General features: G+C 42.6%; 5 protein-coding genes across 5 annotated transcripts in view; 2 read left to right on the top strand and 3 right to left on the bottom strand.

The window, feature by feature from the left end:
* Nucleotides 1–16391: 16391 nt before the first annotated feature.
* On the bottom strand, nucleotides 16392–22071 carry LOC109482190. The gene is made up of 5 exons (XM_019784886.1): nucleotides 22054–22071; nucleotides 21187–21254; nucleotides 17330–18529; nucleotides 16927–17001; nucleotides 16392–16459 (listed from the first exon to the last, which is right to left on the bottom strand). Exons 2-5 carry the CDS (start codon nucleotides 21227–21229, stop codon nucleotides 16392–16394), a joined length of 1386 nt encoding a protein of 461 aa, XP_019640445.1. The 5' UTR covers nucleotides 21230–21254; nucleotides 22054–22071.
* A 2534-nt stretch (nucleotides 22072–24605) lies between these two features.
* Nucleotides 24606–29093, top strand: LOC109482189 (serum response factor-binding protein 1-like). The gene is made up of 8 exons (XM_019784884.1): nucleotides 24606–24763; nucleotides 25250–25338; nucleotides 25922–25994; nucleotides 26319–26390; nucleotides 26675–26756; nucleotides 27120–27963; nucleotides 28197–28255; nucleotides 28960–29093. The coding sequence occupies exons 1-8, from the start codon at nucleotides 24734–24736 to the stop codon at nucleotides 29091–29093; spliced, it is 1383 nt and encodes a 460-aa protein (XP_019640443.1). The 5' UTR covers nucleotides 24606–24733.
* Nucleotides 29094–35890: 6797 nt separating this feature from the next.
* On the bottom strand, nucleotides 35891–49549 carry LOC109482188. Its single transcript, XM_019784883.1, has 3 exons — nucleotides 49311–49549; nucleotides 39075–39173; nucleotides 35891–37020 (listed from the first exon to the last, which is right to left on the bottom strand). The coding sequence occupies exons 1-3, from the start codon at nucleotides 49547–49549 to the stop codon at nucleotides 36873–36875; spliced, it is 486 nt and encodes a 161-aa protein (XP_019640442.1). The 3' UTR covers nucleotides 35891–36872.
* A 9074-nt stretch (nucleotides 49550–58623) lies between these two features.
* Nucleotides 58624–66547, bottom strand: LOC109482420 (farnesyl pyrophosphate synthase-like). Its single transcript, XM_019785132.1, has 11 exons — nucleotides 66155–66547; nucleotides 65587–65752; nucleotides 65200–65264; nucleotides 64829–64904; nucleotides 64168–64248; nucleotides 63505–63627; nucleotides 62822–62910; nucleotides 62337–62409; nucleotides 62008–62085; nucleotides 61330–61464; nucleotides 58624–59694 (listed from the first exon to the last, which is right to left on the bottom strand). The coding sequence occupies exons 1-11, from the start codon at nucleotides 66343–66345 to the stop codon at nucleotides 59494–59496; spliced, it is 1278 nt and encodes a 425-aa protein (XP_019640691.1). The 5' UTR covers nucleotides 66346–66547; the 3' UTR covers nucleotides 58624–59493.
* Nucleotides 66548–67522: 975 nt separating this feature from the next.
* LOC109482360 overlaps nucleotides 67523–71555 on the top strand; it is an 8463-nt gene continuing 4430 nt past the window's right edge. The window contains exons 1-2 of the mRNA XM_019785051.1: nucleotides 67523–68196; nucleotides 70734–70926. Of these exons, the coding sequence (XP_019640610.1) occupies nucleotides 67523–68196; nucleotides 70734–70926 (867 nt within the window). The remainder of the gene's footprint in view (nucleotides 68197–70733; nucleotides 70927–71555) is intronic.

Raw genomic sequence — 71555 nt, 5'->3', positions numbered from 1 at the left:
CTGCATGATGTGAATATTGCAGACCTGCACATTATAATAAAGTTTAACGAAACTTACCTTTAATCTTATCGGATTCTCACCCTCTATGCTAGCAGTCTAGCAGTACAGTCTGGACTTCCAAGAAACCTCTGCAATATTCCTTGGCATTGCGTTGAACGCCATATCAAATTATGAAAGTTTAACGTTATATAATAACAGTTATAGCATTTGTTAGTGAATGTTCTGTAAATGCGCAAATGTCCAGGTCGACCCCTCTGAGGTCGACCGGAGGTTACCTGAGGGCAAAGTCAGCCCCGCCCATCTCCGTTGAAACGTAGAAAAGCAAAATAAACACACAGAAATGCAAATATCTGACGCGTTCTGTTTACTTCTCAGGACATTCACCTTTGACACACTCTGTGAACATCCTTACAAGGAAGTACCGGATACACGCAACTACCGGATATGACGTAGAGAAAGTTGGGTTTAGCTCAAAATCTACGATTTTTTTCGTGTGTATAAGGATTTCTTCTCGACAGAAATTGAATGTATTTATCTAATCTCATTCAAATTGATTCGGGTTTGGTAACAGTTTCTGTTTTCCATTGATAACTCTTTGCAAAGTTGTTTGACCTTTGACCGCATTTCGCGGGAAAACTTCGTACCAAAACATCCATCCCGGCCCGGTCTAGCAAGGATACTGTCGTCTCGGGTGCCGCCTTTACCCGATAGGTAGATTTGGGTTTCCCTTTGTTCTCTGCGGATTCGCTAGCTCACAGCAAGGATTAGTGAAGACCAAGTATGAGTTCGGCTGGTTATCTGTCGACTCGCCATCTGAACTCTAGCACAGGCTGTCAACACAGTTGGTTAAGTTGCTTTGACCACAGATTATGGCCAGGTGACGACTTTTTTTATCCTCCACAGCATGCCACAAACTGGGGTTTTTCCAATTGACCTACTAGTACATGTATTAACATTAAGAACTGAAATCATCATGAACCAAAGCAAAATAACAGATCTTTTGTTTGTAACTGATATAACTGGGACTGTGGTAAGACACAGCATTCAATACACTCCAAATTCATTGTACTTTTGTTGTGTCAATAAGGTATTTTATATCATAGCTGGGCTGTCATAACGTTCAATAACGGTGTTCTGGACAGGGCTGCACTTTATTTATTGCACTAATTCCTGAATTCCTCCACCTACTGCCCACATACTCCCACCCACCGCATGTTGGCCAGGTCACCTTCAGGCTTTACGTCCCTGCCAATCAACTGTCAAAATCACCTCCCACCGACCTTGAAACCAAAACGAATGCAACTTGGTTAGACACATTACATGCTTGCACAACAATATTGCATCTTGATGGCAGTGGCCACTTGCCTCAGTCGTCACTTGCCTCTATGAGCACTGCATGTGGTTTGACATTATGTAGGTTCAAGTGGTGGAAGTCCTCTCTTACATAGTGGTCGACCAAAGAAGAAAAAGACTGACAGACACACAAATAATTCTTACCCAGAAGTAATGACCAGAAGACAAAAGTTGTATTCGTCAGAATTTCATCACCAATGACCAGAAGACAAAAGTTGTATTCGTCAGAATTTCACCACCAACAGTGGTTGTTTTGTAGCTAATTAATCTTTTCGACTTCAATTATACTTGTGTCCTATCAGTGTAGGGAATTTACGTCCAAAGTGTCTGCTCCATTTTGATTGTGTTAACACGGTTTAGCTGGGCTACCTACAGCACATTACAAGTCGATCCATACCCTTACAATCCGAATTCAACGGTATGTACAAGACGTACGTACGGGATCTGACCAGCGTGGCTAGTAAACAGATGCACTGGTTCACACAAACACACGGCACGAGAGACAGCCACAGCCCATCCTGCAATATTCATTGGTGCCAATAGGCGGCACTTTTTTGTTATACGTGGAATAAGAGTAACAACATCATAAGAAGGAGTATCTTCAGCCGGGTTTTAAAATTATTACCAACATTTGTGATTTCTTGTACTGTGTACTAGTGTGTACTAGACAAGTTCAGTACCTTTGACCCAGTGTTGACGTCACACTTAAAAGAAGCCAGTTGACAAGCCTCACTAGGTCAGTCTACTGAGGAAGACCAGAGTGACTGGTCGAAAGCTTTAATTTCTTCCTAATGGCATCTACTCCAACCCTTTGAAACTTTGAAACTTTATTAGAATAACCATTAGCGGTGGACCCTAGGGTCACCGCTAGTCTTCCTGGTATTCATTCACACAGACAATACATTATACAAACATATATAGTTGACAACTAGACAAGTCACAAACACATCTAAATCAATAACATATTTACAATATACATAATTTAAAAAACTGACAATCCTGTCGAAAAGTGCTTGTGAGCTACTGGTGGAGGTACGAGGGGTGTTCAAAAAGTTCTCGGCCTCACCTAGAAAACGCCAGGGCAGTAAAATTTTTCTTAAACTATTTTATAATATAGTCCTCTCTAACTGCAATGCACTTGGTCCAGTGATATTCCAGCTTTGTTTTCCCCTTGTGGAAGAAGGTTGCATCTGGACCCCCCAGATAGGCCTATACCGCATAGATGACGTCATCATTACCATCAAAACGTTGACCACGTAAGTGGGACTTGAGTTTAGGAAACAGGTAGAAGTCCAAGGGTGCTAGGTCAGGTGAATTGGAAGGGTGGGGTTAGACTGCAAACCCAAATTCGTTTGCTGTTGTCGCTGACCCCTGTGTTGTGTGGACAGGTGCATTTTCATCACGCCAGCTCGGAGCTTTCCTCTCCTTTTCTCTTTGATCGTTGCCCTCAAATGTCGTAATTCTGTTTTATAGTACTCCCCATTGATGCTTTAACCCCTTCGCATGTAGTCAATCATGATTACTTCCTTACTGTCCCAGAAAACAGAGGCAAAAACCCTGTCAACGGACGAAACTCGCTAAAACTTCTTTGGGGGGCGGGAAAAATTCTTCATCCATTGTTTGCTCTGTTGTTTTGATTCGGGGTGAAAGTGGTGAACCCAGCTCATCTTGAGTGACAAATGTTTTGAGGAAACTGCATGAATTGGACTGAATTCGTTCCTTGAAATGTCCAGCCTGTTTAACTTCTGATGTTCAAAAAACATTCGAGGCACCCATCATGCAGACAGTTTGTTCATCCCCAAGATGTTCGACAAAATATTGTGAACTGATTCATAACACAGGCCAAAGAACCTGCTACATGTTGGACAGTCTCACATCTGTCATTCACTACCATGTGATGGATAGCCTCAACTGGACTGTCCGTGGTGCTGATTTGTGGCATCCTGACCTATGTTCATCTTTTGTGCTCTCCTTGCCACGATTGTAGCTAGTAACCCCGTTCTTTATATTTAAATAAGAAGGGGAGTCATCACCAAGTGTCTTGACCATGTCTTCATGGATGTCCTTAGGAGACTTTCTTTTTTATCGATACACTTGATCACAGCACACGCTTCTGTTGCGGCCATTTTGTGATTTTGCCCTGACCGACCCCATTTTCACGGGGCGTCACGTGCTCATTAATGAATACAAAAATTTGAATTTTTGTGTGCAGTGATGTAAGACGTCATAGTATACAGCTATACAAAAGAATAGGAGTTTGACCTTTCTTTTCTAGGTGAGGCCGAGAACTTTTTGAACACCCCTCGTATTTGTACAAACCGTCCTTAAACACTCTCAGGGATTGTGTGGATTGCATAACAATTGGAAGGTTATTCCACACACTAACAGCCCTGTACATGAAACACTTCATCAGTGCGTTAGTTCTAGGTTTGTCTAACAGAAAAGACTGTTTAGCAGCAAAACGGGTTCTATAGCATTTCTGTAGTACATATATATGTCACAGGGGAGATTGGAATCCAGGGGGATCCGGAATCCTCTAAGGGGAGATTGGAATCCTCCTAGGAGAGACTTGAATCCGGATATTCAGATCCCAATTCAGTAGTAGAAATACTAGAACTCATAGATTGAATAATTTCACACCTAAACTTTCAATCAATTTCAGCATAGATGAGCCTATTACTATAATATTGTAGGTGAATTACTAGATTATCACTTTATAAGGGATTGTTTCCCCCTACCAAGTCAGTCGAAGTTAGCCTGGGTGCCATCCGATTTGTAACGTGGCACCCAGGCTAACTTTAACTGGCTTGGTAGGGGGAAACAATCCCTTATATACCTGAAGCGGTGTACAGAAAGTGCGAAATGGAATGAAATGGAACGAAATGAAACGAAATATGTATGAAGTACGTTGGAACGGCAACGTTAGTGTCCGCTCGACATCCAAACTGCAACGTTCAAAGTTTGATGGTATTCTTAGAACCGCAATGTTATAAGATCGATCAGGGTACGTTAAAGGAGTTTCGAGTTGAGTAGTCAAAGATCAGTTTTGTCAATGTTCTGCCTGCCCGCAAGAAGTGTTGCCGATCTCGGAAACAACGTCCAGAGGAAATAATGAGACAACTACAGAAGAAGTGTTAACTCGCAGGGATGTCTAAAATTATAAGGTCTAAACTTGTTGCGTTCAAGAAACTCTGGCGGTTCATGCGCTAATCTACAATAATACAGGAACGAAGATGGCGCTGACAAAATCAAAACAACAACGGAGAGTGGAAAGATCGACGTCGGCAGTGTTACAAAATAGCACTCGTAATGTAACGTTTATCACTTTGTATTGTTATATTTTCAAACAACAAAATCATTTTTACAGTACGAATCAGGGTTTATTTTTTATTTTGTAGAAAAGGGCGTTTTTCAGAAACATGCAGTCTAAGTCTCATCAAGGATTTTGGCTTGCCCGGCAAGGGGTAACCTAATGGCCGCCGCTACCTGAGTATTTTTACGTTTTGATCGCAACTGAATTTCACAGAGAGTTAGGAACCATGTTGGTCTGTGTATGTACCAGGCCAGAAAATGATCATACCTTACATCCACGCTATGCCGTGTTAGAATGTGTGAAATTAAAACAATTGAGGATCAGGAGAAGTGCGCATATGAATAGAACAGTTGGCGGGAATAATTGGCAGGGGGCAAACAGCAAGGTAAACATTCCTATATATATGGCTAGATCCTAGAGCCGGCCCACAAAAGTGTCAACAAATCATGGACAGTTGCCAATGGTGACAAGTGTAATTGACATCTTATTTTTATCAATATTAATAAGCTACGAGTGGGGATTTTAAGGGCCGTTTTGAACCACCGGGAAAGTCCCTGTAAATAATTTTTGCCAACCGTCTGTAACAATGGCGGATCATTTGCATGCGGGGGAAAAATTTAGCTCCGCCCCAGCCAACACAGCAAAAAGTAAAAAAAAAACGCTGTATAATAACGCTTGCCTCATGCACTTTTGGTGAATTTTATCGTCCAATTCTTTATTCTAGTCCTTACTTCCATACTCAGTTCCGTTTCCCTGTCATTATTTCATGCAATTCGCAGCGGGTTATTAGCATAGCATATATCGTCCAGCGCAGGTTTTGCACGCCGTGCCCATATTTTCAGGAAGAAATTAGCCACACAAACACAGCAATGAATAGGTTCAAGAAATAAAACACATCATCATATAAAGTAAAGTAAAGTAAGTATATTCACCACTCACTTCTGTATTTAAAATTTTGAACAGTTCCGTTTCTTATATTTTGCTATCTATTTCATTTCATTGTGCACACGCGGCTGGTGATAAAATTCCTCCCCAAGGGGCACACTTTGACTGCTCACCTCAAAACTCAAGTTATTGTTATAGTAACGTACCTTATAACATTGTAGTCACTTTATTCTTAACGCACCCTGATCGATTTTATAACGTTGCGGTCACTTTATTCTTAACTTACCCTGATCGATCTTATAACGTTGCGGTTCTAAGAATACCATCATCAATCTTAACGTTGCCATCTGGACGTCGAGCGGACACTAACATCGCCGTTCCAACGCACAGACGGCTTAGCGGCTTTCCTTCATACATATTTCGTTCCATTTTGTTCCATTTTGTTCCATTTCGCACTTTCTGGGGTCCCCTGAAGTTACTAACAAATTTAAAAACTGGAAAAACTGGTTTTTGAGTCACTAGCTCATCACAATGGCCTGATGCAAATATCTGATGAGTCTGATTTACATTTTCACTTACCTATGCTGAAATTGATTGAAAGTTTATGTGTGAAATAACTCAGTCTATTTTCCCAAGCATTTTGATGCAATCAGATTTCTCCTTTTAAAATTGGAGATTGGTCCTGTAAGAATTCCCAATCCCTATCTCCCCTAGGAGTATCTGGAATCCTCCTAGGAGAGATTGGAATTCAGATATTCAGATCCCAGTTTTGTACAAAAAAACTGGAATCCCTATCTCCCCTAGGAGGATTCCGGATCCCCCTGGATTCCAATCTCCCCTGCTACATTTCTGTAGCACGATACAATTCAAACCCTGTCTCCTCCTGCCCCTGTATCATCTCAAGCTCAACGTCCGTTTCTTGTTGTGACTGTTGTGAGTCTTCCTCCTTCCCTCGCTCCTTCCCTGGGTCCTCCCCCTGACTACTACCCTTTGGCTTTGGTGGGGGGTCCCTTCTCACTCCTGTAGAAGAAAACAAAGCGTCAAAGTTCAAAGCGTGTACGAGAAAGCATAACTCGCTACTATTCTCAAGTTCAATGTTGTTCACTTCAGGAGTTCAGTAGATTGAAGCTTTTTTCTGTCCCACCTTGAGGCATAAACACTGCATCTCCGAGTATAGCCCTGACCATGTCCAGCTCTCTCTCTCCAATCCAGATGCTCTCATTAGGCTGGATGGGGTTCAACTGGAAATCAAACAGCTTCAGATCTGGGCAGAACTCTGCCAGACTGGAAGCTAGAATAAGAGGGAATAAACAAAAATTTGCACACAAAAAAGTCTGAGTGCAGTCTAGGCACAGTAATACATTGTACATGTACAAAAATGTACATGGTGAGCAGAAGTTAAAAAAAAAAGATGTACATGATTGTTTTGAAATTCGGTATAAGGGTACCTTGAACATGTGTCTACAGAATAGCAGTCACATATTTGGCATACACCAGTTCCAAATGACTCATTTGGGGGACTTTAATGGCTATTTTCAGCAAAAAAGGGCCAAAAGTGCTATACCCGTTCCATGTTCTATCTAAAGAATGGCACGTTCCATCTGCTGTTGGCCATGGAACACGTGTTCCATTGTGGGTTACCTGGGGTCACATTGCACGTAAGTCGTGCGTAATGACCCACACATTCAATTTTATGTGCCTAAGACCTTCCAAATGTATCAAATGTCATCATTGTTAGTATTTGCATACCTGTACTAAGATTAGTAAAGCTTTCGAGATTCAATGTGCTTGTTCTTGCATTTTTGTTCTCAATTACATAGCTACTATATAATTCATTTATTTGAGAATCTTTGCAGTTTTACACTGGGGTAAGTTTGGAATAGTCCACTTTTGCGTGGGAGGGAGATGGACTGAAATATGCTGTATTTGCTCCCAACCAAATGTCGGCCTCTCTAGTTGTGTGTAAAATTACCATGATCATGTGGATTAATTAATCAAGCTTACCTATCATCTTTATCTCATCAAAGGTCAGTTGGCAGAAGTAGACCTTGAATTCTTTCATCTTGGGTAGGACAGCCATCAGGTCAGCAATGTCCTTTCCAAGGCCACCAAGGTCATTCCCAGACAGGAACACTTCTTCAAGGTCGGTCAGTTCCCGGATGGCCTGAAGGAGTTGTTTCATGTCTTCTGGACCGAGATCGTTCCAAGAAATTAACAGCTTCTTCAGCGATCTCAAGTAGCGTAACTTCTCGGCTAGGAGAGCAGGAGCTTTGGCCAAGTCATCTTCAGAAGTCTCCATGAGTCTTCTGTACTTGAATCTTAGTTCCAGCCTCTTGGGGATTGTGCACTTTGGTAGGTGTCTACCCAGCCGAGACTGACGCAGGTTTAGCTCGGTCAGACCTGACAACTTGTGCAGCTCCTCAAGAATTGAGCCAAGGACATAGTTCTGCGTGTTAACTAGATGGAGGTGTTCCATCTTCCTCACTTTCTCACTTCCTTCAGCTATCATGTGAGACAGCACATTGCACACCCTTGGGCTGGCACTTGAGAATTGGATCGTGTTTCTCTGAAACACCTGCTCCGCAAACTGAGCTGTGAGACCGCTCTCGTGACAGCAGAGGAGGAACAGCTCGATGTAGCTCTGGTACGTCAGTAGCACTTGGGGGTAGTCGTTCCACTGGCCAGCAAACTGTGTCTGAGTCAGATCTTTTGGAATTGCAAAGTCCTCCAACTTGATGTCTTTGTTCCAGTCTTTCTTGGATCTCCCAGTTTTGAAGAAGTTGTAGAACTCTTCCTCCACAAGCTGTACATCAGATGTGCTGTGGATATCAAGCAGATGGTGCAGGACAAATTTTGCAATCTGTCCCAACTTTCCACATGTGAAGACGAGAAGATCACCGAATGTCTGGACCATTCTTGCTGTTGGAAAATACTGTTGCAAAATGTCCCGCTTAGTGCCTTCCATTGTCAACATTTCTGAAAAGCACTGTGCAGCAAAGTACTCTTGCATTGTCTTGTGAGTGAATGAGTACTGGACAATAGGATTAACCCTGGAAGGGCTTCTCTGCTCCTTCAACAAGCCCAGCTGCACAAGAATCTTGTAGCCATCACCACAGTACTTTCTTACATCTTCCTGATCAAACACTGTCTTTCCCTTCAAGAGGGATTCAAAGGCCAGTCGTTCCAATGCATGGATAAGAGTTTGTGTGTCTTCTGTCATCATGACCTCTGAACTGTTACGTCTCACAAGGCAAGCCACCACCTGAGCATAGAGAGGGTAGATTTTGTCACTCAGTAGCATGTCTTCATTATCACTCCACAGTAAGCACACTTGGAGAAGAAAAATTGGTACTGAGAAGATTCCTCCATTCAGAAGGGTAGGGCCAACCTTTTTCAGGAGGTCTTCTCCTTTGGATGGCTCCCTTTCATAGAACTTCAAGATGAAGTTCTTGGCGTTGTCTGGACTGAAACCTAAAATCTCAACTCGGGTGTCAGGAGCCATCACTGAATTGAGCTGAGAGGTGTATGTTGGTCTTGTAGTGACAATGACAGAGGTGTGAGGAAACAATCTGAATGTAAGGAGCTTCGTGATGTCGTGGTCATCTTCTGGTTGCCACTCCAGCTCTGGTTGCCACTCCAGCTCATCATAGCCATCTAAGATTATCAAGACTCTGTCAGTTCTGCACAGATAGTTGGTCAGGTCGTCTTTCTTGTCCACATCAGCTTCTGGTAGCAGTTGATCAAAGATACAATCTACAAGAGACTGTTGCCTGCCAACCTTCCTCAATGCAAGGGCGAACACCAAGTCAAACTTCTGCAGAACATCTGCACCCCCTTTGCTCCATTCAGCCACTAGCTTTGCAATAAGTGTGGTCTTTCCAATGCCAGGATCCCCCCATAGCAGGATTCTTGATGGACTTAACTGTTCCTGATTGAAAGCTGGAATAAAAATATCAGAAATGGACTCTAAAGGTCGTCGATCATAAGCTTGGCGCCGCTCCTTGAATTGCAGGATGTCTATTGCGGTGAAGGTATCTTCCACATCCAAGATGAACTCTTCATTGTATACAAGTGGCTGCTGCTTACACATCTGTTTGTCGTAGAGTTGTCTTATTGCCTCCCGATACTGATCTATGGGATCTATGGCATCTACTCCAATCCTACCTGTCTCCACCTGCCCCTGCATCGTCTCAAGCTGAACTTCCGTTTCTTGTTGTGATTGTTGTGGGTCTTCCTCCTTCCCTCTCTCCTTCCCTGGGTCCACCTCCTGACTACCACCCTTTGGCTTTGCTGTTTGTAAAGCATACATCTGTTCCTCTATTGTAGCTGTCATGCTCTTGTTGGCCTCAGTTAACTTCTGGTTTTCCTCCTTTTGTTCCAGGAGGATTTTCTGTGCCTTCTCCTCCTTCTCTTTAAGCAAGGTGATCTCCTTAGTCTGACTGCGCACTATGGCCTCTGTCTGTTCCCTAGCTACGTGCATCTGTTCCCTGTGCTCATATTCCAAACGCCTGACTTGTTGTTGTGATTTTTCCTTAGCTGTTCTTATGGCTGTCTGTACCTGTCTGGCAGTGAAGTTCAGTGCTGGGATGTCGTCAGTCCCGTCTGTACTGGACTGGTCCTCTCTACTCACCACAGCCAGATCTAGACCTCTCAGGCTGGAACAGTCCACATGTCTCCTTGGGGACGGCAGGGCTGGAAGGTTGTCGGCAGAAGTGGTCCGTTCCAGTCCTATACATTATAAAGAAATGATGGAGTCACTTAGCATAAGTAGCAAAATGTAGAAAATATATTAAGCATTTGCTGTGCAAGCAGTGAAAACAGGCTAAGATCTGCAAGGTTTCATTTTACTCATGCTCATGAATGATGGTATAAGTTAGTACTCACCTTCACCAATGAAAATCTTAGGTACGTATATACTAACAATGGCCACAGACAGTACACATGATAAGGACTGTAACTTGATATCAGGGCTCAACAAAATACCACCTGCCAATACAGGTTAGTGCCCATTCTGTGCAGGTATTTCTGTTCATGTCTTCATATACCTCATAAGGCCACAACAATTTAATTTGTTGTTTCTCGGTTTCGCCCTGTCCATAAAATTTTTTCTGATTTGCAAAAAATAAAAATTTTTGGTCTAAATCAACTGCAAAATGCTCAATGAAAGACATATTTTGGCCCCAACAGTTGAAGAAAGTCCTTTTCTTCCTAGTTGTTAAAGTTTTTCAATGTAACAAGGCAATTTTGTTTCATCAAAAGTTCAAAGTATATTGTTTTAATCATAAACCAGCCTGGTGTGTTCACTTCATGGCTCCTATTGTAACATTTCCGGCTATCATGCCTTGGTGCCTTGGCCTGTTTTGGGGGGTTTTTTTTCGCCCCATCGCTTCATATTTTTTCTGAAAAAATCTGAGAAACAACAAATTAAATTGGTGTGGCCTAAACACTATCCATTACAATTGTACTTGATAGGGTTTATGAAGTATATGAAGAATATAGTATTACATAGCTTAGATGAATTATAAAAGAAATACTTGCTCATCAATACTGTTAAGAAACCATTGCATGATCCATATTTTCTACTAAATTCCCTAGCTGGTGCAGGTAAAATTTGTCTGGCACAGGTAAGTTTCAATGTTGCCTGCACCAGTGCACAGCCTTTAGAAGCACAGCCTTTACAGAACATTAGGATCAGGACTTCTCAGGACTGTTGATGTCTAGGATGTTGTAATTTAGTAATAGTTTATGTACTGTGTATTTGTTGTGTGTATTTTTATGTGTATCCAGAATTACCTGAAAAGCAGGCCAAAAATGGCCTGAGTTGTAATTACTGGTTAAATAAATATATTGAAATTAAAATTTAGAGACTAACCTTTTCTGAAGAAGTCCCTCCATGCCCGGTAATCCTCCATCAGTACCAGTGTCCTCACCACGTGCACCAACTGGTCTCCATGCTGCAATCTCTGCACCTGGTCAGCAGTCAGCACCCGGGACAGGGAATCAGACAGTCTACCGCTTGTGTAGGAGCCCCAGAAATGCTCAAAATTGGACTTAGTCTCAAAGTCCAGGAAGAAAATTAAGCAATCTTTGTACACTCGCATAACTCTAGCCCGTTCCTCTTCAAATTTGGCTTGAATTTCTTTATACTTTGTCTCTAAGCTTTGTTGTGACAGAAATGTGGCTAAATCCTTTAGTATTTTAACCTCCTTTTCTCGGTGTGTGTAAATAGGGTCAAGTTCGTCTTTTCTAAGTTCCATTTTCATTTTGCAGATTTTATTCCTTTCCTCTAAGGAGAGATCTTCCTTTGCGAGCTCCTGTTTTATTCTGGCCAAAAGCGTTGGATTCTGTATACTTTGTTCGTCAGGAAATTCAGTATGACTGTCTGAAGTACGTGAAGCTTCCGAGACTGCTATTAACATTGGACTGGGCCTTCCTGTAGAGAATAAAAAAGTAATCCTCATTCTTGTTTCATAACTCCATAGTAACAGTTAAGCAAGCTAGCATGTAATAGAGCCCAGTCCGGGACTCTTCTGGTTCTGTGCATATTATTTTCCTGAATTGCAAAAAGCAACAAGGAAAATCGTAGATTTTGTACCTCCGGGTATTGTAATGTATGTTGCAGAATGTTCAGGTGCATGTTGGGACTGTTCTTTAAATTAACTAGTGAATTCGCGCGAATACCATTTTTTTCGAAAAGTTTCGAAATGTTTGTAATTGGCTAAATGATCTGTGAAATCACTAATCCCCCCTAGCCGACTGGAGCCCAAAAATAGAAAGGACAGGAGGCATCCCGTGGCGAATCTGGCTGCCCGACCCTCAGCGACCAGCGATAATGTAAACAAACACCCACACAAACGGCCGCGTGAGAAATCAACTTGCTCTCGAAAATTTATCAAGCCGACCGCTTCCCCCCGCGGCTGCCATCCCTCCACACTTATCCCACACTAGTTCAAATCACGCTCGGTCTTCAAGTATATCTTAGTGGATGATGAAAATCAGAAAACAACACGGAAATCCCCACCGAAGTTCGAAAACACAGGGACTCAGCGGTCGAGAGGCTTTGTACAGACACCCGGCCAGATCCGGACGCGAGGAGAGCCAGGGCGCAAATCAGGGTCGGCGGGGCGTGTGGCTTTCCCTGGCCAAAAGATTATCGCTCACTCGCGGTAGGGGATGGCACCCAAGCTAGCTCCAGGATAACATCGGCGACCCCGAGCCGAGTGTGCTGATTGATTGGCGAAGATGTAACCGCAAATGGTCAACCCGCGCGACCATTTTCACACACTAACAACAGTAACGGGTGTCCGAGACACGAAATACAAATAATCTTACGCCCCAAAACACATATACAATAAAACAAAAAAACCCTGCACCATCTACAGCCCATTAACAGAAGATACACCGAGTCCCGTCTACCCCAACGCGAAATGCATGTCGAGAACGCCTGAGACGGTATACCACGGTATTTGTAAGTTAAGAAGTCGTACTATACGCAGAAAACATCCGAAATTGCGCAAGAGGGCGTTGACCCCTGACCCATTGGCCCACCCGGAAGTTGGCTGGCTGCGACCCGCGCGACCATTTTCACACTCGATACCTGAAACCCCCTCTCACCAGATGTGGACGCAACCTACGACACTTTATACACGCCGAAAACCAAAAGACAAAACCACTTTCACACACAAGGGGTGTCCATACGCTGTCAAAACGCATCATTTTCACGCACTAAAACACACATACTAAAAAACAAAAACAACGTGCACCATCTACAGCCCAATAGCAAAACGTATACCAAGTCCCAGACATATCCGTCCACCCAAACGCTAGAAACTGCTGCGAACGTAATTTTCGTCTTCCCCCACAAAACCTCCGCGCACGGGATACATCCCTACCCGGAGGTAATAATTGTAGTGATATACATGATATTGAGTCTGGACAAGGCAGCAGTTACATGGCATCAATATTCTGGTAACCTGAAACATATTCACAATCAAGAAAATTGGACATCAACTGTTTAAGCGGCAATTGCAAGTATATAAAGGAGTCTTGGGTTGATCTTAAAACTTCTTTTTGCAGTGTGTTTCTGGATACGTGGCACTGTACATGATTGGGGTCCTACAAAATCCATATACAAACGTTGTATGGAGTCTGTTGAATCAAAGGGTTCACTTTTATAATCAAGGTTCACTTTCACCCACACAATGATTTCGATGCTATACATTACCTTGGCTGAGTAAAAAGACATTACATTTGCCTGATTACAATAGGTGCTCTATTCACTCACTCAAACATTTTAATAATTTTACCGTGAGCAAAATTTACCTTCAGACTTCCTCCTCATTTCTTCCTCTGGGCTGCTCGCAGGAGATGTCATGGAACGTCGACGTCGTTTTGCAGTTAGCTTTGGCTTTTCATCTAACCCTATTAAGAAAGGTACAAGTGTTATTAATTAAGATTTAAAAGTAATAATTTATGACATATATAACTTACAGTCATATCTAGATATAACAGTCATAATATCCAGATCTAGATATTTCTAGATATCTATCTATATATCTACATGTATCTCTCTATCTCTATCTGTCTATCGATAAATAGGTAGATAGATGTAGATATATACGTAGATATATAATGTAACATATCTTTACTCATCTTACTGTAGGAAGTACCTGGCAAAACACGTGAATTACCATCTAACTTGTTAGCTTTAGTCCGCTTCCCAAGATCCGCTACCCCGCGTTAGGAAATCGAAGCGGACTAACGCTAAACAAGTCTGGACTCCAGGCTACACCTAACTAACCCTTTCCATGCTTATTCAACCGTGAATGTTTGTAAACAAAGGTAGTAAAGCGTTACATGGTAAAAGGTCTTTTTAATGGTGTGTTGGTCTAACAATTCTACGTACAAACTATTATTAAACGTTGCACGAATGTACGAATACACCTGTATATATAACTTGTACATGACACGTGTTCGCGAGATACCAGGCCTTTTTAAAAGGAGTAAAATTCGGCAGAAATAGTGTAGGCAATTGAGGGGGTATGAGGCGCAGTAATAGCAACAATCCCCCTTAACTGCGCGGCAAATACAAACTTCCCTGGCAAATTGTTCGACTGAAGGCCGATGTAGTTAGTTTGATAGAGTCTAATACACAGACTGTATTCTCACCTTCCTTTTCTTGTGCAGCAACCATCTCCGCCTCCTTTGCAAAGTCGTCCCTACCGATCTTTGTCATCAGATCAACAAGTAGAGAGAGGTCTCCAGTCGGCAACTTCCTCTTGCGTTCTAGTTTCACAAAGATCTCTTGCGGGTTCTTGTGTTCGATCTCTCCAGCTGGCAAAAGTTCTTCGCTCCCTACGTAGTTGCGAAGTGCCCTGCTTTCTTTGTCTTCGAGGTGCTGCGAGATCCGCAGAAACAGATCGTGACGGAACATTTCCGCCATTTTCAACCTAATATGGCGGACTACCCACCTGTCCAGTGAATGTGGGCAATGCCCCCGTAAGTTTCACTATGTAAATTTGGGGGGTGGGGGAGGACTTTTAGTTTTAACTCGCGTTCAGTTCTTTCTCTGGACATGGGCTGTGCACACTTTACGTACCCCTAAAACCCTTGAAAACTAACAGCTTTACTCTTACCGGACTTGCAAAACCACTTAAACCTAAACTTGATTAAGCAGGAAAGATTCGGGCCCCTGTTGTTCGTACCTTGGTAGGGGTCCATTATTGTTTCAAGGTTACAATTCATGTGCCGGATCCGTTACACCTGTATGAATGCAGGATAGAGCGCGCCCCTTAAGGTGAAGCAGGGTCACATTTCACAGGTGACAATGGCTGTGTCAATGCTGTGGGCCTGAACTGTGGTGGTTGAGAGATTTGTTGTTGTTTATTCGGAGTTACTTTGACTGAACAGCCCCTGGCTGCACGATACAGGAGGTGTTTTGAGCCCTACAAGTGATTTGTGAGGGATGTGAATAGTTTAAATACCATTTGGAAACAGCTTGGAGAGTGAATTTGATTCTAGTGTGCTTTTTTTTATTACAAAATTATCGACTGATGTTGACACATTGGCGCACCAAATCCCTAGTATGTTTTTAGCACACAGATAGACAGATAGCCTGAGAGGCTTGGTGGGCGTCACTCCACCGTACAGGTGGGGAAGTCGTGTAAAGTGCCTTTTCCAAGGGCACAACATTGGGGCATGGTGAGTATCAAAGCCGGGACCTGTTGTTTCCTTTGCGCCACTGACTCCTCTTTTTTCATAGCTAGTCGTTATAGTCTTGTTAAACCTTAATGTTCTTGAAGATGACTATGTTTTCTCATCATTAACTTAAGGTATTATTAGAATGTTACCATATTTTTGAAAAGTCAATCAAGAGAGAAACCCACATCGAAAGTTTATTTCAACATTTAAACAAATAGTTTGGGGTATACTAACATAAGTTATAACAGACCTTAATAAAACAGACCTCCAAACACCGTCTGACCTTTTGGTACAGGTAGCTATCATAACACAAGACAATAAACTTTAGCAACTTGACAACACGTTATCAAATTTGTAGGGCAGCTAGTATCCAAGACACCCAATACGCCCCCTGAGAGTTGGCTGGCGAAAAAATACCCGTACAAAAAGGAATGAAGAAGTTACTGATTTAATCTGGGACAAAGCACGGTTTTAGATACAACAGTGGCCTTATATACTATAGTATTGACTGTTTCCTATTTCCCAGGTCCGCCTCCGTCTTATGGAGGTTATGAGAACCACACTCTTAGGAGAAGAACGGCACTGAAACTAATCGATTCTGATAAGGTCATAGTGCGTTGTACAAAATTATGTGACAGTCTTAGTAGTGGTTGTGGTAGAACCTGTCCACATCAGTCTGGTGCAGGAACGTCAGGAGGAGGAATGATCCTGAGACAACATCTTGTAAAACAGCAGGAATTCTAGGAAGAGTTTCTGTGATTTCCTGTCATCTTTAAGCACTTCTGGGGTAAACATTATACGCTCTATTTCCAAGATACGTTTCCTCACATCACTGTTGCTATGATGAACCCCTGTAGGTGGTTGTTGCACCCCAGCAAGTGGTTGTTGCACCCCTGTAGGTGGTTGTGGCTGGACTGAAAGGCTTGGACCTGGACAAAGAGAAATTACAGTACATTGAACATCTATTTCTCATATGCATGGTACAAAGCATCATTCTGATCACAAGGTGTAACATAGATGCCACTGTGGCCAGGAAGGTCACTAACATCCAGTTGGAAAAATCTGAGTAGAGTGAAATCATTCCTCAGCTAAATGACATCTTTTGCACCCCAAGCATTCCTCAGTAAGATAGTAACAGATACAGACAGCCAGGCATTGATTATGAACCAACTCACCAGGATTCCCATCAGCCAGGCTGGCATACGTCATGTCTCCTGAGGACTGTTGGGTTCTCCTCTTCACTCTCTCAGCTATGGGAGCAGGCAAAAGGAGCTCATTAGAAACAGTTACTGCAATAAAGGAACATTGGCATTTCACTTTCAGAACTACGTGTGCCTGCGAAGCTAGTGTGTTACACGGAAGGGCGGTTATACTGGCTATACAGATACAGAACGGACAAAACAAGCACTTTGTGTGGTTTTTCTTCAGCATTCTTGAGAAATTTCATATATAAGCCATCTTTAGAGCAGCCTACAAAGTAAAACGGTTAAAGGGGTAGGAGTGTAATTTCCCAAATTGTTAGGGACTGTATATTTATGGCACAATGTTAATTGTCAAGCAATATTCCTGTCTTCTTACCAGGACCTCCACATGCCTGAAGTAAGTGTTGATGAGAATCCTCCCAGTATCTGGACTTCAGTAGCTTCTCCTTAAGGTCAGCTGCCCTGATGAACTCCGCTTCGGACATCCTTAGGACTTTCTTGATCTGACTTGCCCAACGTCCGACATCTACAGAATCATCACCCTCTATTTCAAGTATAGAGTGGTGGAATTTCGGGATGACCTTTTCAACCAAAGTGGCCAGTCCTGATTGGTTAGATATGAGGACTGGCACGCCGGCAGCCATGGCCTGCAGACCGACCAGTCCGAAGGGTTCTGCACGGGAGGGCATGAGAACCAGGTGGGCCTGCTGCATCTGTCCGCAGATGTCTTCCTGAGTGCAGTGTGGGATAAGTGTGGGGATCAGTTTTTCTGAGTTGATGCGGGCTTTGAGAATGGACATAGTGGCCTGATATTCCTCCTCACTTGTATCACAAATCCGCCATAGGAACTTCTCCTGACTTGTTTCTGCCACCCTTACCAAGGACTTGGCTGCAAGGTCGTAACCTTTGACCCTCTCTACCTTGTTGACCCTACCGATGGACAGGATGACTTTCTGAGTGCTTTCCACATACTGGACAGTAAGTTGCTGGAATAACTTGGCTGGTTCGGGTAAGAAGAGGTAGTGGGTTGGTTTATTGTCTTCAGGAATTGCACAGAATGAGATTTTGAAGTGTCTATATATGTTGTGTCCCACAGAGAACACAACATCTGCCTTCTCTGCATCTTCTCTGATGGAGTCTTCCTTCCTCCCAATGCCCATGGCCTCCTCATCATTCTTGTACTTGTCTGTATCCTCTGGTATCGTCCCGATGACAAGAACGAGGCTTGCTTGGGGGAAGCGCTGCTCCTGAATGGCTGCTGCTGCTTTGCTGGTGACCCCAGCATGACCCACAATCCACCCTACATCCTGTGGGAGACTGGGATAGTGGGTTTTGTGGTCAAAGGTCAGCCAATCCAGACACGGTTCTCTTTCGTCTTCCTTACTGCAGGTTGGGAGGATGAGCTCCACTCCATCAGCCTCGGCAGCCTTCCTGTCCTCTTCTGTAGCCTGCAGAACTGTGCAGTAAACTTTCCTCCCCGCCCCTGTCAGGACCTGTGCTGCCTCCCGGTTGATGGCAGAGCTTTCACCTTCATATGTGGCGTATTTGTCGATGACCAACAAAACTGACCCGAGTTCTATTGATGCAAAACAAAATATTACATGTTATTACATTCAGGTTTGAATAGTTGTAATCTTTCACCAATGTAGTAGTCATAATTGCATCATTCATTTCCATGGCAAAAGGGATACTAGAATATTCAAACTCTACCCCCTGAAATGACTAAGGAATTTTAACCTGTCAACAGCTGACCTGACAACAACCTGCACGAGGTGAGTCAGGCCCCTACTAGAGTATGCTGCACCTGCATGGTCTCCAGGACTCACAAAATCTCAAACCAACAAACTTCAACGAATCCAGAAGCGGGCTTGCCACATTATCCTAGGGAACACATATTGCTCCTACTCTTCTGCACTTCAACGCCTCGGGCTAGGGTTAATGGAAAAAGGAGTCCAGTCCGATTGGCGGAAAAAGCAGTCCAGTCCGATTTTGGGGTGGAAAAAGCAGTCCGGTGGTTTCTACAAAATTTTACGAAAGACCATAGGCATATTTTCTTGTGTGTGTACTTCTAGTTTCTATGGGTACTTCAAGTTTCTATGAGTACTTAGAGTTTCTATGGGTACTTAGAGTTTCTATAACTATTTAGAGTTTGTATGGGAACTTGAATTAGCATATATGTGACTCACTATATGCCGCCTTAACCCGTAATTCAGGCAGCCTTGGGTGAGGAATAGCGGACAACTGATTTACACCTCTTGAGACCACCGAAAAGTAGTTTCTATACATACAGGTCACCTATCCACAATAAACAAAAGTTAATTATTAAGGGATTCTTTCTTACAATTGTACTTCCGGTACTTACATGCTTGTCGGTGTAATGCAAAGTCTGCCATACGTGGCTTTAGCAGGGGCCGGCTGGATGTTGGGCAGCTGGCAACCGTAAAGCGATTTAATCAGGCTACTTGCAAGCAGGATCGGCCCTGGAAATCTCGTCAGTTGACCGCTTCATCTTTTGACTAATTATTATTACTTATGATATTACTTATATGTAAGTAATAATCCGGAGGCATGATGATGATGATGATGTGTAAGTTACAGACTGTAAGTTCCCATGCAAACTCTAAGTACTCATAGAAACTCTAAGTTCCCATACAAACTCTAAGTACTCAAAGAAACTCTAAGTACCCATAGAAACTAGAAGTCCACACACAAGAAAAAATTGTGCCTATGGTCTTTCGTAAAATTTCGTAGAAACCACCGGACTGCTTTTTCCAACCCAGAATCGGACTGGACTACTTTTTCCGCCAATCGGACTGGACTCCTTTTTCCATTAACCCCTCGGGCTAGTGTCACTGTCAGAGAGAAGAGGACTACTGCGCCAGTAACTAAGTTCCGAATTAAGTAGAGACTGGTTTACCCACTAGACTACATATCACTGGCCGAGTAACTATAGAAACAGTCACAAACTGTCCAGCCCCATAACAACAAAACCAACAGATACATGTACAGAAACTCTCCTGTACTGTACATGTGCAATTTACTCAACAAACCTTGACAATGTTCAATATGTTAAAAGTGATTTGATTTGATTTTGATTTTTTTTTTTTGAAATTGCAACAGTGCAATACACGGGGAACAGAGGCAGCTGTTGCTGGTGTTGTGTCCCGCACATAGAAACGAATACTGGACAGACAATAGTCTCATTTTCATTTGAGTCTAGCGGGGAAAGTCTTGAATCAAAGTTACATTGGCAGGGAAAGACATGTTGTGCCTTCCCTGAATTACATTATTTTTTCCAGCAAACTGGTACACAGCACTACATGTATCTATTACACATTATGATATACATGTTTAAACCAATCAGAAATCACCATTTCTTATTTTTTATGATGCTGTTATGTCAGCATAAGAGGTCTCTATTTCATAAGTGGTCTTTATTTCATGAACCTTAAAAATTTCATAAGTGTTGTGTTGTAAAGGACCACTAGAACACGCCGGTGACCCCACAGCATATGGATCACACGTTCTGTTTGAATGACCACTGGTTACGCCAAACGGAACAGGTAAAAACCTCAAGTTTACTGCCAAATATTTATTTTATTACAATTTTCACATACATGGAAGGCATGGTGAAACAGCTGGACATAAGGACTGTAACCTTTTCAAGGCCCCCATGCCAACAAGGACTAGTTAGGTCATACAAGTACATAAGAGTACAATACAATATTATATACATGAAATTATATTATAATTGAATGAATATATTGAGTACCCTTAACAAGGCTGAGTAGCACGGCTGGTGGTACAGCCAGGAGACAGTATCCACAAACAAGGAATCTCTACACTGAAGCATTGGTTAAGCTATCTTTGCTGGGGTGTTACACCGAAGGGCGGTTTTACCGGCTATACAGATACAGAAGCTGGTGTGTAGTAGTTAAGGGCGGTTATACCGGCTATACAGATACAGAAGCTGGGGTGTTACACCGAAGGGCGGTTTTACCGGCTATACAGATACAGAAGCTGGTGTGTTACGCCGAAGAGCGGTTATACCGGCTATACAGATACAGAAGCTGGTGTGTTACGCCGAAGAGCGGTTATACCGGATATACAGATACAGAAGCTGGTGTGTTACGCCGAAGGGTGGTTACAGATACAGAAGCTGGGGTGTTACACCGAAGGGCAGTTTTACCGGCTATACCAATACAGATACAATGGACTGTGAAATGAACATACCTTTTGCAGAGATGTTGGAAACACCTTTCCTCTTGCCACTCATTTCTACAATCTTACATCAAATTGCTCTGAGAAAACAACATATTTCACAACGTTTAATGGTTACGAGGTATTTAAAAACAACATATTTCACCTTACAATGTTTAATGGTAGGTTTTCAAAGCCTAATATCAACAGCAAAGTTTGTACAATACAGACACTCCAGGGAGTGGCCAAAAAATGTGCATAATACCTGGAAGTGAAACTTAACTGTTGATTTTAAAACTTGCTTAACAGAAGTCTACATAAGAATAAACAATACATGTGTAGATGGACAACCTTTCACTGAATATTTTTTTGAAGATGTTGTACTACTACTTAGTACTAGTACTTAAAGCTAACATCAGCATCTGATAATACAAAATGGTCGCTTACCTTTTCTCAAGACAACCGTTTCCTTGACCATTAAAGATGGCGGCGTCTCTGGCTTCTGGTCCAAGTGAAATTGCACAATGAAAACTTAATACAGCCTCTCTCATTGGTCACTTCTGTCATGAACCTGTTGCTTACTGACTGGCACTTGTCACTTTTGGCTGATTATTTCATGGTAACCCTTTCCTTAATAAAAGTTACTTGCTGCATTGATTACCCAAATGCATCAGAGATTCCACCAACAGACGTCTGTTTTCTAAAACAATGATCTTCAAACAAATCTATTCTGCACCAATAAAAGACCCCCTTACTGAATACCTGAGTGTGCAGGATCCGTTACACCTGCATGAATGCACCTGTAAAGCCAAACACACCCTTTGAGGTGGTGCAGGGTAGAATTTCACAGGTGACAATGGCTCTTTCAATGTTGTGGTAGTGAGAGTATGTTGTACTTACTTGCTTTGAGCCAATAGCCTGACTGGCCTGTTTTTAGCCCACTACTAGTACGAGGTGATTTGTGGATGTGAATGAGGCTAAATTTTATACAGCTGCCGGGCCGGAATGAATAGTTTAGACATACATTTGTAAGTGGAGGGTTTATAGGCAATACCAACTGACCTGGCCGAGGAGTCTTAAGACCTTTTTAGCCAAGCAGTTAGAGAGTCGGCGTGTGGACAGGTGCCCGGGTTTGGTTGTGGGTTCGAACCCCGGCCCGGGACCAGTGGGGTTTTATCTGTTTCTACTCGCTCCTCCTGTTTCATGTACACATTTACCATGCAACAATTTGGAAAGTGCAATTTCTATTATTTTTTTAGCTGAGTGGTAATAGTCTTGGCAAACCTTTCTTCTTGAAGTCAGACTCTATGTTCTCATTGTTGATGACGCAGTAGTGAAAAGTCAATAAAAAGACAAATTCATATTAAAAGTTTGTTTGACATCTTTAATGGTGCAACAGAATATTACTATTAGTTTGGAGCCCGGAGGTATACTATTCTTGCTAAGTTATAAGAGATCTAAATAGAACATTACTTCCAAGTACCTTGATCTACATTCAAAGCTTCGTGTCAAACCTAAAAGTGCCGCTGCAATACCCTACAAAGCCACTAGAATGCCCAAATTCGAATTTACTAGTAACCTTCTTTTTCCACACTACAAGCAATCTACTAGCCTGGTATCCAGTCTGATTCGTGGTCGGGGCCGCAAGAGCTCTGGCCCGCCCGCCTCACATAAGCTTCCCGGTGTGTATTTCACGAGAGATTAATTAGCCCTCCACGAACATCGTGTTGGGGGAAACCAAATCCCCGAGCATACCGTCTCTGATTAGCGTAACACTCCTACCGGGACGGTCTGTTGCACTGGGCGGGGGAAGTTCTTAGAGGCCCCGAAGACACAACCTGCCTATTAAACACCCCAATACCCCCAATCACGATCAGACTGGATACCAGGCTAGCAATCTACAGAAAACTGTGAAAAAAATAATCTACTCTTATCCCCTCTAGTCACATTCCATCATAAAAATGACCACAGCAGCTCCAAAAAAGCAGCTATATCGCTGAAAACTATGCCAGATACTTACTCACATCTACATGTATAACTGTTATTAGTGTTAAGTCCCACTCAAAAAACCGAGCATCATCCACCATGTCCACAGCTCGAGATATCATACCATGTACCCCGCTGCAGTGGTACCATAACCGCTAGAGTACCCAAAATTGACCTTTACCTCCTCCCAACCTCAATATCCTACTTACCAAATATCATACATCCTCCCATGGCAGGGGCAGCGGCTCCGCCCCTACCCCTGCCTGATTACATGGCATCTTCTACTCTACGACCCGAGGAATATTAATATTCATGAGCTTGCCTTATTTGGCATGACCCCATTTCTGACTTGGGCGGCGAAGGGACGTCACCCTCCCCGCCGGCGACTCCGCCGCCGCCCGGTGACGAGCCCGTTAACGCGTTGGGGAGGCCGTGCGGGGCAAAGTCACCGAGTTAACACCTTCCCCGTGCTCGGCGGGATCCGCGCGCAGCCTCCAGCACACGCTAGCGCCCCGCCGACGCCCGCAGCGGCCTGCATCGCAAAAGTTCTCTTCCCGAGACGACGCCATGTTTGTTTTTATTTGTCACTGAATAGCCGACATGATTGGTTCCGATAGCTAGCGCATCTCATAAATATTAATGTAAAGTGCGTTGAAGATTTTCTCTGTGATACGTGATTGGCTGAGAGCGTGTCCCTGGAATCGGGTCGTAGAGTAGAAGATGCCATGTAATCAGGCAGGGGTAGGGGCGGAGAAGGAATTCGGAGCCGCTGCCCCTGCCATGGGAGGATGATATCATAAAGATACATGCACCACACCCAACTTATCACCGATTACAAAATCAGCAGCCCTGTACCTAAACACATAACCACTAAACCAGGCACATTTCTGTAGAAGAAGACACGGAGGGAAGAGATGAAGAAAGACTGAATGCGGCTACAGGACATTTCCACACGACTGTAGACGCAGAACACAGTGGATGATGATGATGAGAATGAAGGTAAGAAAAGCTGATCCAAATTTAACCAAACCAACTTCTTACGTCATGCGTACTTATGATCAAGTGGTGGTCAGTTTTCGGTGCGTAAGATGACCATGCCTCTGACCTCATGATGTGGCTAAAAAGTCCAAAATTCGGCTCAGAAATCCATACCAAATCCCACGTCACCAGCACGTGTCGAGTTGGAGATGTGTCGTTCGTCCGTCAGGTTGACGAGGAGATGTACACACAACCTCATGGGGTCAACAGCGGTCAGTGGCCCACGGTGACCTCCTCAGAACAGCGCATCTAAATGCAAAATTTCATGCACAGTATGAAACAACATAAACGGACCAAATGACTACTATATGCTGTACAGTACACATTAGAATTTTACAATAATACTATTGCTTATTAAAGTATTGTCACTTCATATTTTTGTTGGTAATACGACAAGAAATTGTTTTTATATACAGTCGCGTTGATCTGATGCTGTCACAAGTTCCAAATGCGGTCAGCTGTGGCCATGCGGTTTGTAACATGTTCGGTTTTGTACTGAAATTCTTCCGTATCTAAATTTTGTGGTCTCCGGCTTTTGAATACCATAAAAATAAAGATGGTGAACTTCACGGAGCTGAATAAAGAGGTATGTGGGAGAGATTTCTTACGTTATACTCATGTAGCATGCAGGGATCGTAAGTGGGGAGGGGGGCACTCACTGTACTAGTAGTCGTGCGAATACTTTTGTTGGTTAAAAAACTCTACAGCATTAAAATTGAAGGGATAATTGGAGAGGGATTCTAAGTTATACGTACGAATTATTACTGCCCGAGTGTAAAAACCTGTAACACTCGGGTCTGAGTAATTAATACAGTTGCAAAGTATGTGGTTACTTTATAACAAAAAAATTATGCATGTAGACTTTTCAATACTTTAATCCTTTCGTTCAAGTAAAATTTTTTATTATTGCATGGATGAAGATGAAATAATTGCTGTTGCTTTTGTCCTGGGTTAAAGTTGACTTGGTCTCTAGACATGTTTTGTGATAGCAAAAACTTCTCTCTCTCATGTTTTTTGTACCATGGTAACCTTACTGAACCGGCTATCCCCTGTTCCTGCCCCCCCCCTGCAGATCGTGCTGCTCCGTGGTGATGTGAAGCGAGCTCGGCTGCTGCTGATCCAGACTTTGTGTCGGAACATCCGCAAACTCAGGGGCAAGAAGTGAGTGGAACAGAGACTCGTAGGATGACCAATGATAGATGTGAACTACGTCAGATTCATAAGTCAGTGACTGCATGGATGAGTGCCTGAGTAGTAGCCTCAAGTCCTAACTTACACCTGAGTTACACCTCATCCCGTCCTGACTTGTTACACACCATGCATCTTGACTGTTACACCATACAAGATCTCTTTATTGGAAATCGCAGTGTTACCACTGAATTAAAACCAATTTACAATTCAAAGTAAGGAATCCATTAAAAGTTGATTACAAATGGACAAATTATACACAGACATTACAAAAATAGGCACGTTACTGTCCGTGCTGGTTTACAAGTCTAGTCATGTACGGCACACACGAGTTCAAGTACTGCTTCGTTCTGGCTTTCGGACCATGCATCTTGCATGGTGTAACAGGTCATTCGGTATAATGTAGCCAGCTGCCGCTGCACCGCGTGCCTGTGAAACTGGTGTGTTACGCTGAGGGACGGTTATACTAGCGATACCAATACAGATACAGATGTATCCTATTCAACTATACAAGTACATTGAGATAATGATTATATCCTAACATCTCTGTCCCCAGAGGAAACCCAGCACAACTGGCAAAGAACCAGCACCGTGCTGAAAAACTGCATGAAGACATCACAGTCCTGAAGGTGTGGATTCTATCAGGGTTTTACTACTACTAGTCCTTCATTTGACGGAATTTTGTCACCAATGCATGGACAAATATGTCTACTTGCAATCCAAACAAACTTATTATAAATACATGTACAAGGACAAGTCAAAAAGTTATTCCATTTTTATCAAAGCAGGTTCATTTTTATAGAATGAGTTGAAATTTGATGTAAGGGTAAACGCACGTACACTGTACATGTGAGACTCATTTTTTTATTTTTCAGCTTATTTTCCTCAGATTTGTATGAGTGACTTACATGAACTTGAAGTTCCCAGTTTCATGTGTTTCTCTTTCACTCCAGGGTTTGAAGCCTGATGATGTGACAAAAGCTGGGCTGTTTGCAGACTTGGATGAGCACAAAGTGTTGAGTGATGTAAGTTCATTTTTACACTCCCTACTTTGTTTGTTCTATGGGAGGATCTAAGGTAAGGTGTGTTCTGATGTGTTGTCACCCACATATATGTACTCTACAGCATTTTCCGCTGTCCCCTCAGGTGTTTTTCATCATGTATAAAGTTTTATGCCCATTGCCAGCAGTAGAAAAAAAGTCTTGTGTTGGCAAGTTTTGATAGGGTTGGTCTTGTACATGGAGACAGAATTATTTTTCTTCAACTAAGACTTGGGTGAATGGTAATATACACTGTTTATTCTATGCAGCCATCATCCTCCAGTAAAGAGAGAGCCATGGCCAGACTGATCAGCCACAAGGCACTGAGGAGTAGACTGGACACAGTCAGAGGTGAGTTGAGCTGTCCAATACCAAGTTTGAGAGATAACTAATATCTGTGCATCTTTATAAAACACTAACTTCGAGTCATTTTGCAGTATGTTTCCCTTCCAATATTTTATGGACTTTTAGAGTAAGAGCTTCAACTTCACTAGCTACACCTCATAGAGGAAGAAGAAGAAGAGATTAATAGCATGCATCTTTCTGGTACTTCTTCTAATAGCTTATACAATGTTTATGATCTTATCTAATTGACAATGATTTTCTATTTTTCTATAATTCATAAAAAAGATGTTTTGAACATATTACTGTTGAATATGTTGATCTTATACAGTATGTGAACTTTAAGTAACATCAATTACCTCAAACTTCCAGCCAAATTCAACATCATTCCAGACCAGAAAATTATCCCTGAAATTCAGATAACTGTCAAGGACAAACAACCAGAGAACAAAGCTACAAAAGCAGCAGATAAACCTGGACAGGCAGAAACAGAAAAAAGACCAGCAGAGAAAAAAGACAACACACAGACTGAGTCATCCATTGAAAAGGTTCAGCAAAGTAGTGATGGGGGGAGCAGTCCAAGTAGTGTTGGTGAGGCGGACAAATTTTGTCCAAGTAAGGATGAGGCAAAAGCATCAACAGAGCTTCCAAGCACTGCAGAAATCGTTGTAAGTACCGGAAACAAAACTAGTGACAGTGATGAGGAAGAAGAAGAAGAGAAAGAAGAAGAAGAAAGTGTAGAGGAAATGGAAGAGGATGATGATGATGATGTTGAAAGTGAAGTGGAAGAAATCCCCAGTCTGGAGACAGAATCTTCCATGGAAAGCAGAACTGAATCACAACTAAATCTTGAAAATCAAAGTAGAGAGAGCAACAACAAACAGACAGTAAACAGAACTGAAGCCACAGCTGTGAAAAGAAAGGGTCCCAGAAAAGCAGCCTGTGATGTAGAAGAAGAGGATGAAGAAGAGGAGCAGAAGGAGGAAACAACCGTTACTGAAGGAGATGACATGTTCCTTAGGGAAGGGGACCCAGATCCTGAGGAAGACTTGGAAGGAAGAAGGAGGAGTCTTGATTCAGGAGGGTCGTCAGAAAGAGCCCCCTTGGGGAGGGCACCTCCAGGGGAGTCTCTGTTCATCGGCAGTCTTGCTGGGAGAACACGGAACGTGAAGAAGGGGAAATTTGAGAAAAGGATGGGAAAACGGCCAACGGAAAGGTACAGTAGTGCATTTTCGTACAGTTACACAACATGATTCGTTCCCTGGTCCTCTTCATTATTCCCCGCTCCACACTCAACTCATGTCTTCATGGTCTGTGTTTGGAGAAAAAAAAATGGTATCCACTTTCTATTATTGGGTGAAACATATAATCATGTTAAATGTGTGCCTTGCAGCATGTTTTCTGTTTGTTCTTATTATCCACTATAACTGAAGAGTGTTGATTTTGCAGAGGGACCTCACACAAGTTTGCAACCAAAGGGAGAGCTCAGCATCCACCCAGAGTGCCAGGTATATAGCAAAGCTTATTATTTTCTGCCTAATCCTGTCATTTGAAATAAAGACTAAGCTCTAACTTCCAACAAGGGAATGAATTGGGACTTACCCAAATTTTTGACTGATTCCATCAACCCTGTCTACTCGAAAATTCCCAACAAAATTCAACAAAAGGCCCAGTTCATTCCCATGTTGGAAGTTAATGTTTAGTCTTAATTTCATAATGACTTGTACCAACGTTAACACAGATGAACTTTCATCCTAAATTCTGTCATTTGTCTTTTAAATCAATTGTAACACAACTTTACTCCTGGGAAAATTCAAACTCTACTAGTACTACTGGATAAATTACTGAGATAATATCCGGACGTTTTAGTGACATCCACCACTCTTCTTCAACATCACTAATAAACTAACAGAACTCCATAAGGCATATGTTTTTATTTTTTTATCTCTGTTCTTTATTGACTTGAGTATACAATACATGTGTACATAGATGATAAACCGTTACATCACATTCATCAAGTTCTGTCTGATTGAACAAATCTTTCACTTGATTACTCAATTAATTGTCTGTCTGATACCTTTACATTAATGGCAAAAGATACAACTTGAAGGGCATCATAATCATAGGATAGAATTAAAGCCATAAGGCATATGTTAGCAACTGGAAAAAATGGTTGAACGTAAAATAACTTTCTTTGCCCTGTGTTCCTCAGGTGGAGGTAGAGTAGTGAAGCCTTCTGAGTCGTCAGCACATCTCCACCCCTCCTGGATCGCCAAACGCAAGCAGAAGGAACAGGCTGGGCAGATCACTGCCTTCCAGGGGAAGAAGATCGTCTTTGATGACTGAGATGTTTCCATTGCAAAGATAGCAGCAGGAGATATTATATACTGTAGATTGATATGTCAAAGAAGGTTAGACATGCAGGTAGAACAACATGTGATACTACTGTCTTTCATCAATGACTGAGAATGTTAGCATTGCAAAGAGATAGCAGCAGGAGATATTTGCAGTGTAGATTGATATGTCGATGAAGGTTATACAATAGACATTCAAACAGGCCAAACCAATACAACATCAACATCCACTATATGATAAAACTGTGCATAATACGAATAGTATATTGCAGGTAGAACAATTTGGATATCACTATTTTTCATACTCATTGTGTATGACAGTGATTGACAGTGATGTTACTGTCATTTTCAGTCCCCTATGAAAGAGAGTAGATGGTATCTTAAATGCCTTAACGCCTCAAAGATTTATCTAGTTTCTTGATTTATTCTTATTAATACATTATGTAGTGTAGATTGATAATAAAGTTACTGTATTTCTTCTTTCATATCCAGATTCAACAGTTTATTATGATTTACATTGTGATACCAATCATTTTCTGTTACACCATTTTTAGTTCTCTGTACACTCTACAATTTGTAATTTGCATTGTGAGAATTGTCACATAAAGATGTGTTTCAATCTGCTTGTGGCATTTAGTCTCTTGACATCTGCCGTACATGTACATGTATGTTAGGCCACACCAATTTCATTTGATGTTTCTCAGATTTTTTTCAGAAAAAATATGAAGCGACAGGAAAAAAAACAGGCCAAGGCACCCTATGATAGCCAGAAATGTTACAATATGAGCCATGAAGTAAACATACCAGGCTGGTTTATAATGTAAACAAAGATTTTGAACTTTTAATGAAACAAAATTGCATTGTTAAATTGAAAAACTTTAACAACTAGGAAAAAAAGGACTTTCTTCAACTGTTGGAGCCAAAATATGCCTTTCATTGAGCATTTTGCAGTTGATTTAGAACAATATTTTTTTTGGACAGGGCAAATCCGAGAAACAAATTAAATCGATTAATACATATATATATATATATACCATGTATTGTCCTTTTGTGTTATAGCAGTCCAAGTCAGGTTTATGTACATGTAGATACATACACACAGGTTTCCCTATATACATACCTGGCACAATGTCAAGTACAGGAGCCTTGCCATGTGTACATAAGGTCCTGTGAGGTCCCTGGTGTGCAGGAGTACGCATGAAAAATTGATGGACGGAGTCTTACGCCCCGTAGGCACCCTGAGCCACCCACTCACACCGTTCTCCTGGGAGCCGAGCCTTGGCCGCTCTGTCGGCGCATCTGTTTCAATCTAGGCGGGCTGGTTATGGATGAACATGGAATACCGGATTGACTGGGAAAGGGTAGGACAATACATCTCAATAGTGGGTAGGGGAGGGTTGGTATTTTAACCTGCTAACGTGTGCCTAACCCTGTGACAAAGTGGCTACCTTAGCAGGCTGAGGGTTAAGAATGTATAAGTGTGTATGTGTGTGCTCCCTTCAAGTTATTAATGAACACGGAATACCGGATTGACTGGGAAAGGGTAGGACAATACATCTCAATAGTGGGTGGGGGAGTATTTTAACCTCCCTGCTGCCTAAATGGCTACCTTAGCAGGCTGAGGGTTAAGATTATGTACAAGTGTGTGTGCTCCCTTCAAGTTATTGATGAACTAGGGATACTGGCAAGACTGGGAAAGGGTAGGACAATACATCTCAATAGTGGGTGGGGGAGGGTTGGTATTTTAACCTCCCTGCTGCCTAAATTTCTACCTTAACAGGCTGAGGGTTAAGAATGTACAAGTGTGTATTCCCTTTAAGTTATTAATGAACATGTAGTACCAGATTGACTGGGAAAGGGTAGGACAATACATCTCAATATTGGGTAGGGGAGGGTTGGTATTTTAACCTTGCTGCCTAACAATGTGGCCAAGTGGTTACAATGTACATGCACCTTGGAAAGTTGATGGTTAAGATTGTACACAATAGTGTGTGTGCTCCCTTCAACTTATTAATGAACACGGAATACCGGAAAGACTGGGAAAGGGTAGGACAATACATCTCAATAGTGGGTGGGGGAGGGCTGGTATTTTAACCTCCCTCTTGCCTAACTCTGTGGTCAAATGGCTTCCGTAACAGGTTGAGAGTTATGACTGTGTACAAGTGTGTGCTCCCTTCAAGTTATCAATGAACACGGAATACCGGAAAGACTGGAAAAAGGGTAGGAGGAGGGTGGTGTTTTCAACTTTCTCCCAACTGCCTAACCCCATAGTTTGATACATGTCAATATTGGGAGATGGTGTTTTTTAACCCCCAGCTACCTGTGGCCAAATGGCTACCTTAGCAGGCTGAGAGCTACCCTATTGCGTGCTCCTTTCAAGTTATTAATGAACACAAAATACCGGATTACTTGGGAAAGGGTAGACCAATACGTCTCAATATTGAGAGTTAGACGGTGGAGATGCAGCCTATCCCTATACATGTACATCCCTACAAGCTGGTGTGTTATGCTGAAAGGCGGTTATACCGGCTATACAGATACAGATACAGATACATGTGTAGTTCAATACATCTCAATATTGGTATATGCTGAGTTGTATTTTAACCTACTCCCTGCTGCCTATTTTAACCTACTCACTGCTCCATAACCAATACAAATTCAGTGCCAAACGGCTACATTAGCATGTTGAAGGTTAAGCCTGTATTTGCACTTGCTCCCTTGAGTGCATCAGCTTTGAGCAGTGTTTTCATTCTTCCATTTTTACATGCAGCATGCTTCGTGGATGCATGAAACTAAATGGTCCCACTGAAAGAACTGGACTCATAAAAGACATATCTGTAAGCATTCCATGGGCTAAACAGCTTAGTCAGTATGTTTCCTTCCTGTTAAGAACTTGAATAAATAAAGGCTCAAACAAACCAAAAGTTGCATTGATGACAGTCATTCAGATAGAGGGTTAATACATCATACAAATTAAATATTACTATAGAAGCAACTGATAAGTTCTCAAAAGGGTAAAAAATTTCAGATAGCGTCTGCTATCTTTCATCAAACTAACAGATTACTATAGCTATATACAACCACACAATCTCAAGCGCACCTTTATTATTACCCAAGTATACTCTTATTTTATGTGAAGCATTTAATAGTACAAGAATATTCCATTAGTGCAAATATTAGTGCCAACCATCTGTGCGATGTTTAATGGTACCAGTGAGACTCCCCTGTGTTGTGTGTAGAGTCGCTCCATCCGTTGCTAATGCGGTTTCCCCAGTGAAGGCCTGTCTGTGTACATAATTGAATCTGGTGTTGTACGTTCACTATGAATCTCTGTCAGCATGGTAGGGCCCAGAGAAAAAATATTGTGTTTCTTGGGTTTCAAACCTGAAAAACCTAGGGTCCAGCTATGTAGAGATTGTCTTCTTTGTTTTATTTGAACTTGACTATTATTCTTTAGTCATGAGACGCTCAAATCGGCCTCCTGGCTACTTTTCTAGACTATAGGCTGAAGTGATCCAAGAAATATAATTTATCAATGTAAAACTGAATTGCCACAGGATCAAGTCTGTCTTAAGCAGCCATCCCTCAAGTTGCTTGAGGAGAAGGAAATATTAGCAATATTTCCCCCAACTTAATCAACGAAAATTTGCTTCAAGAAATCCCTCCAAAATCATTTAAATGTAGATATCAGATGGAAAATTTAATGAACTGTCCCGTGGTCGAGGGCAAAAAAAGAGTCGGCGGATTTTTGGTAGGGTCAGTCAGGAAACCAGAAACACTACAATTTTTTTTTCTGTCTAATGTCAGTATGTGCTACATAATTGGATCTTGTGTAGTGTGTTCAGCACGGATGACCCCCAGCATGTTAATGAATCAGACATGGACCTCTTCATCATCGTAGGTCATTTTTTATTGATGTCGGACTTCATTGCAGTAATGGCCTGGAATGTTCAACTTCCAGTCTCGGTCAGACATACGTGTACGTCCATGTCTTATACATGGCCTTTATTAGGAGGTGTAGTCTGGTATCCAGGCCTATTTTAGCTGCTGAATCTCTTTCATCCTCTCAGTAAGTAGAGAGAGAGAGAGAGGACGAAAGAGATTCGTCAGCTAAAGCAGGTTTGAATACCAGGCTATAGGAAATGATCTTCTCAATCTTATATTATACTTTGTATTCGTTTTTTTTTTTACATTTTTTTTGCTGACGTACATGTGTAATAAACAATACCAGCCGGATACCAGCCTTTGTAGCTTAAGCACGCTCTTTCTTTTCTGTGGCAGGGACGCGACCGAGAAAACTAAAAAGGCTGACATACAGGCCAAACCAATACAACATCAACATCCACTATATGATAAAACTGTGTATAGTACGAATAGTATATTGCATGAGGTCTTTTACATGTATACTTTTGACATACATGAAGTTGATTGACATATGTCTATGAATATGTTAATGATGATAGTGAATGAAGTGTTCTTGGAAACAGAAGTTCTGTAGTTTCCTACTTGACTGTACCTGTATATTTGAGACAATGACATCTATAATAGTAAATGACATATTTTCAGAATGTTGCTTTCCAGACTACTTACGCATATTTTAATTGTTTACATGAGTGTTTGTTTTTGTTTATTTGAATTTGCCATTGAATACAACAGAGAGGAAACAAAACAGATGATAGAAGCCGCCTTTACAGGTTATCGTCTCAGTAAATGATGTATGCACACTCATAATGAATGTGACTAGGATAATACAGTCATGGCAGTGGCAGTTCTTGAGTATAAAGATGAGGTTTGTATTCAGTAGTCCCCACCAGACTAACTAAGCACACTGAGAAATAGTCAAATTTAGCCAAATAGGAAGAATAATTTGCCAAGGGAAATAGGGTTTCCAGTGGGAATTTTACCCTTAACACAGGCTTTCTCTCCTGGCCAATTCTTCACTCCATTTTTGCCAAATTCCACTATCAACACCCCATTAGGGAGGCCTGGTGGATGCTATGTGTATTCTGTACTGTATCCTATACGGCATCGTAGCACCCTTGTGGAATATCGTTCTCAGTATATTATAAGGTATCAGTTGCAGAAAAGTGCATGGTGACACGAGGATGGTGCTCAATATGTGATGGCGTGTGCGAGAAAGCTTGAAATGTCAATGACTGTAACCGTGGCATATGGAGACTGTGTGTAACGTAAGCGTTATTGATGACATCTGGCTGTATTAGTGTATCAGTAGGCAGTCACTCAACAATATTGCACCAACGCAGTTTGGACCGACTCACAGGATGCAGAACATTGATGGTAATCATACGCAAAATTGGACTAGTTAAGGGTTGTAACTTTTAGAAGGATAGTCAAGGTTAGTCCGGGAACAAGGGACAGGGACAAACAACTTTTCTGGAGCGAACATAAAAGCTCGTCTGATTTGGTAAATTTTGTATTATATAACGATGTTGTCCAAATTTAAAAAAATAGGGCTCACAGGAATCGCCGACTGAGCCGCTTAGTCTGATAGCTGAAGAAGACTCAGAGATTTAGTCGAAAATTCCGGTGAGTCCATCTTTCTTAGTTGGGGAGCAGTTCAATTGTTCTGTATAACTTTTCAGCAAATTAACATCCCGTGATAGCAAGTAGTCAGCACATGGCCTGGGCACTAATTAGACGGGTAAGCAGTGTACTGGTAGTGTTCTATCTCGCTGTGGTTGCATGCCAGTTGTAGCTAGCCAGACAGCAGCCTCTGTGTGGATGCCAACGGAAGGTAATGTAACTGCATTACTATGGGCAAATGGGCTTTCACGTCAGGATCCCACCAGTCATCCACCTTAATTAGTTCTCGGTCAATCAGATGATTGCCTCCGCGAAGACCAGAAAAATGTCGGGGCACAAATTATCTGGTAGCGCGCCATGAAGGCAGAGCGCCGGAGACAGGGGGAAGGGGCTGCACATTCATCAAGGGCCAGGGTATTGGCATATTGGGGGCAGAGACTGGAAAGGCCACCCCGGCAATAGATTCTGGAGGACACGCTTCCTCACTACCTGCCAAGTGTCATCCGGTCGGTTTGTTCGCAGTTGAAGTTCTTGAACCCACCCTGAGTGAACGTGTAGTGGATTCAGCTGGAGAAGGCTTTTCTGATTCTTTCGTTCTGTATTTAAATTGCACCAGGTAGCAATTTCTGATATCTTGCGCCACACATTGCCATTTCTGTTCACTGAGTTGGTCTTGATAAATAATCATTCCGATGCGGAATTATAGATTTTCTGCCGTAGCGTTATTCCAATCGTCCCAAACATTTATATAAAGGGCAGGGAAAGAATAAAACGGCACGGCTAGGAGCTTAGCTTGATGTTTGAATGATTCAAATGGAAAACGTAACAAGCAGTAAAATGGCCCGTTTCTTGGACGTTTGCCACAGTCATTTAGATATCGAGGAATTTACCTTCAACGCTTGTCAGGCATGATATTTTCACTGACGTGCGATCTTATTTCATTAAAGGTGAAGATACAAAATCTAAAAGATGATACCGTTAGACGATAATGCAGGCTTGCCGATTAAACTGTTCGCTTTTATTCAATTTACTGGGCTGCTGGCAACCGTTGCTGACTCGGAGCCAAGTCTCCCAGCCCCGCCAGCCAAATGTTATTACAGGTGGTTCGAATCTGATGGGGTTTGACTTCCGCAACTCAACTCTATGATATCGACAGTCGTGGTGGACTCTTTAACGTGCTTGAATTATACTTAACGCTATACGTTGATGAGCAATCTACTACTCAAAAATAGTTTTCGTCCTTTTTTTACGTCTTGATTGACAATGTACATCAGACGGTCCTGAAGGTTTTTCGATGAGGAGGTCCTACAGCTTGAGGGTTTATGTTGATGCCACGGGTCACGGAACATGACACTATCTTTCTCTTTTCTTCTTTTCGTCCGAATAGATTGTGTGTGCCTTGTGGGCAGATGGAATGGATGTTTGGCACGCTGTGTGTATGATGATGATGACTCACATATATCTAAAAATGGATGAAGTGGATGGGTATGACGTTTTACAGTGAACAACACCATTCTTTCTAGGCTATCGAAATCTCGATATTGTGCCTTGTACAAAACTGGTTATATGGTTCATAGGATATACTATAAGTGTCAGGGTGACTCGACTTCTGCCTTTAGTTTCCCTCACCGCATCTCAGAGCGCGGAGAGAGAGAGCATCACCACCGTACGCGTAGCACGCCATTTAGGTTTGTATCGTTTGTACGAAGCGTTTGGTTAAAACTTGCGGCTAGTGCTGAACTAATGATCGGTCAAGCTTCTGTGTCACTGACTGCAACGTACATACCTGATTATGATTCGGTTCTTATTCTCATAAAACAGAAACGCATATTCCTTAAAAAGGCAGTAATAGGTAAAGGACAAGGAAGGGGTAACATTGCAAAACCTAAACCAACCAACTAACCAACCTACCAGATACTAACAAAACAACGTCAGCATGCTGGCGGGTCAGAGTTGATGTAATATTGTCGTTATTTAAAGTTCGCAACTATGGGTCGAGGTTGATCCATTTTTTTCTTCTCGTATCTATGGCAAGGCAAGCGTTGAACTTGGAAAGCTTTTCTGTTTCACAATAAAATAGTATAATTAGGCACCCCCCTGGGGTAACACCTTGAGCTCTTGGTCTCTTACATCATCATTATAGAGACTTATACATCTATTTTCATGACTGCGTCACCAAGACAAGATGTGTTCCGCAGGGAGTGTGTGTGTGTTTGGTGGAGCAGCTTCAGGCATGCTGTGCGTACGTGTGGCCACACTTGCACTGCTTGTTACTCATGGACGAGCCCCCGCTGTTCGATCCGCCGGAACTCGCCCCGCCGGACTTGGAGCCCCCGCCGCTGGAGGGTTTGTCGTCACCGGATAAGCTCAGAAGCCTTGAAGGACGTGATGAAGAGGCAAGACGTTAGCTGGATTGTATATTAAAGGGACCAGCAAGGACATAAAGAATGAAGACATTAGCTGAAGGTCACAGGCAAGAACTTAAAGAAGTAAAACGTTAGCTGGAGATCACTGGCAAGAAATTAAAGGAGCAAGACGTTAGCTGGAGATCTCTGACAATAAATTCAACATGTTAGCTGAAGATGAGTAGCAAGAACTTTAAGGAGCAAAACTTTAGTTGAGATCACTTGCAAGAGCTTAAGCCCCCGCCGCTGGAAGGTTTCTCGTCACCGGATAAGCTTAGAAGCCTTGAAGGACGTGATGAAGATACAAGACGTTAGCTGGATTGTATATTAAGATGAGCAAGAACATAAAGAATGAAGACGTTAGCTGAAGATCACCGGAATGATACTTTAGACGCAAAGCGTTAGGTTAAGATCACAGGCAAGAACGTAAAGGAGCAGAACGTTGTCCGAAGACCACGGGCAAAAACTTAAAGAAGAAAACGTTAGCTGAAGATCACTGGCAAGAACTTTAAGAAGCAAACATTTAGCTGAAGATCACTGGCAAGAACTTAAAGAAGCAAATCGTTAACTGAAGGTCACCTGGAAGAACCTAAAGAAGCAAGACTTTAGCTGAAGATCACTGGTAAGAACATAAAGAAGCAAGGCGTAAGCTGAAGATCACTGGTAAGAACTAAAGAAGTAAAACTTTAGCTGAAGATCTCTGACAATAAATTCAAGAAGCCAAATGTTAGCTAGAGATCACCAGCAAGAACTTAAAGAGGCGAAACTTTAGCTGAAGACCACTGGCAAGAACTTAAAGAAGCGAAACTTTAGCTGAAGACCACTGGCAAGAACTTAAAGAAGCAAGACGTTAGCTGGAGATCTCTGACAATAAATTCAAGGAGCAAAATGTTAGTTGAAGATCACTAGCACGAACTTAAAGAGGCAAAACGTTATCTGACGATCACCTGCAAGAACTTAACACAGGCGTCTTGTGCGATGATATCTTCACATAATGGATTTTTTCGTACACTTTTTCGAAAATGTCCATTTTTAGAAAGGTATAGGTTTACCCCTGTTTGTAATTCTTCTTTCTTCTTGCAAAGCTTCAAAGTGTCTATATGACAAGGATAAATGACTAGGGCTTCTTACCCTTTGAACATTGCGAACCCCTGTTTAGTTATGCAGACCTCTTCATTATTTCAACTCCTGTGTGCCCCCCAAAGAGCAGTGTAACAATATTACGATCTTTGATCTCAACAAGGCTGCTAGTCATCAATCAAACCCTCAAGCCACCAGCTCAAACACCAACCCATCGATACACATACAGATATTCGTCCTCCACTCCCCCCCCCCGCATGGAAGGAATGCCGGCTCCTACAGTTGAGTTATTCTGAGCCAGACTGGTTCCCTAGCCTTGTCGACAGGAAAATTAGGCCCCCAAAAAAGCGATTTCGTTTTTATATGCCCCGATTGACGATGTGCATCTGACGGTCACAGAGGTTTTTCGATGAGGAGGTCCTTAAGCTTGAGGGATGATCTTGATGCCCCCCTCCCATCTTTGCCCTGATGAGGTTATGAATGAATGAATGAATGAATGAATGGTTTATTTCGATACAAACTACACATCGTACAAAACATACAGTAGCAGACATTATCAGCTGAAATGATGTATGATTTACTTTATATACATTGTTAAAAAGCTCCACTCAGTGATACTTAGGTAACGTAGGCAAACAACCACAAGGGACAACTGTTAAAATCAGCGCAAGATAACGACATTAAGTCTAACTCCAACGCTATAAATCATATTCTCTAAGAAAAACATGTCATGCATAAACATTAGTATAAATATAAATATACATGTGTTACTCGAGGACTGTCTTGGGCTGTTCGGAGTTTAACAGGTCCACTAAGAACGGCAATGTGCTCTTCCTATATCGTTCCGTCCTACATTTAAACTGTGTTATCTGTTTATCGGGATAACCAAGATGAAGATGAAGATGAAGATGAAAACGAAGAAAGGTAGGCGCCTTAACACTTACCTGCCGAGGAATAAGAAGCCCGCCCCTGCCTCCTGCTGACTGAACTTCGTACACTTGTTGCCCTGGCATGCTTTGCAAGCCCCTCCCGGCATTTCTACCCTGCAGCAACACAACAGACACAAGTTTCACTTGACACTGTGAGGATTTTCGACACTGAACAAGATTGTTTCTTGAGAGGGGCGAAGGAGGCCATGTATATACATCAGGGCCCATCACCCTTCATTGAACCGCGACGGGGGCCGACATCGTCTACAAGATACCTTTGACCCAGTGTTGACGTCACACTTCAAAGAAGCCACGTGACAAGCTTCACTGGATCTGTCTATTGAGGAAGACCAGAGTGACTGGTCGAAAGCTCTAGGTGAGAGAACATTTTGTGTTGTACCAAAAGTTTTAACTCTAAACAGACACAAGTCTTTATTATCACACCTTTCCTGTGGCTCTTGTATCGATATATCCAGAACCGTGCCTATGTAGTTCTGTGCCTGAATGGTTTATCCTTAAGGTTAGGAACAGGCGCGGTTCTGGATAGTCTCCACGTATCCAAGAACTTATATTTGCCCCCAGGCGCGGTTCTGGATACGCCTGGACTATCCAGAACCGTACCTGAGTATGGGTCAAGCCAGATATAGGAGATTACCATACATGTACGTAGTGGCATACATGTTTTTACATTGGAAACCTTGTTGCAGGGGGAGATAATGTAGAAGATGATTAATTACACATTCTTATTTACATGCTTCACCCATATTAAAGGGAGACAGAAGCTAAATGAATGCAATCAGTTGTAAAACCAACATAATCTCACCCAAGACGAGTACAGAAACTTTCAATCTACTTGTCATGTCCTGTATCGATTTTATTACCTCTAGGCGCTTTACGGAAAAGGGATGGTATATTTGGGGATTGTCTGTGGGAGGATGACGAGACAACAAATAAAACTTGACCAATTGCAAGAGCGCACAGAACGGCACAACAGAAGTACATTACCGTACCTTGTATAGTCTGTATGTATGATTTTAATGGTATGATTTATGACTGTTTTTAATACACGGAATGACGACCATGATTTTACTTCACTGTCTAACGCTTTAAATCACACAATTCAGCCTTAGCAAGTGATGGCGCTGTATTTGAACATAATTCTGATTTGTGTTTTGAAATAAACCAATGATATTTACAGACATGTAACCTACCAGTGCAATGTCTCCTGTGCATTCTATTACTCTAGTATGTAGGTCCTGTTTACTGTAAATGTATCTTTCATGGATCAGTAAGTGATTCTATGCAAGAGAACAACACATCTGAGAATTAGGCAGTTCCGTCCGGACTGTGAAGATTGCATGGGCAGTTGTTGACTGATGCCTGTTCCAGTTATGCCAACACTAAGCCCTGCCCATCCATTATACATCGTGTTTGAGGCTATCAAGTTTTATCGGCCCTTTAAGCATTTAGATCCGGAACCGACAGTTCGGTAAGTCTATCTACTCATTCTACTGGCACCTCTTTCTGAGGTTTGAGATAAGATTGTCGCCTCGGCAGGTTATCATTTACAGTGTTGCCGGAAGACTCGCTTCTTCACTGTCACTGATTCACTATCTCACACTCGCTGTGCAGTTTACAGATTTTATGACTGGTTTATTTATTGAAACTTTCCAAGTTACAGCATCGCAGTAGCCCTTGGCAGACTCACTGAATTGCACTGATCTTTTATATAGGTTTACTGCGACTACCAGTGCAAAAAATCCTTTTAAAAGCACCACATATGAGATAAAATATAACGTGCTGGGTTAAAATATTACTATTACCTTAATTCAGATTCAGACAGTACTCTCCAAGTAGAGGTTAGGCCTGTTTTGACGTTTGTTTCTTTTAAATTTTTTAGGCCATTTCACCAGTTTTCTTTGGCTACCCTGGCCTACCCAACGAGCAACACGTCAAACATCTGCTTGGAGAGTGTCAGGTAGATGTTGGTGACACCTGATCCTCAATTTCAAGTTTCAAGTGTTAGTCATAAAAATCAGCCTTGCAGCCAGTGCACCAACAAGCTGACTAACACTGATTTTTTTACAATTGTGTAGTAAATACAAATACAAATTAACATTACAATACGTATACAGACACACAAACAAACACATTACAAAGCCACACATGGGCACTAAAGTAAAGAGAGTCCCGAGAGTCTTACTGCAAACACTTGTTGTACAGGCATATTGCCATGTGTTAGAAAGAGTTTTTCAGTCTTTTTGTACGGGCTGCTGGTACTGTTTGCACTACGTGAAGTCAACGATGAGTATGATCAGTCCTAACCTCAGTGTACAGTAAGCCAGTAACATCAGACAGATATTGTAAGCGAATCAATATGTTATAGCTTGTCAATTTGTACATAAGTCTGCCAATTCAGCCTCTAGGCTGCCATCGTACTTGTCTTTGATTTTAACGTGAAAAGTTTATTGCAAATACATGCCTGATGGCTAATTGCAGTTACAAAAAACATAGGAAAGAAAATACAGTGGTATGTGAGACTATATCTACAATGTACGTCTAGCATTATACTATATTCTACAACATACATGATACTAGTTTTACTGGGTTTGACTTCTTTTTTTAGGCAATGGAAGACGAATTTACAGTAAATAAATAACGTTGCTCTTCAATCATTCACAAACCTGATGAAATTATTCACAGTATGATCGTTCCACCGGGTACCCTGAGAACGGTGGATTAAAAGAGATCTACTGATGCATCATCAGTAACCCCCGAGGTCTGCACACTAAAAATATCCAGGCGTTCAAACCATTCCTGCGAAGGCCTCTATCATCATTATTATATCATATTTATCGCCATAACGTATCTCACTGTTGTTTTACCCATTTATCTCTGTATATATGCCTCTCTGTTTCAATGTTAGGCAAGAATATGGGCCTTTGGTGCCTGCAATAAAGAATAAATAAATAGATAAAATATAACACTGTTATTGTTTTGGTGCTTTATGTGGTTGTCTCAGGGTGCCCGGCGGCATTATTTTATGAGTGCTGACATTACACACATGGTGCACTGGGGCCCACAAACTGTTTATGCCAGCCTGGCCTGTACATATTGCACCGACTATGAGTTGATTGCTGTGTCTATTACCGGGGCTCCATACATACATACATACATACATACATACATACATACATACATACATACATACATACATACATACATACATAACTGTTACATACAAGTCCACGAGTCTGGCACTAGTTTATGATAGATACCTGATTCCGTTAGTCACTGACGAAAAGCAGTTGATGCTATTTGAAACGTCTGACAGTTTTCAAAATCCATCCAGTTGCTTGAGTAACAGTTTTCTTACAGTGTATCTCATTACCTGGATGTCTAACCTTCATCGACATAAGGCTGGTACATTAGAAACACACGGCTCGTAAAGAAGAGGCAATAACCCTATTATGAAGGGCAATTCAATATTAGGACGCCGTTCAAAGTAGGACGCTATTTATTACCATCGATCGATGTGATGTTAAAAGTCGCCGTTAAACAGACGCCAGGTTGATAGAGTAAAAAAGGTCGGAGGTTTTGATTTTGGTCATGAAACGGCTGCTCGGGTTTTCCTCGGTTGGTTAAAGGAGCACTACAGTTGGGGGAAGGGTGTTATCTTCTAATAGATAATGATCTTAGAAGTACATGAAGACATTGCATGCTACTTCACAGTTTAAGATAAAGTGCCCATTAGTTGCGAGCACAAAGAAATCATCAGTACTCTTTAAAAACTCTCAACCTATCTTCTAAAGGATCCCAGAACGCGCTGCGTCTTTGGCGTAGTGTGGTTGACAAAAGGTAAGGTTAAACAATGCATCATTGGCATATGACAACTACATTTACTATAACAGGCATCAAAAACAAAGGAATAGGAAATCTAAAATCTGCAAAAAAACAACAACAACAACTCCGAGACATACAGGGCTACATGGCGTAAAGAAGACACAGTGGAACGAAATGAGGAACGAGTGTCTGTAGCCAGAGGTTGTTTGAACAGCTACACTGAGCTAGAGAGAACACACAGCATCGTACAAAGGAAAGAAGGAACTGGATAGAGGTTTTGAAACCCTTCAGACGTTTCAAGTAACATCCACTACATTTCGCCAGTGACCCAGTTTCCTCAGTTGAGTAAATGTTTTCTTGTTCATCTGATTACCCGGATGTCTACTCCCATCAACATACGGCGCAGCATCATTTGTATCCTACTCTCCAAGCAGAGGCTTGGGCTTTGGCCTATCTTTGGCTTGTTTTAGGCCTTTTTATCGGGATTTGATTTTTGTAGCGATTTAGTTTCTTTTTTGTGCCAGTCAAATGACTGATGGTAATTGTCTGGCAAACGGATACTGCCTGGCAGCCACCAAAATATTAGCCCCCATAGCATGTCAAAAACTGAGGGTTTTGGGGGTCTTCAGGGTCTTTGGGAGCTTTTATAATTATGTGCTATTTTCTGATTGCATTTTGACAACATAGCCGGCCTGGTTGAATTACCCCCGCTTTTTGCTAATCAGAAAACAGCCGAAGACCACCAAACCCCCAGTTCAATAAGCCTGCTACGGCGGCTACCAAAAGATCTGCTTGGAGCATACTTCCCTCCAGTCCAGTTGTAAAGTCTCGGGAAATCTTTACTTGGCTTGTCAACAACTTCGCCTCGTCCAGAAGCGTTCCCTCGGGGAATCAGAGTTAGTGTATTGGGTCAGAGTCAATTAGGTTTAGTGTATTTCACCCGCACATTTCGGACGGAGAAAAGTGCCATTAGGGATTACAATAGGAGGGGAGGGAACAACACGGCGGAGAAAGCAATGGCAGTTTTAGTAACCCGTAAGCATCATTAAGGCCCAGGAAACTTGGACACGGTCCGACAGTGCTGGGGTAAAGGTTCCGGGAGATCACATTTAACTACTGTAGAAACAATGCCGGGCTGGCGTCAGCGTACAGCGGGGTGAAGCACATTACAAAAGACCCGAGCCCCGGCCACATACATCGCATCATGCACGTACTAGCAGCTTTTTTTCGTGCCACGTCGTAGGTTTGAGAAGAAACTGGTGTGAAATCTTTAAGAACCCACTATCGGACTACCATCCCCTTTTAAATTGATGCTGCACCCGTTTCTTTTCAAATCTACCAAGCACGACACAGAATGCTCTCTCGTAACTATACTAACATGCACCACCAATTTTCTTTTTCGGTACCACCATGCCGTACGTTATAGGTTTGAGAAGAAACGGATGTAACTGCCTCTGTGGCCTCAAAAAGGGTACGGGCCTAGGTGGGTAAAGTTAAAGTTAGTCCCATAACCATTTTTGCTGAAGCCGTAGGGGCTTTGGTTGTTCTCTGTCTAGGGCACGGTATTGGCAGGTGGAGCCCATCCCTCTCATTCAACCGCCTTTTACCTCCCCAACCGAAATCAGGTACACATTTTACACCTGGGCGAAGTAAGGGAAGTCATTATATCTGTGAGTCACAATATCTGTGACGTGACAGGATTCGAAGTTCGAACATCATGGATTCTGGGCCAAATACAATGCCGTTAAGCCACACGAACCCACCTGTATGGGACTACCTTTCCCCTCTAAACAACTGCACCCGTTTCTTTTCAAATCTACGACGAAGCACGGCAGAGAAAAGTCTCTCCATCGTAGGTGCGCCGCACGATGTATGTATCTGACCCCGGGACTCCATCATACATTCCCCAGTCACCATTGTTGTCAGCCTGGGGCGTGTGTAAAATGTTGGGGCGCGCAGTTCCTTTACGTGCTGGGTTAGCCTGTGTTACACAATCTCTCACTGTCAGGGACTGATCGAGCATCCTCCCCGAGAGCTTGCGGTCATACACCTCTAATTCGAGAAATAAATAAAAAACACATTTCCATTCCCAGAACTACCAATAGAAGGAAGTTTATCACAGTTACTATAAAAATCAGTGCAATAGGAGCTCAGGATTGTCTGTCACGGACTTCAACATTTTGGTGACAGAAAATTCTCGACATCTGACAATAGATGGTCTATGAAAGCATATAACGGTATGCATAATCAACTGGATTAAGATGTTAACAATTCTCCTGACTTAGTGTTTGTCATGAAGCTTCGAGGAGCCTGACCAGTGTCTGTTTGTGTGTGTGGGGGGGGGGGGGTGCTTGAGGCCTTCATGTAGACAAGCCAGTGCTGGGAAAACGCAATGCCATGTCTCTCCTTTGGGGGGAAAGGCAAGATTAAACGTCATTTTTGTTTTACGTCCGGTGCAGTGAACTTTCGTCACAATCCCCGAGATTGCCGCGCAGCTTAATCAGCGGGAGAAGCTGTGGCTTACGGCATTTCAGCGGCAACTTCCCGGGGGAATGTGAGGACACTAAAATTTCCACGGCGCAATCACGTCGATTGGAACCTCACACACGATTCGGAATCAAAACAGGCAAGGCTACATGTTGACAAATGTGTTCTAGGTTTAGAGCTCCTACATCCGTCTGCCACGGAGAGAGATTTTTATTACTGTGATGCACTTTGAGAATGCCTCCTGCCTTGAATTTATTTCAACAATTTAGCGATCGCGCCGTGGAAAAGTTGCAGTTTGGGAGGAGATCAATCTCTGCTGGAAGTGTTATGGCAAGAAGACCTTTCGTCGCCAGGACTTCCAATCCATCAGGCGTACCGGCATTGACGATGTTTCACTCTTCAAGCAGATAAAAATTGAGAGGAATGAAGGTTTGCTGGCAATGGTGCTGAATATTTCGATCGAGCGAAACTCAAGGGCTGTTGATGAACAGAATCTGGTTAGAATAACCAAATGTAAGCATTGATTCCAAGTCTGTGTGTGCATACGTGTGTGCGTGTATGTGTGTGTGCGTATGTGCTTTGTGTGTGTATGTGTGCTTTGTGTGTGCGTATGCGTGCGTGCGCGCGTGTGTATGTGTGTGTGTGTGTGTGTGTGTGTTTGTGTGTGTGTGTGTGTTTGTGTGCATGTATGTGTGTGTGTGTGTGTGCGCGCGCGCGTTGTGTGCGTGTGAGTGTGTGTGCGTGTCCGCGCGCGCGTGTGTGCGTTGTGTGTGTGTGTGAGTGTGTGTGTGCGTATCCGCACGCGCGCACGTGTGTTGTGTGTGTGTGTTGTGTGTGTGTTGTGTGTTTAAGGGGAGGGGGCGTAACACAGGGTATCGTAAACAAGCCCCGAACACATACATGATCTTACAATGTACCTATGATGAATGTTTTCTTCCTCGAAGACGGTACCGTACGTCGTAGATTTCAGAAGAAACAGCTGCAATAGTTGAAAAATCAAACTCTTTTTCTTAACTATCTCTTCTGAAACCTACGAAGTACGGCGATTCCACGACGGAAAAAAACAGCATTGTAGGTGACTAAACATGATATGTTCTGGAAAAGAAGACGTTTTTACTTTAATCCAAGCAATCCTACTTTATCCTGAATAATCGATGCGGACATTATTCATCTGCATATCATACCCCACATCGATCAAGGGACAAACGCAATACGTTCCCCCTGCGCTACAGCAAGGACGCCCTCGCCATACAAAATATGTGGGAACATTGATTTTGGAAACCTTTGGCTTGGTTCACTGTGATATACCTGATATTCCCATCTACATGCAGTAATGAATATTGATTAGTCCTGATGCACATTCCTCGCACCGTATCTTGTTACATCTTCTTACACTTATACAATTACCAAGCAATAAGCGAGAAGAAGCCGAATGCACTAGTGTATATCAGATGTCTGTTTGTGTATGTGCATGTTTGCAAACTTGTGACCTATGCTTAGCCCCATGGGGCAAAAATGTACAATACAGCCTACATATAGGTCTTCAGTCATTCAATATCTAGCAGAAGCGTTCAGCATGGTACAAGGATAAGCAGGTTGCGGAGTGGGTGTGCCTGTTGATAACCTGCGCCGTACATCTTCATATCCGCTTGCCAGTCCGATATATACACCACACGCGCGCCCTGGGCAGAAAATGTAGCAGTCACGGCCGTGGTAGCTTCGAGTCAGAAAATGGTGGCGTGACAGGTTCAATATTCTCCTTGTGGTGGTCCCCCCAGACAAGAGGGAAACCAGATTTCAGGTCGTTCTGCCGGTGAGGTTTATAGCTGTCTGCTCTGGGTGTCGTGGTGAATAAACAGCGTTTGCTAACGCCTCCTTTCAACGACGTTTACAACGCATTGGGTTATAACCGAAACAATATGTGACAGTAAATACATGTTACCTATGAGGATCGTTGGTCAAGATGTTTAATACGAATGCACAGCCATATACCGTAACCACAACGTCAGTTTGCCTTTGAAGAATCTATAAGAAAACTACAATATTACCATGATATTTGTATGGACCCCATTTTCACGGTAATCACTGCGAGCGTACGGTTGACCCATGATTTTATATTTGGAATATGATGCACGATGTTAAAGTATAATACAGAAAGACAGCAAAACACACAAGACGTGAGAATATTTGTTCTTTGGTAGGAAATTCGTCGAGTGATCTTTCACATTTTTGGTCGCTCAGTTGTTGCAGCCTCTATTGGAAAGGTGGGCGTTACCGCTATTTTGTTTCAACTGGTGATATCTGCAAGTATAGATGGCAGTGTCAGTATTTTTACTGCGATGTTTATACCAATATCTTATCATTTATGCAATCGATACGCTAAATGCGCCTGGCTTTGCTTATGAAGTTGATGTTATCAGAAAGACCGCACAATTGGTTGGTGGCATCTTCCATCTTCTGACATCATGATAGACACAGGATTCTGACGCAATATTTCTACTCCATTGCTCTGGAAGATTGTGATGACCTTCTCTGCATCTTACTCAAACCAAACAGGCCTTGCACCATCTTGTGAACGCGCCTTAAGAAAATGCACAGCCCCCAGTGCACCATTGTCAAGACCCTACCCGTATTTCACATATCTATCACCACTTACGTCCCTTCAAAACTAGAACGGAATATCACTGGTATCATTGAACAACTGTTCAGTCTGAAGAAATATAGCGTTCCACTGTGCCATTAGGGTTTGTTGTATGCAAAATGGGAATTGTGGCAACCTGCGTATATGACCTTAAGATCTGTTTCATGGCTGTAGGAGCTGAAGGGATTTAATCTACGAAAGAATGGAAGCTGTCAGTAAGACTTCCGGTTTGACGTTTACCCGATACCACTGCGCACATCCACTATCTGAAGGAATGAAATTACGCTGTGCCATTGGGGATTATAGTGTATATAAAATAGGGATGGATTTTCACCCGTCTATTTGATCTTAAGGTCTGTAGAAATGCACAGGATTTAGCCAACGAAAATATGGAAGCTGTCAGCAAGACTTCCAATCTGACATTTTACCAATACCACTGCGCAAATTTGCACCTGAGGATTATAATCTGATGTAATAGTAGTCTACTGGTTCAATAGGGGTTGTTGTATGTAAGATAAGAAAGGGTTTGAACTTACACATAGACTGAACCTTTATTGTAAAGAGTGCTTTAGAAATATACATGCTTTAGAAATATACAGAATTTTGGCAATAGAAAAATGGAATACGTCCGTTCTTACGTTTTACCGATACCACTGCGCAAATTTACACCTTAAGACTTCAACCTGATGGTCCAATAGGGTTTGTTGAATGTAAGACAAGGATGGATTTTTACTTGATTATTTGGTCTAAGATCTGTAAAAATGTACAGAATTAGCGACGATTAAGAAAGAATGGAAGACTTCCGTTATGACGATTTACCGATACCACTGCGCACATTTGTACCTGAGGATTTCAATCTGAAGTAACATTAGCATTATAATATAGGCTTCGTAGTATGCTTAAGATAAGGATGTAGTTTTACCTGCTTATTTCGCTATTGTCTAAGGAGCCATGCTTTGGAAATACACAGAATGCAGGATACGCAAAATGGAAGCCCCCGTTCTGAAGGTATACCGATACCATTGCGCAAATTTGCACCTGAGGATTCCAATCTGATGTAATAGTATTCTTCGTACTGGTCCAATAGTGTTTGCTGTAAGTAAGACAATGGTGGATTTTCACCTGATTATTTGTAGAAATGTACAGAATTTAGCGACAATTACGAAAGAATGGAAGATGACATTTCACCGATACCATTGCGCACGTCTGCGCTATACCAGAAAGAGAATCTCCTCAGAATCTCCTCAACATACCAAGAAGAAAATCTGAAGATTCCTTACCTTCGTGCTGTTTCTTCTCTCCCGTGTGTGTTTCTCTCACAGACTACGGTTCCCTGGTGTCTCTGGTTGTACCCATCCGCCTGTTGTCTGCAGGGTGACACGGAACGTGGCGGTCCTGTAGGTCTGCTGCGGATGGTGCCGGATCTGGCTGTGACTGACTCCGGTCCTGTTGCCTGCACCTGTGCCGAGCCTCCAATGCTTCCGACGGGGGAGCCGCAGTGGTGCCGGAGGCTACACATGGGGGGGTGTCGTAAATTTGCCGCCAATGTTTCGGCTAACTCTTTTGAGGATCGTGTACACATGGGGGACATTTGAGGTCGAAGATTTACAAATATTTGATTTGGTTTGGCTTTATTCATATCTTCATTGGTGATATTTACTATTCTTCCTTGATTCCGGTAAAACAAAACGATTCAACTGCCAATATTTCAGCTTACTCTTCTTACGCACATGAGGGACATTGGATTTCGAAAATATGCAACAATTTATTGCCCGCTCTTTTGAGGATTATGTACGTATGGGGGACATTGGAGGTTGCAAGTAGAATGTACCTTGACTTACTACGTTGATGAAGGCTAGACATCTAGGTAGAACATCAAGAAACTGGAGAAATCATTTTGAAGAGTCAGACGTTTCAGATTGCATCCAATGTCTTTAACAGGTGACTGAGAATGAAATGCAAATGGCTATTTGATTTAGAGCTGCGGGGGTATGAAATCTTCGATCTCTTGTTTTTTTTTCAATCATTATTTTGAGTAACCCGCAAGGACGATTCAATCTACTAGTATATACCAGGATTCCCGAAAACCCCATGGTGCCCCTTCTGCACACGTTACTCAAAGACCTTGCCGCGCGTCATTGCTGGGGCCCCAATCAATACACGACAATCACCCTAACAAGTTAAGCACAGGCCGCGGACGTTTTTGTTAAATGAAAAGCCATTTCTCATCGACTTGTTCGCTGCACCGGAACCCTCTTTGAACGGAACAGAGCCCGACACACACACACACACATATCCCACCCCGGATGTAGCCTAGGCTGCCACCCTGTTACCAGGAGCCAGACGCACATAATTGCTGACAAGGCCAATTTGCTCCGACAGTAACGCCGGCTGTTTGGGCCGCTGGTGGAACAATTTTGCTACGTCAGCAGCTCTGACCCGCAGGGACTCCCGCCTGCTGGAGGCTAGTTTTGAATTAGTGACGTGACCGGGGGATTCTGGGAGGATGCCGTTACATGACGTATTACTGAGTTTTCCCTTAAGCCATTGTCACTTTACGGATCGCACCAATGCCGCAGGATGCTCGCACAATCTGCACCCAAAAGCAAATTCCGGCGGGAGCCACTTTTCTTCATTTATTCATTTTATTGTTCACACATTAATTTAGGAAGATAGTACAACACAAAGTGGTTACGTAACGCACTCAAGTATCTATTTATTTTCTGTCATCTTTGTACAGGGTGGCCCATTAAGTGATTACACTTCTTTTCAATGGGGCCCTGTTTTACACAACAAAACACAACAGTCATATACAAACAGTAAAATAGGGAGTAGCTAGACTTATTTTAACGCTACGACTTACACATCATGAGAGGAGACACGTGCATTTGTAAATAGCTGTATTTTGTCATGTATGTATTTGTTCCATACGTCTTAAATTAATAATAAAGTTACATATACATTATACACTAAAAAAACTCATATTGTTACGTACGCCGTAGGTCATCGCAAGATTTTGATGCCAAAGAATTTTCAAGCAGACTGTGACAGAACCAACCGTCAACAAGGATTTGAATCTAAGAAAGCCTGTTCCGTAACAGGACGCCGGCCGAATTCTGTACGACAAAAGCACGACTACCCCACGATCGGGCGACGTATGTGACCACAAACAACCATAAGAAACAAACGTGTCTGATTCACCAACGGAGTTCGGAGAAATTACTTCGATACTTCACGTTAAATAATTCATGCTGGATATTACAAGACGCTCTATATTATCAGCACTGTAAATTTACCTACCGAGTCCTTTGACCTAGTACCTGGCCTGGTCGTTGGTACATAAATGTTTTTTTTTTATTGTCCAAACAGTACCCGTACAGTCGCAGCCTTTATACGGCTGAATTGATGCAGGGTATCACATAATCAATACAAATCACAACAATTACAACAATCAAATAATACACATGATACACATATTTGTTCCACAATTATTTTTTGTGGAACTGTCGCAAGGGTCTGTGCGGCTGCCATTCGGCGCCACAAGGTGACCTCAATACGACTTTCCCCAACCGAAGTACATGGTGGGTTGGACAATGTAGACATGGAAATGGGTATCTGTCCCAAGACTCGTCTCCGTGTGACTGCTTCAACTTTTGTCAAATTTTTGTTTTTGTTATTTCGTTACTTATCATTTGCTAAACTTAAACTTATACCCTTGCTTTGTGGGGGAGCCCACGAAAAACACTAACAAATGCTAGCCTCCTGTGCAGGCCCCGCGGCGGTGGGGAAGAGTTTTTAACGCGTTATTTTAATATATCCGGCCGTCCTACATAGCCGCCGAGAGAAGGTTCCACTCCGCCCACGGGAGATATGTAGGGTGGCCGGCTATATTAAAATTAACGCGTTAAAAACTCTTCCCCACCGCCGCGGGGCCTGCACAGGAGGCTAAACAAATGCCTCCCCTGTATTGTCTTTCTTATTGATGTAACTTCATGATTTGTTTCTTTGTTCCATGCGCAAATAAATAGACATAAAACAACATATACGTACTACGTGAATTTACGGTCATCCGGAAGCAGACTGTAAGTCAACATTGCACCGCTGATAAAGTACGGCTTGTTGACTGCATGATTTGTGTCCAATCTTAGGCCACGCCGTCTTCATTTTATGGATGACATCCTCTGAAACCAAACTAGTGCGGGCGAGCGAATAAAAAAAATTCCGGTCAAAAATAAAAATGCTACTAAACCAAAAGAATACAAAGCTGGTATTGTGACAGTACTTAGCGACGTATACGACAAGCCGGCACATGCTGGCTTTTTGCGGAATTTATGAATCGACACTGCGCGTATGTACTGGGTTCTTGAGTCTTGGGGCTTCGGTAGCCTGGGTGCCTGGCTCCGTATTGTCGCTAACTATCATGGACTACCCAGGTCTAGAGCCAGGCCTGAGCTACGGTGGACGTGATTTTGTTTTTGAGAACAGACGAAAATCAATGCACGCGCGGATGTCATCCATAAAATTAAGGCGGTGTGGCCTTATGATACGAAGACTGTTATTCTTGAAATACTCGCGGTGGCTACATTTTCGCGGTGACCTCTCCAACGCAAAATCATGACACCGTAATTCATTAGTTTGCCGTATGACTTTGAAGCACTTTTACCAATATGTTATTATCATTGTAATAAAGTTATTTTGTATCTTTGTTTTCTTGTTTGTTTTTCCTTGCGGCGATATGTTATACCCTGGGTAAAAGAATAGATATATAAAAATAGATTTTAAAAAACGCGAACTCAAGACACCACGAAAACGTACTTTCTGCTTCTACCGCAAATTAAGACCACCGCAAAAGTAAACGAACTTACAGTAATCGTTCAGGTAAGGCGAAAACTCGAACCAGGCATCACACAGCGCTAAAAAAGTACTTAACTGTAGCTAGTTGACAATGTATATATATACAACGTTATCTGTTTTGTATTTTTTCTGACCTGTACTTAACCCAGCGGGTATGTGCGTACCATAAAGGTCTTCATTCGTGCATTCTAAAGGAAAACAATTCACCCAAATCCGCCCACACTTTCTCCCAGCTCAGTATTTTTACGTTATTGATTTCGAAGCTTTATGCGACTCCTTGTGGCCGGAATGGACCCGGCATGGCCCTGCATATGCATGTTGCTGGAGAAATATATCGGCGCCGGCGGCTCAAAACGGCACCGCGACCTTAGTCTCTATCAGACTTCTTTGCAGGCTGATTAAATAGTAGAAATCGGTCTAAAAGGGTAGTCTCCACCAGACTACTTTTGCAGGCTGCATAAATCGTAGAAATCGGTCTAAAAATGTAGTCTCCACCAGACTCCTTTTGCAGGCTGAATAAATAGTAGAAAGCGGTCTAAAAAGGTAGTCTCTACCAGACTCCTTTGCATGCAGGCTGCATAAATAGTAGAAATCGGTCTAAAAGGGTAGTCTCCACCAGACTTCTTTTCAGGCTGATTAAATAGTAGAAATCGGTCTAAAAAGGTAGTGTCCACCTGACTACTTTTGCAGACTGCATAAATAGTAGAAATCGGTCTAAAAAGGTAGTCTCCACCAGACTCCTTTTGCAGGCTGAATAGATAGTAGAAATCGGTCAAAAAAGTAGTCTCCAACAGACTTTTTCAGGCTGATTAAATAGTAGAAATCGGTCTAAAAGGTAGTCTCCACCACACTCCTTTTGCAGGCTGAACAAATGGTAGAAATCGGTATAAAAACGAAGGGGATATAATTGCCTGCAGGCAAAATTGAGCTTCCCTGGCCAATTATATTCCATTTTTAGGCCAATTTCTAGTATTTATTCAGTCTGCAAAAGGAGTCTGGTAGAGACTTCTAAAAGGGGGCTATAATTGGCCTGAGGAGTTCGCCGGCCATAGGAATATTCCCTGCATTGGACCCTTTCTGGCCGGCCAACTCCTCTGGCCAATTATGCCCCCTTTTTAGGCCGATTTCTACTATTTATTCAGCCTGCAAAGGAGCCTGATGGAGACTACCGCATCCCCACACGCCGATGTGGTACTCGCAGTTTGTCACAATCCTCCTAAGCACGTTACAGCTTTGGCCTTTTCTCCGCGCGGAATCCAATCACGGGAACATTGTTCACTGGTTTATGTCCGCACAATTGATGGCGGTAAAACCGGGTTCAGCGGAGGGATTCAGTGAGTGGAATAATCCTATTGTATCCAGGACCGTGCCTATCTAGATCTATACTGTACCTGAATGGGTTTGGGCTAGGTTCAGGCCATAGGAATAGAATAGTCTATAACGTATCCAGAACCGTGCCGATCTAGTTCTGTGCCTGAGCGGGTTAGTGTTAAGATCAGGATCAGGCACAATTCTGGATAGTTTCCGCGTATCCCAAGAACGTAGATTTTCCCAGGCACGGTTTGAATACGCATGGACTATCCAGAACCGTGCCTGAGCACGGTTCTGGATAAAGCACGTTTCTGGATAAAGTACGGTTCTGGATAAAGCGCGGTTCTGGATAAAGCACGGTTCTGGATAAAGCACGGTTCTGGATAAAGCACGGTTCTGGATACAACAAGGACTTCGCAGTCGGAGTAAAGCCTCCGTCACACCTAAAATGATTTTTTCTCCGCGACAATATCCCAGTATGTCGTAGGTTAAAAAAAAACTGGTGCAACGCTTTGATTTTGAAACTTGGCTGTCTCCACGACCGTCCGCCCCTCCATTTGGATGTGGGGAAGGGACAAATATTTCACCCGATGTCCTCTATAAAACGTGCTTCTGAAAATGCGTGAAATAACTTTTAAGATAAATATAGTCAAAATTGCCTTTCTAGCGATCGGACAAAAAAGCAAAGATAGAGTTGACGGGGGTTTTCCTAGTAGCCTTCGGTCGGGAAACACGACACCCCCCCCCCCCGGTCTTACAGGCGTTTAACGGACAGGGAATAAAATAAAGTGCACTTTTATTTCTATCCCTGTTGCACCGTCATCTTATCACATAAACAATAAGATTCAATAAAAACGTGCATCGTTTCACGACCCACTTCACGTGATAAAGAAATAAATAAAAAAAAAAGAATAAAATGATTTACGTTCATTTACAGAATATCTTCATTTGCTTTTCATGGAGATCCCCATTCCCAACGCTGTACGTCTTTTTGCCACCGAAAGGGATCTGCTTGGAGATTACGGTTTCCACACACTGGAGCATACATACATTTTCTGTAGACGTGCATGTAGACGAGACGTTTTACTCGACTCGAATATGTAATTTCTAAGGCAACTACAACTGTATTCATAAATCTAGTCCAAGAATGTATGCCTGTCCTTGGTGCTGAATGCCTTCCACACACAGGTGCGTTACAGAATCACGTCTGGGCCGTCTGATAGACTGTCTCCATTTGTCACATGTCTGAAGTACAGGAAGGTCCTGTCCTTGGTGCTGAACGTCCATCTACCCACACCCGTGAAGAGGTATAACTTGGCTAGGAAATGTAAGTTTTAAGACAATCCATATGTCCACTGTCCCAGGAAGTATGCCTGTCCTTGGTGCTGAATGCCATCCACACACAGGTGCGTTACAGGAGCACGTCTGGGCAGTCTGATGGACTGTCTCCATTATCACATGTCTGAAGTACAGGAAGGTCCTGTCCTTGGTGCTGAACGGTTTCCACACACTGGAGCACACATACATTTTCTGTAGACGTGCATGTGGAAGAGACGTTTTACTCGACTCGCATGTGTAATTTCCAAGGCAACTATTCATAAATCCAGTCCAAGAAAGTGTGCCTGTCCTTGGTGCTGAACGCCATCTACCCACTCGTGAAGAGGTATAACTGGGTAGGATATATAATTGCTCTAAGTAAATGTATAATTCCATTGTCCCAAGAAGTATGCCTGTCCTTGGTGCTGAATGCCATCCACACACAGGTGCGCTACAGAATCACGTCTGGGCCGTCTGATAGACTGTCTCCATTTATCACATGTCTACAGTACAGGAAGCTCCTGTCCTTGGTGCTGAACGCCATCTACACACTCGTGAAGAGGTATAACTGGGTAGGATAGATAATTTCTCTAAGTCAATGTATAAGTCCATTGTCCAAGAAGTATGCCTGTCCTTGGTGCTGAACGCCATCTACCCACTCGTGAAGAGGTATAACTGGGTAGGATAAATAATTTCTCTAAGTCAATGTATAAGTCCATTGTCCCAAGAAATATGCCTGTCCTTGGTGCTGAACGCCATTTACACACTCGTGAAGAGAGTGCCTGGGTAGGATAGATAATTTATACGTCCTACCCCTTTTTAGACCATAATGGTTTGTTCCACCTCCGCTCACGTGGGTTCTGTAGACATACATGTATATAGGTAGGATAGACGTAATACTTGACTAGCAGATGAGAGTTTTAAGACAATCTATATGTGCACTGTCCCAGGAAGTATGCCTGTCCTTGGTGCTGAACGCCATCCACACACAGGTGCGCTACAGAAGCACGTCTGGGCCGTCTGATTGACTGTCTCCATTTATCACATGTCTGAAGTACAGGAAGGTCCTGTCCTTGGTGCTGAACGCCATCTACACACTCTTGAAGAGGTATAACTGGGTAGGATATATAATTGCTCTAAGTCAATGTATAAGCCCATTGTCCCAAGAAGTATGCCTGTCCTTGGTGCTGAAAGCCTTCCACACACAGGTGCGTTACAACAGCACGACTGAGACGCCAGATATACTGTCTCCATTTATCACATGTCTGAACTACAGGAAGGTCCTGTCCTTGGTGCTGAACGGTTTCCACACACTGGGGTATACATTTTCTGTACGCGTGCTTGTAGAAGAGATGCTTTACTCGACTCGCATATGTAATTTCTAAGCCTAAGGCAACTATTCTCAACGCCTTCCACACACTAGTACAGACGTACGGCTGAGTAGGACCTTGATAGACTGTCTCCATTTATCAGATGTTTGCTGTACAGGAAAGGGCCTGTCCTTGGTGCTGAGTGGTTTCCACACAATGGAGCATACATACATTTTCTGTAGACGTGCATGTAGAAGAGACATTTTACTCGACTCGCATATGTAATTTCTAAGGTAACTATTCATAAATCCAGTCAAAGAAAGTATGTCTGTCCTTGGTGCTGAGCGGTTTCCACACACTGGAGCATACATTTTCTGTAGATGTGCATGTGGAAGAGACGCTTTACTCGACTCGCATATGTAATTTCTAAGGCAACTATTCATAAATCCAGTCCAAGAAAGTGTACCTGTCCTTGGTGCTGAACGATTTCCACACACTGCAGCACACACACAGTCTACTGCATACCTTCATGTATATGGGTAAGATAGACGTAATACCTGACTAGCGTATGTAAGCTTTAAGACAATCCATGTATGCACTGCCCTTGAGAGTATGCCTGTCCTTGGTGCTGAACGCCTTCCACACAATCGGGCACACATTCCTTGGTGCAAACATGTATATAAGTATCATAAAATACTTGACTTGTCTATGTAAGTTTTGAGGCAATTTATAAGTTCATTGTCAGAGTGCCTGTCCTTGGTGCTGAACGCCATTCACACACTGGAGTATACATACATTGTCTACCGTAGACATACATGTATATAGGTAGGATAGACGTCTTGCTTGACTAGCAGTTCTAAAGCAATCCATAAGTCCACTGTCCTAGAAAGTATGCCTGTCCTTGGTGCTGAACGCCTTCCACACACTGGAGTATACATACATTGTCTACAGTAGACATACATGTGTATAGGTAGGATAGACGTCTTGCTTGACTAGCAGTTCTAAAGCAATACATAAGTCCACTGTCCTAGAAAGTATGCCTGTCCTTGGTGCTGAACGCCATCCACACACTGGTGCAGACGCTCTCTGCTGCACAAATTTATATGGGTGAGACAGATGAGATACTGGACTTACTTACTTATAGAACTGATGGTTGACATGCAGATGTAAGCTTTGAGGCAATGCAAAAGCCCACTGCCTGTCCTTGGTGCTGAACACCATACACTCACTGGTACAGATGTATAACTGCGTAGGATAGATGCTCTAAGGCAATGAATAAGTCCACTGTCCAAGAAAGTGTGCCTGTCCTTGGTGCTGAATGCCTTCCACACACACTTGAGCTACTTACATTGTCTACTGTAGAAGTACATGTATATTGGTAGGATAGACGTAATACTTGACTAGCAGATACAAGTTTCAACACAATCCATATGTGCACTGTCCCAGGAATAAGCCTGTCCTTGGTGCTGAACACCTTCCACACACTGGAACACACACACATTGTCTACTGTAGACACACATGTATAGAGGGTAGGATAGACGTAATACTTGACTAGCACCTCTACAGCAATCTATAAAGTCCACTGTCCTAGGAAGTATGCCTGTTCTTAGTGCTGAACGCCTTCCACACACATATGGGTAGGCTGGCCATGATACTTGACATGCAGAGGTAGTTTTTAAGGCAATATTGAGTTCAATTTCAAAATCCACTGTCCTAGGTTCAATGCCAAGAATAGAAAATGGGCACAAATTAGTAATTAGATAAGAAAAATAACGGGGACAAAGTAAAATAGAGACATTATATCTATCATTCCCTTTAATTAGCTTTGCATTGAATAATTTGCAGACACCCAATACAGCATTTGTACATACACATACTGTACACTTATCTTGCTGGCTTGTCTGTTCATACAGATAAAAACTGTTATAATCATAACTTAATTACATAACATCAAAGTTACGCTGAATTACCCATGACATCTACATCAATACAGAATGTTGCTTTTAATATCAAGATCTCTACTTTCTGACTTCACTTCTGGAGGCTGTCTTAAATACATTTACAACACCCAGTATACAGTGACTGTCATGTCGTTGTTGTTGAATCCGAAAATCTACTTCCATCAGCTACTAGTCTTTTCTACTTTCCTCACTTTGTGCGTCTTTTGCCACCTTTTTCACAGCATACTTTGCTCTTGCGTGTAGCTTGTCAAAAGGTCTGGGCCTTGCAGTGGTAACATAGAATCAACCCCATCCGATAAAATGTGTCATAAATTTTTCTCAGAATCTTTATGGAGCAAGAATAAGACTTATTTCTGTTGCATATAATTCTTCTGAGCAAACGCAACAAACATTTCTTCGGGTAAGAAGTTGAGAAGAGTTAGTTGCATCAGCTGAGTGTAACTGCTCTGCTCAATATAGAAAATAGACTGAATCCCATCTAATAAAATGCCATAATTTTTTCTCTTAATCTTTAAGTAGTGTTATTTCTGTCTCTTGTAATTCTTCTGTGCGAAGGCGACGAACATTTCCTTAGGCAGGTTTTGCTGAGAGAAAATTGACAAGCATCACCGGCTGAGTGTAACTGATCTACTGAATATAGACTGAATCCCATCCTCTGAATCCCATGCACTAAAATCTGTCATTTTTCTCTTAATCTTTAAGGAGACTGTTATTTCTTTCTCTTGTAAATCTTCTGTGCGAAGGCGACGAACATTTCCTTTGGCAGATCCTGGTGAGAGGAGTTGATGAGAGTCATGAGCTGTGTGTAGCTGCTCTCCTCGAACTTCCAGAACTCGTCCTGCAGGCACAGCTCCCCATACAGCTGCTTCACCGCTGCAACCTTCGTCGGGTCATTCTGACCATAGTTTTCCTGGAGAAGAAAATAAACAATTTCTCGTCATTTGTTTATTTGTTTATTAGAATTCACCACAAGTACAAACATACAAGTGGAAGGGAGGACAAAACAGGTGTATTGACACCTTTACAAGTTGTCCTCCCTAACACATATAAATACAGTGCAATACAAATTACAAAGTCGAGCAATTGTTGACATGAAATACAAATTCCTACAATAACATACAATAATCATAAAAATGCATAAAATCAGAAACCCTTGCAAAATTTGCCATTAAAAAAGCTATGCCTACAGCCAAATAAACTGAAAGCAGCTTTTGTGGTCCGTGGTTAGGGAATTCCCCCCACCATGTGCTGTCACTCAACTGTACAAACACACAAGCAAACACTCCCAAAACAAGATCTCTATACACAAATGTAAAAAAAAATTAATGAAGTCAGTCTTGTTGAAAGTGACTGAATTTTGAAAAAGAAAGTCAATAGCAGCTTTTGTGGTCTGTGGATAGGGAATTCCCCCACCCAAGCACTGTCACTCAACTGTACAAACACACAAGCAAAAACACCCAAAACAAGATCCCTATACACAGATGCAATGAAGCCAACCCTGTTGAAACTGACTGTATTCTGATAAAGAAAGTCAATAGCAGCTTTTGTGGACCGTGGTTAGGGAATTCCCCCCACCCACGCACTGTCACTCAACTGTACAAACAAACACACAAGCAAACTCACCCAAAACAAGATCTCTATACACAGAGGTAATGATGAAGTCAACCCTGTCGAAACCGAGTGTATTTTGATAAAGAAAATCAATATGAGAGGTCACCACAGAAGAGTGACGGCATTAGACGGTAATTTAACTCTCCGTGCTGCAGGCAGCCAGGCTTCAAACTGCCCTGATGGGATCAATTCTGTTCTAGATGGGATAAATCTACAAGGAGATGACAAGAACAAACATGGACCAATACAACAGGGCATTCTGAGGGAAAAAATAGGAAAGAAGAACTAAAACACATCGTGACTGCAGTGTTTTTACCTTTTAGCCATGAAGTCAACACACCAGGCTGGTTCAAAATTTATACAATGAATTTTGAACTTTTTAATGATACCACTGCATTGAAAGATGGAATAACTGTAACAACTAGGAATAAAAAGACTGTTTTCAGCTGTTCAGGGCAAAATATGAGCATTTTGCAGTTGATTCTGAATTTTTTTTTTGCAAATCAGAAAAAAAAGAAGCGGGCGAATCCGTTAACCAAGAAATCAAATTGGTGAGGCCTTAGCTGAATGTAGAAGGTGATGACAAGAACAAACACTGGCCAAGAAAAGGAAAGTGATCTCGATCCAGTTTTACCTCACTGACGAGCTTACTCTTCCACTGACAGAGAAGACAGACGCTATGTACAGTTTTTACAGGTTCATTGTACTGGGGGAATTTCTCTAGCTCCTTTCGACAAGCACAATGAACAGTGGACCACAGCTACATCCTGTCCCAGACACTGCAACTCTTTCCAGTAGCATTCCATTTCGGATGAGTGACAACAGCCAGGATTCAAACTCCCAACCTCTTGATCCAGAGGCAGGGTCGCCAACAACTGGACCAGACACCCTAAAGGAAGACCAAGCAACAGGGCATCTACAGTGCCAAACCCACCTGCAGAAGTGTGAGCTGCCCGTTGTTGACCAGCCTGAGTGCCTGCACAACCAGCCAGCTGCACTTGTTCTCCTCCACATCGGTACCGACCTTCCCTGTCACCGCCGGGTCTCCGTAACAGTCCAGGTAATCATCCTGGAATAGAAATGATAGTCAATCCTTTACATTATCATACAAGACGTCTTTACACTAGTTAGGACAAGGACAGGTGCTATAACTGTATCCAGAACCGTGCCTATCTAGTTCTGTGCCTCAATGGGTAAGGGTTAGAATCGGTAGACATGGTTTGGGAATTGCTCCAGGCACGGTTCTGGATACACATGGACTATCTGGTACCAAGTCTGAGCATGGTTCTGGATAAAACATGTGACATGTGCAGTACAGTAAGTTGGTAGAGATGGCCAGGTGGGTTGGTCTTGTTAAGGTGGCAATGTGGCCTTGTGGTTAGGGTTGTTGACTTAGAAACTAAAGGTTCCGGGCTTGAATCCCTATCGGACCCCAATGCTGTGCCCTTGGGAAAGTCACTTTAAATTACCTATTTTGTTTCTCACTCATGAATCACTTCTGGGTCACTGATGAAAGACAGCGACTCCTCACAGACTTTATCCAATTGCTTGATCTATTTGTATTATGTGAAGTTCTCCCAGGATGTCTAATCTTGAGAAAGACTGTCTTTACCTGTATCTGGAAGAAGCGGCCCATCTCTAGAAGAATTGTCTTGGCATTTTCGTGGGACTCCTTACTGGTGATACCAGCCTGAGGTGAAAGAAAACAACAACCTTAAATCATACATTCTCTTACTATATTGTCTGTTTTGAATCGTGGATGAAGGTCTTATACTACACAGTTTTTGTTTGTTTGTTTGTTTGTTTGTTTGTTGCAGAATCCAAATATTCTGCCTTTTAGGTGCAACACATTAGATTTGAACAGCAAGTACAAGCTGCGTAAGACTGGACTGTTAGGTTTAGCCCACTCACACTGGCCGGTGGGGTGGACCCCTTACTCACCATGTACATAGCAGCCGCCACTGGCAGGTGGAAGGAGTAAAAGGCAGTCTTGTACTTCACTATTGCATTGTACCTGTTCAAAACAAATTACACATGTATCAAGCTAAAGGTAGATTGTTCAACACTTGAACTGTATTACATGAAGTAAAGCTTTACAAAGAAGTCCATTTTGACACAACTGCAACTTAGATTACAATACTTAAGGGTGAAGCTTTACAAGCTCTCAACTCATCATTCCATCATCATCAGATTTTGATGAACATGAGATGATGCAAATGATGAGATGGAGAGTGTGTAAAGCATTGTCAATATTCTCATTCCATTTTGATTCTCATTGCTATCATCATCAAGACTCATCATCATTACTTTTTCATCACATCGTTCTTGTCACTATTACTCTCCTCTCAACATCACTATTCATAATTGCACTCAAAACAAAAAACCCATCAGAATAACATGTGTCCCTACAGGCCCTGTGCCATTACCTCTCCTCTGTGAAGTTACTGAGGTTGACTTTCCCGTCGGGGGATGTGATCAGGTCCAGAGACTGACCCACTATCGTCTTGTACGTCGTCTGAAAACAGAGACATTCAACAGTGATCAATATGTGTTGACAGTGCTACAGTCATTTCAGATTGCACATTAGAAACAGCTATATTAGCAGATGTACTATAATTTGAATGTTGTTTGCCCTTCTTTGTCTTAACTCTTTTATTGATATTATATTACATTATCATTTTTACTGTTTATTTGTTGTTATCATGTTCTTGCAATTAGCCCCCGGGCATGAATTTGCAATAAACTTTCATTAAATAAAAAGTATGTGAAAAAGACCACTTGTTGAAAGTCAACAAAAACTTACACAGTTGAAATATTTTTGTAGACCCTATAAACATCTTTTGATGATTAATTTATTCTATCAGGAAGGCATAATAGAATTGAAATTTCTTTTCACAATCTACCCAAAAGGAATTTTTATTTCCATAAAACATTAAGACAGATAAATGTATTCAGATAATATCTGAATACAATATAAATAATTCATTTTGGGTAGATTGTGAAAAGAAATATCAATTCTATTATGCTTTCCTGATACGATTGGTACTGGATGGTATATCGTTAGCTTGATCCATACGTCATAAAATCTGAACATTCCCGTGTCCATTACCCCTTGGAACAGCTCCAGCAGGTCCACGTAGTACGGCTGGTCTCGGCAGAACCTCCGCAGCAGTTTGTAGATGCAGGACTCGATGTAGCAGGCGTCGTTAATGGCCATATTCCCAACCTCTTCCTGAAGGGGCACACACAAACAAACATCATTGTCATTCTTTTTCTTCTTCCATTGACATTTACTGAAACTCATTAGGCTGAGGGCTCTAATAACAGTATGTTAGACTACACAAGACCGTTTAATCCACTTTACACCTTCAAAGATCCCAACTCTTTAAATGTGGTGGGAACATGCTCAAGGGGTGGCTCTCCTTAAACACATGGCTTTTAACTTTACATCCCAATCCGAGAGGACATCTCTAACCGAAGCTAGGTACTCATTTTCACCTAAGGAAATTTGTGCAAAGTACCTTTTGTAGGGTAGGTCCTTTAGAAAAACCACCAGGTCCTAGGTTTCTGGCCTACTACCCCGCATATTCTCTTATTGCTATTGTTGATTATGTAACTTTTTTTATACATGCAAATAATAAATAAACAAATAAACAATAAAGGGCACAATATGTCACTGAGAATATCGGGGGATGAACACAGTGCTACAAACAGAAAGCAGTTTGATAATGGTTTAATTCCTTGTATAAGATGTGAACATGAGACTACATACGACTCTGTACCAGCAGGGCTGTCCTCTCCTGGTCTGGGACTGGTCCATGATGTCATCCAGAACCAGGAAGAAAGCCTGTAGCTGGGAACAAAAAAAAACATAGATGTGAAACAATAGTCAACATAATGTACATCACAATGACAGGTCCTCAGAGTGAACCCCAATACTGTATATAACATAAAACTAAGTTTACAGGGACAGCGGGAAAAAGGTTTGCCCACTTCGTAACCTGGTTCAAAAAAGTATTTTGTACACTGAGGGATTTGGCCTTGTTGGAAACAAGAAGAAATACCAGAAAAGTGAAAATGTCTGAAACTTGGCAATTAAGTAGACTGACATCATCCCCAATGACAATAAGCACCCCCTGGCAGAATATACATAAACTGCAGTGTGAACACATACACAAACATGCCCCAAACAATATACATTGTACTTCACTTAGCCTGAGTGTCAGCCTTGTTAGCTTTTGTCCGCTCCCCAAAATCCGCTCCACGACAATCTTGGGGAGAAGACGAAAGCTAACAAGGCTGACACTCAGGCTATACTTCACTCCCTTGGAGCTGAAATCATTTAAAAAGTCAGATTGTAATGGGAAATCAGCTTCGGTCCCACAAAAATGTGATATGTCGAATCTGAGACAAATAAGAACAAACAAACGTACCCATTCAATACACCAGCCGACCACCATGGCTCTGTGAATGTTCTCTTCAGTCAGCTGATCACTGTTGACGAGATACCTGCAGGATGGAAATGGATATTAGTATGTAACTTAGTGATAATCTTCAAGCAGATCTTTTGGTGGGGGTAAGACAGTATCAAATTGGCCAGTCTGTAACCATTTCCCCACCCATGGTGGTGGTAGCGACAAAAAAAAAGGGGGCCATATATAAAAAGCAAACGACCTTCCACCATCAACCTCTGCTAATGGAGAGTAACTTAGTGATACACTTTTCTGACAATCCAAAATTAGAACCATGCAAATATGCCTGAGAAGTGAAAGTGCAACTGTTCACCTGTAGCCAGGTAACTCACCTGTAAGACGTGATGACACTCAGACCTCTGTTCCTCTTCCCACCTGGACAGTTGTACTCTAACACCTGATGATCAGGAAAATAAGAGTGGATCAATTTAAGCAAGAATTTACATATACTCTACCTATGTACCTTTTCCATCCAAATACTACACAATAATGTCAATAGTCATAAACAGTAATAATAGGAATGTAATGCAAGAAGTTGGTCTAAGATTCTTGTAAAAGAGGCAAGTACAAAGTGGAAAACTCTAGACTTCTTCCAAAACCTTCTCCCTGCTACCTAACCCTGTAATAACATACCCAGTACATTTTTTATTGGCAGCCAAAAAGGTATGCCAGTGTACTAACAGTTAAAATGATGGGAAAAACGTAAGAATCATCCAAACCTGTCTGAACCTGACCATGGCGTCACTGATCTCCGGGTTTTTCGCGTCTTCGTCGATCAGTTCCGTCACAAGCTGATGGAACGCCTGGTCAAACCTCTCGATGTCCGCGTCGTGACTCGCCATCTTTAACTTCTTATTACTGCTGTCCCCCATGTCTACCTGTGGTCTATAGGGAAACATTAGGGAAGCATTAGTGTATGATAAAACACCTGGTGGAACCTTCCGATGTCGGATTAAGGTTCACTGCTGTTACCTTTCCCAAGGGCACAAGATTGGTGACAAGGTAGGACTCGACGAACCCGGGACCTCTTGGTTCAGGGACAAACACCCTTCCGCTACCCACTCGACCCCCTAGTGCACCTGACAGGTAACTGTCTTGGACATGTCTATGGAGTATTATATAAAGACCCTACCAAGTTTGGATCACTTCAAATGAGGTATGAATACTAAGTACTCTGAAATAATGATCTTCAAATGTTTAAGGTTTGTTCTGAGCAGTTTTACACACTATAATTTATAAATCTTACTTCTTGCTTAATTTAATACAGTGATCCAGGACCCCACTTACCCCTGTTGCTGCCAGATCTGCGACTTGAAGTTCTTCTTCCTCCTGCTGAAGTGTCGGCACGTTTGATCTCCAGCTGGATGAGGTGATGTTTCGCGCGTGCCACCCCCGCGTCTGATTGGTCCGGCCCATCGTACCATCAGCCTCCCGACCAATCGCCTGCCCAGAAAACTCACAGCGACCGCAGAGTGCATCTAGCCTCTATCATCTTCCCATCTCGGTAATTTTTGCCGCCAGGAGTCGAGCTAGCTGCCGTCAAATCGTTGAGAAAGTCGTCATAATCTTGGCCACGCGTTTTTACGGTTTGACCTCAGCTCCATGTTTGTGAACTTTGACCTGACATCGAACGCTGCATGGCGGGAGATTTTTTTTCTCGCGCATGCGCTCGAACGTCAACCAACATGGCGGCGCGTGGCTGAAAAAATTTCGTCTCGTGCAAGATAAGATTTTCTCCTTCTTTCGCAATAATCGGGTGAGTTGGAGCTAGTCATCAGTTTGTCTTTGTGTCCATAGATTCTTAGAGATTTTACGGAGGTAACATGAAGGACAATGTAGACAGAATGCCCTCTCGTAGGCTGTAAACGTTGACGCTACTGGTGGTCTACCGTAGAACATGCTTCATCTTGTCCAAAAAAATAAAAAATCTTTTCCTGTGTATAATATTAAAAGATCAGGGCAGATATCCACATACCATGTGGCAGCTGGTTCCTCAGGCTAAGATGAAGATATATTTCGCAATGTCATTGCCACAGAATCATCGTAGATTTTTTAGCATGTCTCAAAGAAGAAGAAGAAGAAATTACAGTCAAAAGACATGAATGATTATCGACAGCTGATGTAACAAAAATGCTTCACTTGCATCATCTTGGGTGGTGATGTGACACTCAGCGAGTTATTTTCCCTGACTGAAGCCAATATTATTGGTGCAGCTGTCCGAATTCCATTAGTTGAACTGTCAGTGTCAGTAGACTGTTGGTGGTGGCTGGATTTTTGTTACGTCCATATATGGAGTTCTCAGTGCATTTGTCTATTTGGTTTGTTGTTTGTTTGTACTTATCTAAATAAGGTAGAATCACTGGAAGTGAAGGTAAGTAGTGTAACTACAGACTGATAGACGGAAGGTCAAATTCAAGGTCTAAATGGTCTCCCTGCCCTGCAGGCTGGGAGGAAGTGACAGTAGTGGAATATGCATAGAAGCAGAAAGAAGAAATCTCCTAGTAGAGTTTTTACTTAAGAAAAGACATTCACAACAACTGTAGATATCTTGAAGATACGTTGATTTCTTGTAAGCGTGGTAAACTAAGATTATAAGTATGCCTGACAAATCTTCGAAATTTTGTATTCTTCCCAGTGCTGTTGGAACGTGCCAAAATGCGGCGGGCGAGGGCAGTCTTCCGACCAAACGTCAAGTCAGCGGCGGCTGCACCCAGAGGTAAGACGCCCTCCACATCAAAAGAACCTCCCGCCAAGGTCACAGAGAAGGAACCAAAAGGTCACGACAAGCAGGAGAAGACAACAGTCCAAGCAGCTGAGGAGAAAGCCAAGAAGCAGCCTGAGACATCAGCTAAGACATTACAAAATGTCTCAACACCACCGGCACAGAAAACTGATTCAATCTCTTCAGTAAGACCTACTCAGCCAAATAAAGCACTCAGCAAGCAGACAGAAAAAACTGCAGGCGACAAAGTTGCTGGCAAAAACACCACTGACTCGGGCACCACCGATAACACTTTGTCATCAAACATTGAGAAGAACAAGAAAACAAGCGATGCTGATGCTGGTAAAATTCAGAAGGATGTGAAGACGTCTAACAATGGTGGACAGAAGTCTGCGTCGGTCGCCGGGCGTAGGAAGCGCGTGACGGCAGTACCGAACCTGGGACGGCCGAGACAGGGGTCATCGACCTCAGGTAAACCTGCAGTAACAGAGGAGAAGGAGCCAGGGCAGAGTGATGGGGAGAAGAAGAAGGAGAAGAAGGAGGATCCTGCAGAAAAACCTTTCCAGGAGCCACCACCCGTACAAAGGATGTCTGAGCCTTTTGGGAGGTTGGTAAAAACTCTCTGGACACTTTGAGATCAAACTGTAGGACTGACTTGCCTGTAAAATGTCCAATATCATATATCTAACTATTGTGAGACATTCCTAAAGAATAAAGGCTGTGAACATTTTCTTAGGTCCAATTGAAGGACTGGCTCACCTGTAATATATCCAATAATATTTGTGTAACTGTAACGTCTGTAAGACCTTTTTATGTCATACAGTGTGTGAATGGGCATTGGAAGAAATTCATTGATGTAAAGTTGAGTAATCCGTCAAAAGTGCCCAAGAAGACCACTCATATGTGCCCAGTTAAACCTGGTCTATGTTGACAGGTGGTCATTATAGACATGATTCTTTATGTGCCAAAAAGCAGTTACTCAAGCAACTGGATAATTATGATTTTGAAACGTCAGACGTTTCAGCTAGTATCCACTAGCTTTCGTCAGTGACTGAGAGACCAGAGGGGAAAGCAGGTTTATATACACAACCTGTTGATTGATATGCAAATAAAGTGAAGACAAATTTTTGGAAGTCGAAAAAGGAACAAAAGTCAGACAAGTCAAGACAAGATGATGCAAATTAGTCTGAAAGCTCCTCTTATACAGGACAGGAGCTTAAGTGTTGTCTGTCCTCGGGGCTGGGAGTGCCAAATCCCAAGTGCCGGAAAGATCGACCCGTAGCCCCCCTTCCCTGTTGAGGGTGGGGTTGTACATTCTTTCATATATTGCCTCTTTAACACCCCGTTCCCACCAGCGTGTTTCGCGGTCTAAGATATCCGTGGACTCGAGTTTGAAAGAGTGACCCTGGTTGTGTTGTAGGTGGTGGAAAATAGCTGAGGAGTAGCCGTTGGCACTAGGTCGGCAATGTTCTTTGTACCTTACTTTAAGCGGTCGACTTGTCTCTCCGATGTAGGTGTTGTTACAATTGGGCTCCTCACATTTGAGTCTGTAAATAACATTCGCCTTGGTACCCTTGTGAGGTCGGCCCTTAGGGTGTACCAGTCTTTGTCTGAGGGTTGAGTGAGGTTTGAAGTTAGTGGCTATGTTGAAGTTTTGGAAGATCCGTCGGAGTTTCTCAGATACTCCTTGGACATACGGAATAGTGATGTTGGCCTTGTTTTTGTTGGTCAATGGTTTGCACTTCTGGGTTTTCTTAGACTGATCTGAAGGTTTGAGCGCTTTGTTGAAAGTCCAGTTTTGGTAGCCACATTTAGCCAGGGCACCTCGGAGGTGTCTATGTTCGTCCGTTTTGGCTTGGTCTGAAGTGACAATGTTGTCTGCACGATGGAAGAGAGTTTTGATCACTGCTAGTTTGTGTTCCAAAGGGTGGTGGGAATCAAAGGCCAGGTACTGATCAGTGTGGGTTGGTTTCCTGTACACTTCGAAACGAAGGTTACCATCTTCCTCTACGATAGTTTTGGTGTCTAGGAAAGGGAGCATGTTGTCATGACTTGGCTCCTGTGTGAACTTGATGTTATCATCTATCTGGTTGATGTGGTCAAAGAAGTCAGCAGCTACCCTCTTTTTCAAGAGGCAATAAGGCAAAGAGGCAATATATGAAAGAATGTACAACCCCACCCTCAACAGGGAAGGGGGGCTACGGGTCGATCTTTCCGGCACTTGGGATTTGGCACTCCCAGCCCCGAGGACAGACAACACTTAAGCTCCTGTCCTGTATAAGAGGAGCTTTCAGACTAATTTGCATCATCTTGTCTTGACTTGTCTGACTTTTGTTCCTTTTTCGACTTCCAAAAATTTGTCTTCACTTTATTTGCATATCATTCAATCAACAGGTTGTGTATATAAACCTGCTTTCCCCTCTGGTCTCTCAGTCACTGACGAAAGCTAGTGGATACTAGCTGAAACGTCTGACGTTTCAAAATCATATCCAGTTGCTTGAGTAACTGTTTTTTGGCATATCGTATTACCTGGATGTCTAACCTTCATCGACGTATGATTCTTTATGCTTATGTCAATCAAAAAAATTGTCTACTAGTAAGTAAGGGACAATCAAAAAGTGGCCATATCGCCTATCGGTGGTCCTTATGTAGAGTTGTAAAAGGAAGGATTTAAAACTGTTAAGCACGACAAAGTTCTGTAAACGTAGGAGCTTTCAGACGGCATCCACCAACTTTCTTCAGCTAATAAGTAGGGCAGTCACGTGACCCAGGGTTGAAATGTCAGTACAGGTCACGTGACTGGACGAGTGTGTTGTAGATGGGGGGTAGTTGGTGGCGGCCTTATATAGAGTTGTTCACTAAATTTGACTGTAGTCCAGTTTCCCACAGCTTACCACATGTGCATTCCCTCCTTCCTAGTACTACTCTTGTGAAATCTAAGTGTAAGCCTTTATTCAGGGACCTGAACAACAAAAATTGAACAAGAATGCTGCCTGACTACCTTATGGGTACATGGCCCATTTATGACCTATTCTATTCTAAATTTACATTAGCACAAACCTTGGAATAATACAACGATGTAAACTTGAATAAAGATGTCCAGGTTTCGAAAAGCTTACCACATGTGCATTCCCTCCCTCCCAGTAAACCCCCTCCACGGCACATTCCCCCACTGGTGATCCCGAGACGCAGACTGGACTCCACATCGAGCGTGGACGGTCGGGACGGCTCAGAGCGGCCGCTAACCATTCCCCACCGCGAGAGGAGAGTCAGTGGCATGTACACACCCAACATTCAGCCTGAGAGACGCAGGGAGAAGGAGCAGGAGGAGGAAGAGGTTTGTTTGTTTGTTTGTTTGTTTGTTTGTTTATTTGTTTGTTTGTGGACGGTTCGGACCATCCCCCACCGTGAGAGGAGGGTCAGTGGCATGTACACACCCAACATTCAGCCTGAGAGGAGAAGGAGCAGGAGGAGGAAGAGGTTTGTTTGTTTGTTTGTTTATTTGTTTGTGGACGGTCTGGAGGGTTTAGAGTCCGCTGACCATCCCCCACCGCGAGAGGAGAATCAGCGGCATGTACACACCCAACATTCAGCCTGAGAGGAGAAGGGAGAAGGAGCAGGAGGAGGAAGAGGTTTGTTTGTTTGTTTGTGGACAGTCGGGAGGGTTTAGAGTCCGCTGACCATCCCCCACCATGAGAGGAGAGTCAGCGGGATGTACACACCCAACATTCAGCCTGAGAGGAGACGGGAGAAGGAGCAGGAGGAGGAAGAGGTTTGTTTATTTGTTTGTTTGTAGGATGTACACTCCACACAGACTGAGAGGCAGGGAGAAAGAACAATCTGGAAGAAGAGGTAAAGGGCAGACTAGGTAGGGGAAATTCCCAAGTGCAAGTGTAAATAGTGTAAAAGTAAAAAGTGTAAATACTGTACATAACGTCTGTATTTTCTGTCATGACCAGTGGAAGA

Source organism: Branchiostoma belcheri, unplaced genomic scaffold (assembly GCF_001625305.1).
Source record: "Branchiostoma belcheri isolate BF01 breed outbred unplaced genomic scaffold, Haploidv18h27 scaffold6, whole genome shotgun sequence".
NCBI classification, from domain to species: Eukaryota; Metazoa; Chordata; class Leptocardii; order Amphioxiformes; family Branchiostomatidae; genus Branchiostoma; species Branchiostoma belcheri.
This window is presented reverse-complemented; position numbering and strand designations above follow the sequence as displayed.

What these genes read in the sequence shown, in the direction of transcription:
- LOC109482189 (XM_019784884.1), top strand. Translation starts at nt 24,734, where the DNA reads ATGGTGAACTTCACGGAGCTGAATAAAGAG. An exon ending in AAGACATCACAGTCCTGAAG is followed by an intron (nt 25,995 to 26,318) that starts GTGTGGATTCTA and finishes CTTTCACTCCAG; the next exon opens with GGTTTGAAGCCTGATGATGT. An exon ending in AGCACAAAGTGTTGAGTGAT is followed by an intron (nt 26,391 to 26,674) that starts GTAAGTTCATTT and finishes TATTCTATGCAG; the next exon opens with CCATCATCCTCCAGTAAAGA.
- LOC109482190 (XM_019784886.1), bottom strand. Translation starts at nt 21,229, where the DNA reads ATGAGTGGCAAGAGGAAAGGTGTTTCCAACATCTCTGCAAAAG. An exon ending in TTCCAACATCTCTGCAAAAG is followed by an intron (nt 18,530 to 21,186) that starts GTATGTTCATTT and finishes TTGCATCAATAG; the next exon opens with AACTCGGGTCAGTTTTGTTG. An exon ending in TCAGGCATGTGGAGGTCCTG is followed by an intron (nt 17,002 to 17,329) that starts GTAAGAAGACAG and finishes CTGCTCCCATAG; the next exon opens with CTGAGAGAGTGAAGAGGAGA.
- LOC109482420 (XM_019785132.1), bottom strand. Translation starts at nt 66,345, where the DNA reads ATGCACTCTGCGGTCGCTGTGAGTTTTCTGGGCAGGCGATTGGTCGGG. An exon ending in AGTAACTTCACAGAGGAGAG is followed by an intron (nt 62,410 to 62,821) that starts GTAATGGCACAG and finishes TGTTTTGAACAG; the next exon opens with GTACAATGCAATAGTGAAGT. An exon ending in GGCAGCTCACACTTCTGCAG is followed by an intron (nt 59,695 to 61,329) that starts GTGGGTTTGGCA and finishes TTTCTTCTCCAG; the next exon opens with GAAAACTATGGTCAGAATGA.
- LOC109482188 (XM_019784883.1), bottom strand. Translation starts at nt 49,549, where the DNA reads ATGTGTAGCCTCCGGCACCACTGCGGCTCCCCCGTCGGAAGCATTGGA. An exon ending in AGAGAAGAAACAGCACGAAG is followed by an intron (nt 39,174 to 49,310) that starts GTAAGGAATCTT and finishes GTGTTGCTGCAG; the next exon opens with GGTAGAAATGCCGGGAGGGG. An exon ending in GGCTTCTTATTCCTCGGCAG is followed by an intron (nt 37,021 to 39,074) that starts GTAAGTGTTAAG and finishes ACGTCCTTCAAG; the next exon opens with GCTTCTGAGCTTATCCGGTG.